The sequence below is a fragment of the Vipera berus genome (genome assembly GCF_964194415.1).
Source record: "Vipera berus genome assembly, chromosome: 9".
Taxonomy (NCBI): Eukaryota; Metazoa; Chordata; class Lepidosauria; order Squamata; family Viperidae; genus Vipera; species Vipera berus.
Window position 1 is genome coordinate 2593716 of NC_138212.1, and position 70036 is coordinate 2663751.

The following is a 70036-nucleotide window of genomic DNA, read 5'->3' on the forward strand; positions in this document are numbered from 1 at the left end:
TGAAGACCCCTGGTATAACAGTTGGAAGGGACCTTGGAGGTCTTCTAGTCCAACCCGCCGCTCAAGCAGGAAGACCCTACCATTCCGGACAAATGGAATGCCTAATCTCTTCTTAAAAGCCCTGGGGGGGGGGGGAATGAAGCACCCACGACTTCTGGAGGCAGGTTGTTCCACTGGTTAATTGTTCTCACCGGTTGTAAGTTGTAGCTTTGAATGGTCCCTAAAGGAACTGTTGTTAAGCCGAGGCTTACCTGTCTTAAAGCAGGGTTTCCCAACTTGGCAGCTTGAAGATGGGTGGACTTCAACTCCCAGAATTCCCCAGCCCGCAAAGCAAAGGTGGCTGAGGAATTCTGGGAGTTGAAGTCCATCCATCTTCAAGCGGCCAAGGCTGAAAAATCACTGAAATTCATCTGAACTGAATTCTTGGTGTGCTGTATATTTTGCTCCTAGCTGGAGTCCTGGAATTCCAGCCCAAATGCTATCTTGGGCACTGCTAGCCCTGCAACCCCCCCCCCCCTGACTCGTCCCCTTCTCTCCTGGCCTCTCACTCCCCGCTTTTCTCCGCAGGATGACTGACTATAATGGGCAATGTTCAATCCGAAGCCACCCCAGAATCAGAATCGGTCAAAGATGGGGTGGAGAAAACGAACCCGGACACGAACAGATCGGAACAGGAATTAAGCAGAAGCAAACATGATTTGGGCAGCCAGCCCCCTGGTCCTCCGGTCCCTGAACACAAAGGGGTCAGCCAGACGCTGAGCAGCCAGCCAGGGGGAGGGGACCGACAGTCCGGAACGGCAGAGATGGGGAAGAACCATTCCAAAACATCAAAACTCAAGCTCTCTTCTATGTGGACCCAGAACTCGATCAGTGCTGGATTGAAGGAGGCCAGCCTTTGCGACAAGGACCTCGGGGCAGAGAAATGGGGCTTGGCTTCTCTGAGCAGGGCTGACCTTCCCAGCGGACCGGGGCTCCCAGAAGACCCCAAAGGCCTGAAGATGATGCTCAGGCCCTCTCCGGCAGCAGCCCCCCACCCTGACCCCCAAGATCTGAGCGCCAAGAAGGCTCCGACGAGAGGGAAGGCCAAGTCAGAGAACATCCAGCTGGCCAAGAGCGTGGGAGGAATGCTACTTCAGCCCGGAAAAGTGACCGAAGTGAGCCAAGGAGGAGACCCACCTAAGGTTGTGGTGGAAACTCAGGTGTGTTGGACTCAACACATTATGAGTGGTAAGGAAGGTGTGGAGAATGAGGAGCAACAGCCAGAACCTCCGGCTTCGGCGAAGAAACCGGTGGGGGCAGCGACACCTGGCGTGGAGCTGCTGAAGACAGGTGAGGACAACCTGGTAGGGCCTGGCTGGAGACCCCTCAACGAGAAGAATATGTTCAGGCCGGCTCCTTCTGGCTGTCTTGCTCCATCAGGGGCGAAGAAGGTCCCACCGTCGTGGGGAGCTGGCCAGAAGGAGAAGACCAGACAGTCGGACGGTGGCCCTGGGAGCGATGGCGACTTCCAAGGGCCAGCCGGCATTGGGCAGCTGCCCACGGAGTGGCTCAGCCCCTCCACCAACCCCCCAGAGAAGCTTCAGGCCCCGGAAAGCCACACCAAAACCGAGGCGAACACGGAGGCTCCAGGACCAGAGGTGGTCAATTATGAATCCATCTACCAGGATTTTTTGGACAAAGGGGTGAACCTCTTCTACAGAGTGACCATCCAACCGGGACAGTGGCCCCCCAGCATCATCAAGCAGAAGCCCAGCGTCATTTCCTCCGGCGTCTCCTATGCCGACGTCTTGAAGCAGTGCCCCCAGAAGAAGTCACCCGCCAGCCCTGCGCCCGTCTTGCCCAAAGCTTTGCAGCACCTCAGCACGGCGGGCAAGAAGCTGCCTTGCTTCAAAGGGCCGGAGAGGAACAATCCGGACGAGTTGTCCCCCCTCCGCCAGCTGTTCTTGGAGCACATCAAAAAGGTCACCCCCAAGGAATCGGGCCCAGCCACTCCCACCCAACAGGTGGTCACTTTCTTGGAGGAACTGTCCGCCAGCAACCCCAAGCGGGCCGAATGGCAGAGGCCCCGGCCCCCGACTCCGTACCCCCAGCGCCGCAAAGGCCAGGGGAAAAAGCTCTCCAAATTTGGCACGGCCGTGTCCCAAGTGGTGGCCTTCCTGAGCAGCGACCCCAAATACGATTGGCTAGTGCACGACGAGAGCGACGTGACGCTGGACGAGGTGCTCGGAGCCGGAGAAGAAGGTGCGGCCAACTGCACTGACCTGCCCGGCCCCGGGGGCAAAGGGGCAGAAGGCGAGGGAGCCTCCCAACCAGTGACCGCCCTCTTGTTGGACCAAGCCGTGGTGGCGGAAATCCACGGGAGTCCCCAGAGATCCTGCAGGAAGTCCCAAGGTCCGGAAGAGGCGGCCAAGGAGAGGTCCCCAGTTAAGGGCCTGTCCTCCAGCGCCGCCCAGCATGCCGTCTCTCCACTGGGGAACGATCCACCCCCAGGGCAATTGGTCGGCTCAAGTCAGCCTCCTTCCCAGGAGACTCTGGAGGTCCAGCCCAATTCTGCCATCTATCTCTGGGCCCCGGCCTGCGCTTTGCTGGAACCCGCGGCAGACCCGAAGGCGCCAGCCGGTGCCCCCCAAACGAGGCCCAAGGCCCGCAAGCAAAACCCGGCAGCCCCCAAGTCGAAGGAGAAGCTCAAGCCTCCAGGGCAGCCGAAAGGGAAGCTGCTGAAAGGCAAAGGCGCGAAGCAGTGGCCCCGGCCTTTCGGAATGAACTCCCAGCTGCGCTTGGACGGGCTCCCACCTTTCCCGCCGTTCGAAAAGGTTGCAAGACCGTTTTATTTCGGAGAGCCTTTGGTGAGTCCGGTGGATTGGGCCATGCGTGGATTTTTTTTCTTTCCTTTCCTTTCCTTTCCCGTTTTCCCCCTACCCGATTGCCCCCTATCTACCTCTCCTTCTATCAAGAATATTTAGAAAAAAACCCTTTTCTAATCCGAAAAGATTTGGGACTTCCTTGGTCCCCGGAGGATGGACAGGGCCCTCTTACGGCTGCAAGGGTGGGACCAGAGGCATCGTTTTGGTTAACATCCTCCCCCCCCCCCGGGAGGGTGGATCCTCACTTTGACATCTCGTCCTTTGCACCCTGAAAAGGGAGATTTATTTATTTCACATCCCCAGAGCTTACCCAACTCAAAAGCAGGAGCAATGGGAAAAGAAAACAAAAAGCATCAACCTAGAGGCGAAGAGATTCCAAAGGCTGCGGCCCAGGGCACCCTTCACGAGCCTTCAAAGGCGGCCCCTTTTTTTCAGCCAGGTGTTTTTAAAATAAAATTACAGGTAGTCCTCGACTTACAACAGTTCGCTTAGCGACCATTCAAAGTTACAACAGCACTGGAAAAAGCAACTCGTGACCATTTCTCACTCTCACGACGGTTGCGGCATCCCCACGGTCACGTGATCTACATTCGGGTGCTTGGCAACGGACTCCCATTTATGACCGTCGACGGGTCTCCTGGGCTCGTGGCGTCCCCTTTTGCCAAATTCCGACAAGCCCAAGTCTAGGGGGAAATCTGGATTCCCTTAACAGCGGTGCTGCAAATGGAACCAGCGGCCGTGATTCGGTTTAACCGGTGTGGCAAGAAAAGTCGTAAAATGGGGCAAAACTCAACATCTCACTTAGCAACCTCCATTTGGCGCTCCACCGTGGTCGTAAGTTGAGGACTACCCACAATAGGCTATATCGTGGCTTAGAACTCTGTGCGACGCTCGAGTCAACGAATCTTTGCCATTCATCAGGGTGAAACAAAGCATGACGAGGCAGGAGGTGAACCCAATTGTGTGTGTGTGTGTGTTTTAAAAAAAGAATTGTTAAATTGTTTGAATACTTTCTTAAATAAGACGGCAGACCTGAAGCTATACTTTTATATATTATATATTATATATTTCTGTTAGCCACTTGGGTCAGTATAAGAACCAGCTGACCTGTAGCTCATTATATGTCCAGGACCGGTCCCTTCCTCTGGACAAGCCCACCAGCCTCGAGCCAAATGCCTCCTTCACCCAGCCTAGTGCCGAACGAGATCCGGAGGCCGACCGATCCCGTGTCCACCACTGGCCGGCTTTCAGGGTTGCCGATTCGTGTCCCAGGAGATGCTACTGCAAACATCAGGAGCAGAGGAAGCTACCCAAGAACGTTCTGGCCTGGTGAGCAGGAACTGGTGCCGTCCGTGGCCAGGTGCAAATGGAAAATGGGCATTTCTATGCTGGCTACGGGCGATGGGCACCAATACAGAGGTTTTAAGGGGGGATAGTCTTTATGTATATACAGCAATAGTACTTCTTATATATCGCTTCCTTGTGCTTTACAGCCCTCTCTAAGTGGTTTACAGAGTCAGCGTATTGCCCCCAACGATCTGGGTCTTCATTTTACCCACCTCGGAAGGATGGAAGGGCGAGTCAACCTTGAGGTGGTCGGGATCAAACTCCTGGCGGTGGCCAGAGTTAGCCTGCAATACTACATTCCAACCACTGGGAGGGAGGGAGGGAAGAAGGAACTGTAAACCAGGAGGAAGGACTCCATAAACAGGAAGGAAGGAAGGAAGGAAGGAAGGAAGGAAGGAAGGAAGGAAGGAAGGAAGGGAGGGAGGGGAATAGCACTAGCGCTTAGACTTACATACGGCTTCACAGTGCTTTACAGCCCTCTGTAAGCGGTTACAGAATCTGCATCTTCTGCCTCCAACAATCTGGGTCTTTATTTTACCCACCTCGGAAGGATGGAAGGGCGAGTCAACCTTGAGCCGGTCGGGATCAAACTCCTGGCTGTGGGCAGTTAGCCTGCAATACTACATTCTAACCACTGCGCCACCAGGTTCTAATATCAATAGTGTTATACGTGCATACAAAGATACGGCATTCCTAGGCTTGGGACAAACGGCCTGTACAGCTGGTCCATCACGTATGGCCACATTTGAGACCAGAATTTCAGGCCACGGTGGTCATGTGAACTGCTGTTAAGTGAACCACGCAGCCGTGGAGCAACTTTGGATTGCCCCATTGCCTGTCAGAAGCCGCGGGTGGGAAGGCCCAAAGACTCCGCAACTCTTGTAAGTACGTGGTGGCTGCGGAGTACCAAATTTTGATCACCTGACCTAGGGGTGCTGCGATGGTTGCGCCTGCTAGAATGGACCGTAGGTTACTTTTTAAAGTCCTGTTGTAACACCGAGCGGTCGCTGAACAAATGGTTGTTAAGCCGAGGACTACCTGTATCAAGGTCTGTAACGACATCCAGACTCGTTTGCCAATACCTTGGCCGGGCAACGGCCTCTTTGCAAGGGCACCCCTGGAGGGGGCGCTGCGAAGAAGGCCGAGCTGGCACCAAGCGAGTGGGCTTGTCGTTCTTCCCCTTGTGATTTGGACTCTTTTGTTCCAGGCTCAACCCCTCTGCTAACCACCTGACGGAGCCTCCCTGGGTGGCTACAGCCATGCTAGCTGTCTCCTTGGTAGCCGGGACCAAGTTCTGCCTGGATTCTTACAAACAGCAACATTTAGCCAACGAGGACTGAGCTACGACTGCTCCAAGCTTCCTGCTCAATAAACCTTGTACACCACCAGGGAGCTGTGACTGTGTGCCTTTGTTCTCCAACCTTGGCCACTTTGAAGACTTGTGGACTTCGACTCCCAGCATTCTTCAGCCAGCAGTCCAGGGCACTTTAAGCAACCTCGCTGGCTGGGGAATTCAATCGGAGTAGAGCTGGGAGGGACCTTGGAGGTCTTCTAGTCCAACCCCCTGCTCAAGCAGGAGACCCTACATAATTTGAAACAAATGGCTGTCCGGTCTCTTCTTAAAAACCTCCAGTGATGAAACACCCACAACTTCTTGTGGCAAGCTGTTCCACCGGTTAGTTGTCCTCACTGTCAGGAAGTTTCTCCTTAATTCTCTCTTTGATCAGCTTCCAACTGTTGTTTCTCGTCCTGCCCTCTGGTGCTTTGGAAGAAATAAGCTGACCCCCTCTTCTTTGTGGCAGCCCCTCAAATACTGGAATACGGCTATCATGCTGTTGCCATAGTCCCTTCTTTCCTCCAGACTAGCCCACTCCTGCAATTCCGGGAGCTGAAGTCCCCCCACTCTTTCTCAAAGTTGCCATGGTTGAGAAACACTGAACTAGGGATACAAAGGTCAGTGTGGCTAGGAGATGTGTGTCCGTACTACTCTCTGCAATCTAGGACTACGGTTCCCGGACAGCCTTGCCCACAAGTCGCGTGACTTGAACAGTTTTGAGATTTTAATTCAAGACAGTTTGGCCTTTCCAGGTCGGAGAAGGCTGGACTGCAGTTGCCTTTAGAATAGAAATAGAATAGGAAAGAACAGAATAGAATTATAGAATAGGAATAGAAATAGAATAAACGAATAGAATTACAGAATAGAATAGGAAGAGAATTACAGAATTATAGAATAGGAATAGAATAGAATAGGAATAGAATAGGAATAGAATTAGAATAGAATAGAATAGAATAGAATAGAATAGAATAGAATAGAATAGAATAGAATAGAACAGAACAGAATAGAATAGAAGCTGGAAGGGACCTTGGACGTCTTTAGTCTCAGATAATCATCAAGTGAGTTTGCCTCTCCCACTGTGGTCATATTATCACACATCCCGTTCAGCTGGAAAGTGCCTGTTTGATCTGGGTTTATTCCAATGTAGAGAGGACTCTCCAAACTTGGCCACTTTTTAAGACTTGTGGACTTCAACTCCCAGAATTGCCCAGCCAAAGTTTGGAGACTCCCGATGTAAACTCCAAGCCCAGCTTATTTGACAAACTGCAGAGAAACAAACCGTGACATAGCATGAAGTTAAATTGACTTTTAAGATGATCACGTTTGTAGAAAAAAACAAACCCTGTATTTAACCTACAACTATTCCACTAGATGCAAGGAAGCATGATCTTTTTTTAAAAAAAAGAAAAAAAAGAAAAATCAATTGCCAGTCTTGGGAGAGCTATTTAATTTCGATCTGGTCAGACAGCAAAGGAAATCTGTTTCTGGTAAACCCAGAGAATCCTGACCATATAATAAATTGGCCCTGATACTTAAGAAGTTAAATAGCAGGTTCCACCCTCCCTTTGCAGTCAAAAAAGCCCGAGGTCAATCAGCTTTTCTTTCCATGCTCAGAGGGCCTCTCTCCACCTGGGATCAAGGAACAAAATGACTCAAAACGACACGTGGACCAGCCTGGCTTATCAGCTTTACTCAAACAGTGACCGCACCACCCACCGAGGGCTCCGACATGTTCCCATTTTAAGACAAAAGTTTGCCAGATTGAGTGGAACTGGCACGCGCGCGCGCACACACACACACAGTCACACAGAAAACAAAATATAGAGAAGCCACAGCCCACAGTCCCAGCCTGCAGCGAGGGCACGTTCAGACGATCATTTCCAACTGCCGAGCATATTCAATGACCTGCTTGGCCAGCTCTGTGGAGGGGATGGTGGCGTCTTCCGCTTTCTGCTGCTGCCCCATGAAGCAGTAGTGGTTGTTTGGACCCAGGAGCCAGCCTCGCTGGAAGGGGGGAGGAGAAGCTGCGTGAGTTGAGGGGCTGACGGAGCAGCCCAGCAAGGCAGCCAAGGGAAATTCCTTGCCCACAAGAGAAGAGGGAGGGGAGGGGAGGGGAGGGGAGGGGAGGGGAGGGGAAGGAAGGAAGGAAGGAAGGAAGGAAGGAAGGAAGGAAGGAAGGAAGGAAGGAAGGGGGAAGGAAAAGGAAAGGGAAGGAAGGAAGGGCAGGCAGGAAGGAGAAAGAATAGGGTTGGCAGGAAGGAAGGAGGGAGGGAGAAAAGGGAGAAAGAAAAAGGGAGAGGAGAGGAAAGAGTTGGCTGGCAGGCAGGCAAGAGAAAGAGAAAAGGGTTGTCAGGAAGGAGGGAGAGGAAAAGAGAAAAGAAAAAGAAAGAAAGAGAAAGAAAGGAAGGAAGAAGAGAAAGAAAAAGAAAGAAATTCCTCCACAGAAGAAGCCAAAGCAGCTGAGGAAGCCGCACGGCCAGGCTGACGGCTCACGAGGAGGAGCGTGGGCAGAGTTGGGCCCTGGTCAGCGGAGCTGCCCTCCCGGCGACTGGCCCAGCCCGGCCCCCTCACCTTCTTGGCGTAGTCGGACATCTTTTTGGGGGTGAAGAACAGCATCCGGGTGGCCTCGTTCAGGAGGATCTTCTCATAGGCCTTCTCGATGCAGCTGGCAATTTCATCCCTGAGGTGGGGGGGAGGGGGGGGGGAAGGAAGGAAGGGAGAACCCAGGTCAGCCCCAGCCGGGAAAGAAGCGCTGAGAGAGGCCCGGAGCCAGGAAAGGCCCTGGGAGGAGAGAGAGGCCGGGCAGAGACTGGTGGGGAAGGGCTGGACCGGAGTCCCTTTCAAGCCGCATTTCTCAAAGCTGGCCTTAGTTTAAAACCAAGATACAACCCAGCAGGCTCGGACCGTAAACAACCATGGTTTACAGTTTGGCAAAATGCACAAATATTGCCCGGCCACCCATCAAACGCGATCCTGGTTAGTGTGCTTTGTAAACCTGACACCCCCCTGGACGTAACTGAGCCTGGAATGCTGGTTCTCAGGCAGTTGGCAAGCCGGCATGTATCCAGGATGGTTGCAGCTTCCCCGGGGTCCTCAGTTTCTGGCCAGCACAGTTAATGGAAGAAGCTGGACTTGCTTAACAAACGGATGACTCAGTTAACAAGGGCTGAGTTTCACTTAAAACTGTGGCCAAAAGAAAAAAAAAGCTTGCAAAACTCCGGCATGTCTGCCTGCTCAGCTATGGAAATTCTGGCCTCCACGGCAATCGTAAATCAAGGATTACCTGTGCAGGTAGTCCTCCACTTACGACCACGACCGAGCCCAACATTTCTGTTGCTGACATTGGCTAAGTGAGTTTGGCCCCCGTTTTATGACCTTTATTGCCCCTGTCGTAAAGTGAATTGCTGTACTTGTTAAATTAGTAACGTGGTTGTGAGTGAATCTGGATTCCCCCCCCCTTGATGTGGCTTGTCAGGATGCACGGGGGGGGTGGGTGTGTGTCACGTGACCCCGGGGGAATGCTGCGACCGTTGTAAATGTGAGCCAGTTGCCAAAGGTCTGAATTTGGATCGCAGGGATGCTGCAACGGTTGTGTGAACAAGGGTCATAAGTCACTCTTTTCAGCGCCCTTGTGACCTTGAATGGTCACTGAGTGAACTGTTATAAGTCAAGGACTACCTGTAGTAAGAGGGGGGGCCCTCCCCCAATACCCCGGGTGTCCCCAAGCTGAAAGGAGCGAGGCCCACCTGACTGTGTCCAGCAGGATGTCAATGAAAAAGGCGTAACTCTCTGCCGGGATGTTGCCTTTGGCCAGGAAGACTTTGTTGTAACTACCTTCCATCAGGTACTGAAGAGGAGAACAGATTACACAATCGTCACAACAACAACAACTACAACAAAAGCATCCCTGAAATCCGTCTCACAAAAAGTGGAGGGATGACGATATGGCTCGCTGCTGCCCAAGAGATACACTGACGTTGAAGGCATGGCTGAATGGAGTCGTTAAAGAAAGGATTGCCAAAATGAAATGGGAATGGCAAAAATAGAAACAGTTGCAAGGTCAGTTTAACTGCTTAAAGATTTGAATTGTTGAACTGGCCCACGGCAAGTTGTCCCGAGTCGTGAGTTGCCGAGGTGAGCCAGCTCGTCCCATTCCGGCGGAGAGGGGCACATCCTGAATATGTATAAGGTTTTTCATCTACCCACTTTGGGGATTTTGATATTATTTTACTGATTAAACCAATTTATGGGCGACTCCGTGCAGCTTGCAACCGTTAAAATATCCACTGTATAATTAAAAAGAACTATACATGCGCACATCCGAACGGCAGCAACAAAACATTCCAAGTTAGCCACGTGATTGGCCCCATGTCCATTAGCAGTCCCCAGGCATGTTGAATAGAGAATAACAGAACTGGAAGGGACCCTGGAGGTCTTCTAGTCCAACCCCCTGCTCAAGCAGGAGTCCCTACACCATTTCAGACAAGCGGCTGTCCAGTTTTTCCTTAAAATCCTCCAGTGATGGGGCACCCACAACTTCTGAAGGCAAGCCGTTCCGCTGATTAATTGTTCTAACTATCAGGAAATTCCTCCTTAGTTCCAGGTTGCTTCTCTCTCTACTTGGTTTCCATCCACTGTTTCTCGTCCCGCCTTCAGGGGCTTTGGAAATTAAGTTGTCCCCCCCATCTTCTTTGTGGCAGCCCCTCAAATACTGGAATACAGCTATCATGTCTTCCCAAGTCCTTTTCTCTAGACTGGCCATACCCAATTCTTCCAACCGTTCTTCACGTGTTTTAGTCCCCAAGCCCCTAACCATCTTTGTTGCTCTTCCCTGCTGAGAAAACCACGTGCTTAAGGCCCTTTGCGAAAAGCAACAGGTGAGAGGAATCAGACATCTCCCACATAAAAAAAAAATATGGGGGAGAACAGAAACTCAAACCTCTGACATCATCAAACATCCCTATCTTCCTATCCCAGCTCCTTGGGGAGGATCCGACAGGTGGATGGAAATGCCAAATCCAGTCTAAACATCGAGCTGATTGTGCGAGAAAATGTGTTGTTGTTGTTAGCTACAAAGTCTTGTCTGACCCATCGAGTCCCCATGGACGACGTTCCTCCAGGCCTTCCTGTCCTTTACCATCTTCTGGAGTCCCTTTAAGCTCAAGATAGATGATAGATACATATATAGATACATAAAATGGATGGAAGATGGATGAATGGATGGATGGATAGAAAAAGAGATACGTAAGTAGAGGGAGAGATGATGGATGGATGGATGGACAGATGTTGTTGTTGTTAGTTGTGAAGTCGTGTCCGACCCATCGCAACCCCATGGACCACGTTCCTCCAGGCCTTCCTGTCCTCTACCATCTTCTGGAGTCCATTTAGGCTCACGCCTACTGCTTCAGTGACTCCATCCAGCCACCTCATTCTCTGTCGTCCCCTTCTTCTATTGCCCTCCACCTTTCCCAGCATGAGGCTCTTCTCCAGTGAGTCCTTCCTTCTCATTAGGTGTCCAAAGGATTTGAATTTTAGCTTCAGGATCTGGCCTCCTAAAGAGCAGTCAGGGTTGATCTCCTCTAGGACTGACCGGTTTGATTGCCTTGCAGTCCATGGGACTCGCAGGAGTCTTCTCCAGCACCAGAGTTCAAAGGCCTCCATTCTTTGGCGCTCAGCCTTTCTTACGGCCCAGCTTTCACTGCCATACATTGCAACTGGGACAAAACGTTAACAATCCACAATTAAAAAGATGGGGAGGAAGGGAGTGGTTACCTGCTCCAGAGATACAGGGTGCTTGATGTAGACGTTAGTCTGGATGTCCTTGGACGGCAAGCGTTCCAGCTCGGTGTGAAACTCGGCAACACGGTTTTGGGACAGCAGGAAGAGGAGGTTCAAACCCAACAGCTGGTGCTTATAGGCCGACTCGGGCAATTCGTCTCTGAGGTAGGAGCAAGGAGAGATGGGGAACATGTCAAGAGGGGGGTGGTGAGGATGGGAGGGCCTGTGGGCAAAAAGCCTAGAATAAAATAAATTAGCAAAATGCACCGCTCCCACCCACACTAGGTGCCTTTCCCTCCCCTCCAGCAGCCAAGATCCTCTCCAGCTGGCTGGCTGAGGAATTCTAGGAGTTGAAGTCCAGAAGTTTTTTTAAGTTGCCAGGTTTGGAGACCCCTGGCATAGAAAAATGTTTCTCAACCTTGGGCCCTTTAAGACTTCTGGACTTCAACAACTGACGTCAACCCCTCTTAAAGCTCCCTAGCGTGATGGCTGAGGGATTCTGGGAGTTGAAGTCCACCCCTCTTAACGCTCTCTAGCATGATGGCTGAGGGATTCTGGGAGTTGAAATCCACTCCTTTTAACGCTCTCTAGCGTGATGGCTGAGGGATTCTGGGAGATGAAGTCCACACATCTTAAAGTTGCCAAGGCTTACTGTCCTCTGATTTACTAAATTCACCCAAGTGCCTGTAGCCATAGAAGGTACAAAAGTTGGCTAACTATGGTTCAAGTGGGCTGCTGAACACACCCAACCTGAAGTGAAGGCTTGCCGGAGCACTCGGGATCACTGTGGCTGGGATAATGTGGAAAAAATCACAAGGAGCTTGGTAGGCTAACTCCTCCCAATTTCACAAACTTGCAGCTTCTCCCCTATCATTTCTTTGTTCTAGAATGGCACCCAATCTTGCTTAATATTAGATTCCTACGATGCTTTTATTTTGTACAACTCAAAAGTGGTCTACTTAACGCTATTTTCTCTAGCACAATAATCCGGGGAGACGGGCTGAGACACAGGGGACTAAGCCACTCAGCTGGCTTTCATGCCTAAAGCCAGGCTAGACCGTAGGGCATCCCAGTTCCTAGTCCAGCAGCTTCACCCCTACCCGAGACTCAACCTTTTACAGATTTATTTTTTGATAGTTTTGATATCTTGTCCCACGGCTTTCGGGATTGCCTGAGGGAAAAAAACATTCCCTCCAAAAAAAAAGGCAAAAATATTTACTTGTAGTCAAAGTAGTAGCATTTCAGCTGGGCCATGTATCTTTCAAAAGATGGGATGTCTTTCTTTAGGATGCTCCACTGGGCTCCGATTTCTAAAATGTCTCCTTGAAAAAGGAAGATAAGAACAGGCAGAGCATGAAATAACAATAACGACGACGACACAACAATGATTATTTAATTATTTAATTCCCTTGATTATTTAATTCTTTTAACTTCTGTATTTATATTCTGATATTTATTGCCCTGTACACCGCCCTGAGTCCTTCGGGAGAAGGGCGGTATAAAAATTTAATAAAACTAAAACTAAGCAAGGACAGCACAAAAGCACAGGGCCAACAGTTGGCCTTTCAGCGGGGAAAACTCGCTGTCCTCCAATCAATTCAGAGCAAATGACAAGGATGGAGGAACAGATGACTTGGATTTTCATTAAGTCACAGGCAACGACTTCCTGCGTTCCAGCAGGGTGGAATTATCACAGGCGTGACCTAGGCCTTTCCCGTGCTGTTAAAATGAGTCACGTGAGGCGTTTTGAACCCTACAAAAAAATTCAGCCAAGATCCAATCTTCGCCTCGACATGGCTGAAATTTAACAGGCTGACCACTAAGGAACTCCTGGCTGGGCAGTGAAGATAGTCCACGACTTAGCGACCATCCATTTGGCGACCGTTCAAAGTTACAACAGCACTGAAGAAAAAAAAAACGTCCATTTTTCAGTTACGACCTTTTTATGATAGTTGCAGTGCCCTGGAGTGGTGTGTGTGTGTGTGTGTGTGTAGTGCGGTGATCCCTTTGTGTGACCTTCTGACCAGCCAAGCCAATGGGGAAGGCCAGATTCGCTTAACAATGCTGTTATTCACTTAACGACTGCAGTGACTCAGTTAACAACGGTGGCAAGAAAGGTTGTAAAACGGGGCACAACTCACCTAACAAGTGTCTCGCTTAGCAGCATATGCTTTAGGCTCAATTGTGGTCATTAAGTGGAGGACTGCAGCTGTACAGGCAGCCCTTGACTCACAATCACAACTGGGTCCGGAATTCCTGTGACTAAGCAAGGCAGTTCAGTGAGCCCGGCCCGATTTTACAACCTAGTTTTTGCCATAGTTGTTAAGCGAATCATGCGGTCGTTAAGCGAATCTCCCCCCCCCCTTTTTTTTTTACTCTGCTTGCTGGAAGCCGGCTGGGAAGGTTACGCATGCCGATTACGTAACCCTGGGATGCTGCAACCGTCATAAACACAGGGTGGTTGCCAAGCGCCCGAATTTTTGATATGGTGACTTGTGGGGATGCTGTGATGGTGGAGTGTGAAGATGGGTGGTTTTTCCCAATGCCGTCATAACTTAAATGGTCGCCAAACAAATGACTGTAAGTTCAGGACTACTTGTACTTGGGTACCCGTTTGTAAGCGACCTGAACAAACAGGATTTCAATATAGTGAAAAACATTTAACCAGCCTACACCGTGTTTTCTCCCCCCCCAGCAAAAAAGACCGGGTCTCATATTAATGTTTGCTCCAAAAGACACATCAGGGCTTCTTTTCAGATTAGGGTTTATATTCGGGGAAATACGGTACTAAATGCCTCCCTCTGGCTGGCGGGTCTTAACTAAGGCTTATATTACGAGCATCCTGGGGGAAAAAATCATGCTAGGGCTTATTTCCCATTTGGCTCTCATTTGGGGGCAAACGCGGTAGTTTAAGGGAGAAGGCTTTCTGACATGGAAGGACGAGTCTGTTCGCTGCTCAGCTTGGTGGTCAGAATTCAGGGATTAGGGCAGAATTTCTCCAGCCCTCTTCCAAAATTAGAAGGCACCCGGTCAAGCTACGTGCGGGCTCGTATAGTACTCACTTGCCAAAATAAGCTGCTGTTTAGTCAGTTTGGTGCCAGTGGTGGGCAAGAAGTTCAGCTCAAGCAGAGCCAACTGAAACGCAAGAGGGAAAGAGGCTAGCAGACAATCAAGCTCACCGCAGTGTATTACCATCTCCTCTGATACAGAAAACACCATCAACGCCCCACGATCCCCTGCGACCGAGGTGGGGAACTAGGTAGCCCCCCCCTTTACGACTTGTGGACTTCAACGCCCAGAATTCCTGAGCCAGCATGGGAGTTGAAGGCTGGCTGGGGAATTCTGGGCGTTTGAAGTCCGCAAGTCATAAAAGAGCCCAAGTTTACAGGGTCAGCATTCTATCCCCCCAACATATTGCCCCTCATTTTACCAGCCTCAGAAGGACGGAAGGCTGAGTCAACCTTGAGCCGGTCAGGATCGAACTCCTGGCAGTGGGCAGAGTTTGCCTGCAATCCTGCATTCTAACCACTGCGCCGCCACGGCTCTTAAGTGAGCTTTGCCCCATTTTACGACCTTGCTTGCCACAGTTGCTAAGTGAATCTTTGCAGTCGTTAAGTTAGTGACCCGGTTGTTAAGTGAATCTGGCTTCCCCATTGACTTGGCTTGTCAGAAGGTGGCAAAAGGGGATCACGTGATCCCAGGACGCTGCAACCGTCATAAATATGAGCCAGTTGCCAAGTGCCTTAATTCTGATCACGTGACCACCGGGAATGCTGCAACAGTCATTAAGTGTGAAAAATGGTCATAAGTCACTTTTTCCAGTGCTGTTGGAACTAAATGAACCGTTGTAAGCCGAGGACTGCCTGTACTGAAGACCCGGTTCCACCCCTCTCCCCTGAGATCACCTGACCTCAGTTTGAGCACTTGGCAACCAGCCCAGCTTTCCATTTGCAGCATCCCATGGCCACAATTTACCGGTATGTTCTGTCAAACAACTTTGTTTACTGCCCGTTTTCAGCAAAACACGGCACAGCAAATAAAGGACCACTGCAAAAAGAAAAAAAAAAGGTTGTAAAATTGGGTCAGTCGTATGATGATCCCCTTTACAACCATCATGACTTACGACTTTAATGGGCAGGCTCCATTATGGTCATAAATGGAGGACTACCTGTATGCTACCTTAAATATTTTTTTTAAACAGCAATGTATTAACAATAAACAAACAGAACCCCTGACAGCTGCCAGAGATTGAGGCTCTAATTTCAGACAATCCACCCTTGCTGATAAAAACGATGGACAAGTGCGTCCGGTAACTTTGCTTTAGCAAGGAATCCTCCTGGCTGAAGCATTGGGCTGGAGGGAGCAATCCTCTCCGTTCGGAGTGTGTGACTCAACAGAGAAATTAATACAGGAAAAAACAGCAAGCTGAATCATTCGCCTCCCTCCCCAGTTCGAAATGTCATTTATATTTGCTTGTTTATTACTATATCTTACATGCTGCTCCATTTCCAGGGATTCCGAACCCCCCGACAGTATTCATTCAAAGATCCCAAAGAAAAAATCAGTTTTAATAAAGTTGCATTCGCCGTTTGGGAAGTAGTCTTTCTGGAACTGTGCTTTTTATGGCTCTATAAACGCCTTTTTCTTTTTGGGGGTAGCCCCTGATCTGTGGAACAATCCTCCTCAAGACAAGATGGATGCCCCAACTCTTCTTAGGAAAACTATTCTGTTTTGTCCATCTTCAGCATTAAGGTCAGTTGAAGGGGGGGTGAGGGTGTCCCCTTTGGGCTGCTCTGTTAGGATGCTCGGCCACCGTTTGGTATCTATTCAAGGTGGACAGTGATTAATATTTATATGTTAGTAATATGTAAGGGTGTAGGTCTATACATATGTTGTATATCAGGGGTGTCAAACTCAATTTCATTGAGGGCCGCATCAGCATGGCGGTTGCCCTCAGGGGGCCGGGTGGGTGTGGCCTGGGTGGGCGTGGCCTACTGGGTGGGCGTGGCTAGAGTGCGTATGGCCTACTGGGTGGGCCTGGCCAGCTCTACATCGTTGGCATCAAGGGTGCCTATGGGGGCCTGGGCAGGAGTGGGACAGATCTGAGGGTCTCTGGCAGAAGGAGGGTCTCTGGGCCAGGGGCAAGGCAGCGGGGGCCGTTCCCTCACTGTTTCCAGGATGGCTTCGTGTGGCCTCATGAAACCACTTCGCGGGCCGCATCCGGGCCTTGTGTTTGACATGTCTGTTGTATATAGTATGTTTAAATGTGTGCAATGTGTACACTGACAGCCAGCAACTAAACTTTACTTTTAATGTGTGCCATTGTGCCCACAGTGAAAAATGGCAATAAAGGTTATCTTTCTATCTATCTATCTATCTATCTATCTATCTATCTATCTATCTATCTATCTATCTATCTTTTAAAGATTCATAAAGCTGCTCAAAGTCAGAGAGCACGATTGATATATATGTTCATATTTTAATGTTCCATGACTTTGTATTGTTTTTTGTTTGTTTGTTTAGGATTTGTTTTCTTGCTGCATGCCGCTCGGTGTGACATTCCCTACAGTGGCCTTCTTTTATTTTTCTGTCTTCCAGCTTACAATCCGTAAGAGCAACAATTAGGTTAAAATAACAGCAACACTAAAATCGATTACGGGACAATAAGTTAATTAGAGAAATAAAAAGAAAGGCACATCGTTTTTAAAGAAAGGCCATTTGGGCCTTATGGAGAAAGAGCTTCGCCAACCAGCATCTCTTGGCCCTGTTGTCCCCCCCCTCCACCCCACCCCCCCGGTCTCCCCTACGCCACGGAACCACATACAGGTAGTCCTCCCGCTTACAACAGCTCATTTAGTGACCGTTCAAAGTTACAACGGCAGCGATACAAAGTGATTTAGGACCGTTTTTCACACTTAACGACCGTCGCAGCATCCCCCCGATCGCGGGATTTACATTCAGATGCTTGGCAGCCGGTTCATATTTATTTATTTATTTATTTATTTATTTAATTGAATTTCTATACCGCCCTTCTCCCGAAGGACTCAGGGCGGTGACGGTCGGAGCGTCCCGGGGATCGCTGGATCCCCTTTTTGTGACCTTCTGACCAGCAACGTCCAATAGGGAAAAGCCAGATTCACTTAAGAACTCTGTTCTCAATTGAACCCCGGCAGCGTTTCTCTTAGCAACAGCGGCGGGCAAGGTGGTAAAAGGGGGCCAAGCTCCTTTAACAAATGTCTCACGCTCAGCAGGAGAAAAGGTTGGCCTCCCTTGTGGTCGTAAATCGAGGAAACCCCCCCCCCCCAGATGCCGCCTATCCCCCACAGCAGGGGTCTTCAAACTCGGCCCTTTTATGACTCATGGACTTCAACTCCCAGAATTCCTCAGCCAGCGTACCTGGCTGAGGAATTCTGGGAGTTGAAGTCCATGAGTCATAAAAGGGCCGAGTTTGAAGACCCCTGCCCCACAGCCTCCCTCCCAAGTCACCCCGGCTGCCTTCTTCCGGATCCCCGGTTTTCTCGCCGCCTCCTCCGCTCAGCCCTTCGGGACCGAGTTCTGCTTCCCCCGTTTTGTCTGTTTCTAGTCTTCCCCCCAACGGCAGTTTCAAGCATCCTCCCAAGTTCCCACCGGGCGGTCTCTAGTCTCCCCCCCCCTCTCCCCGCCCCCCTCCCCTCGACGGCCTCCTCTCACCTTAAGGCGGCCCAGCAAGTCGCCGCACTTGCTCAAGCTGAGGTTCTTGCGGTTCCACTCCGCCCGCAGCTGCTCGTACATCCCCGCCGCTTCCTTCAGCCCCGCCGCATCGGCCCCGTTCAGCACCGGGCCGCCGGCCGCCGCCATCATGGCCACCGCCGAAGCCATGAATCTGCACCCGGCGGGACCGTCGCGAAAAGGCCGCAAGCCGCCTCCGCGCTTTACGGCCGCGGCCGTCAATCGAGCGTCTCCCTTGGCAACGGCGGCGGCCGGCTCGCGCTTCGCCCGATTGGCTGGGAGGAGTTTGGCGCATGCGCCGAGCGGATTCTAAAAAAAACAAAAAAATATGCTCGCGCCGCCTGGTGGCGCCGGTTGAGGGGAGAATTTCGAGGTGTGGGGAGGATTAAACGGCGTTTCGGTGCGGAGTTTGGGGAAGGCGCGGAAAGGACAGCGCAGGGTCCCCCGCCCTCAGTAAAGCGAAAAGCGTGGCAAGCGGAGGCGATTTTGACGTGACACGGCGTCGAAGTAGCCAGGTTTCTGTTTAAGGGGGCGAGGTCAGTGACGTCATTGGGCTCCGTTGACGTCATCGTGCCAGCGCTTCCGTCTCTAAGCTGCACCAGCTTGGGGGACCGCTGGATGGCAGCAGAGAGAGTTTTCTCTTTTCCGCCCTCTAGTGGTTTCTGCAGCCCGGACATGGGGAGACTCCAGGAAGATTAAACCAGGAGGCTTCAAACTTGGCAACTTTAAGACTTGTGGACTTCAACTCCCAGAATTCCTCAGCCAGCCAGGGTCGAAGTCCACAGGTCTTAAAGTTGCCAAGTATGAAGACCCCTGGATTAAACCTAAGTACAGGCAGTCCTCAATTTACGACCGCAATGGAGCCCCAGGTTTCCTTTCTTAAGTGAGACATCAGTTGAGTGATGCCCCATTTTACAACTTTTCTTGCCACAGCTGTTAAGTGAAACACAGCAGCTGTTAGTGACACAGTTGCTAGGCTTCCTCGTTGACTTTGCTCGTCAAAAGGATGCAAAAGCGTGACTCCGGGACACAGCAGTTGGTCATAAGTATGAAGCAGTTGCTAAGCATCTGAATCCTGATCACGTGACTATGGGGATGCTGCAAAGGAGGTAACTCTGAGAAATGGTCATAAATAGGATAATAACATCAAACCTCAATTTTTTACTTTTTCATAATAATATAAACTAGCCATTTCTATAACAACACACCTATTAATCGGTAAAACTCCAAATTAAAGTTTCTTTTTTTTTCCACCTGAAGTGCAAAGTCTGGAAGCGGTTTCCAAGTAGAAACAAAAATAATTGTTTCGGAATCTTACAGGTAGTCCTTGACTTATAACAGCTCATTTAGTGACCGCTCAAAGTTACAACGGCACTGAAAAATGTGACTTATGGCAGTTTTTCACAGTTACAACCTTTGCAGCATCCCCAAGAACATGTAATCAAAAGTCAGATGCTTGGCCACTGGTTCATACTTATGACCATTACTGTGTCCCAAGATCAAGTGATCCCCTTTTGCGAACTTCTGACAACCAAAGTCAATGGGAGAGGCAGATTCACTTAACAACCGGGTTACTAACTGATCAACTGCAGTGATTCACTTAACTGGGGCAATAAGGGTCATAAAATGGGGTCAAACATACTTAACCAATGTCTCACTTGATGGCAGAAATTTTGAGCTCAGTCGAGGTTGTAAGTCAAGGACTCCTATTTGAAAAGGGGCTATCCAAATGAACGTCTGAATGCCAGGTTTGTTTGCTTTCTGCTAGGTCTCTCTTGCCAGAAGCATCCATGATGTGGCCACCGTTTCTGCCCAACCTGCTTTGCCTCCTCCTCCAACTGAAGCTTTGCCTCTCGCTGAGACAATGCAAATGGTACACTTCACTTGTTGACACTACGAATCTCAAAGCCCTCTCAAGCAGCTTCATCAACCAGGAAGAAGTTCTCAACGTGTCCGCCATCTTCCGTGAACTCAAAGACTCACCGGTAGATCCCGATGACAAAGATGCTGTAAGTACCTCTTGCCTTTAAGTATGGGAAAGACAGGAGAGCAGAAAAGAGCATGCAAGGATCCTGAATAAAGCATGGAAGACAGGCAAATGGAAATTCTTTTTTTTACACAACATATATGGGTAGACCACATATGTAACCACAATGGGGACCAGGATATCTACTGCTAAGCAAGGCAGTTGTTAAATGACTTGCGCCTGATTTTATTTATCTATCTGTCTGTCCATCCATCCATCCATCCATCTTTTACATACCTATTTATCCATCCATCCTCTCATCACCTATCCATCATTTACGTATCTATCCATACATCACTCATTCATTTCTGTCTCTTTCATCTCTCTCTCTCTCTGTGTATCTATCCAACTCTGTCTGTCTGTCTGTCTGTCTATCTATCTATCTATCTATCTATCTATCTATCTATCTATCTATCATCTATCTATCTATAATCTAGCTATCTAGCTATCTATCAAACCGAGACAGATGGACAGTTCAGAAATGCGGAATAATAATAGTAATATAATGATGATGTTGTTGTTGTAGTTGGAAGGGGTCTTATGAGGTCATCTAGCTCAACCCCCTGCTCAGGCAAGAAACCCTATACCATTTCAGACAAATGGCTGTCCAGTCTCTTCTTAAAAACTTCCAGTGTTGGAGCATTCACAGGTTCTGGAGGCAAGTAGTTCCGCTGGTTAATTGTTCTGACTGTCAGGAAATTTGGTGAATTACTCACAGATCTAGATGATAAGAGCTCTCTCGAGTCTTATGAAAAAATAGTGCTGTGTCTGATATCTGAAAATGACTCTTATTTCTTTTTTTAAAGCGTTACTATGGATTTCCATACTTCCTGAAAGTAACTCTAGTTTGCGTCTATCGGGTAAGGATGAAACCTGTGCGAAATTGGTCAGGGTTCCTTGACAGAGAGAAGGAGAGGAATTAGGTTTGGGAGGGCCCTGCTTTAGTCAATCAGAATAGAGCTGGAAGGGACCTTGGAGGTCTTCTAGTCCAACCCCCTGCTCAAGCAGGAGACCTATACTGTTTGAGACGAGTGGCGGTCCAGTCTCTTCATACAGGCTCAAAGCTGACTCAGCCTTCCATCCTTCCGAGGTCGGTGAAATGAGGACCCAGATTGTTAGGGGCAATATACCAATAATGCTTCTACATTGTAAACCACCCAGAGAGTACTTCCACATTGCATATATGCCCCAGAGCTATGGGGTGGTATATAAGTCTAAATGCAATTGCTATTGCTACTACTGTTGCTATTGAATGGGGCTCCCCCTTCAGTAATTGGAGAAGGGTAAGGAGGGTTACATCTGGAGTGGGCCTGCCAGTGCTGTAGGAAGCCAGCACCACCCAGTCCTCCGAGTTCATTTGCTTAGAATTATTATTATTTATTCAAGGTATTTACCAACTCTCTCGCCACGAGGGCTACTCTAGAATGCTTGCAACAATAAAAGCAAAGGAAGGAAGGAAGGAAGAAAAAAGAATTGCTTGGGAGAGTGAGAGACTCTCTGCCCTTCTCCTTCCAGAGCGAACAGGTAGCTATTCGGGTGGGCCACTACAGCGGGCTGAGACCCATCGTGAGGGTCTCTTTTGAAGAACCCGTCAACCCCGTGCGCCAGAAACAAGAACGTTTACGGATCGAAATGAAGACTGCCCCACACCGGATGTACGGTGGGTTTTGGCACGGTGGGGCTGGAGAAGTGAAGAGGCTCTTCTCTCCTGTCCACGTAGCAGGTGTTCCTCGTGGTCTTTGAAAAAACAGGGCACATTTGATCCACTCTGACAGCCTAAATCTTCCTTCCCAGTTCCAGTGGGAATTAAAATCAAAATTAAAATTAAAATCAAAGCGAATTAGCTGCTGACGTTTGGGAGAGGTGGCAGGGCGCACCCTCCCAAAGTGGGATGTTCCCTTTGGGATTAGCATGTTGTGGTATAAACCCGGATTTTTTAAAAAAACTTGTACCTTTGATTTCTGTTGCTAAGCAAGACAGTCCTTAAGCGAGTCGCGCCCAATTTTAGGACCTCCTTTGGCACGGTTGTTAAGCCTATCGCTGCAGTGATTAATTGAATCGTGCTGCTGTTAAGCGAATCCGTCTTCCCCCTTTGACTTTGCTTGTCAGAAGCAGCTGGGAGAGCTACAGATGTGTTACCCCTAGGCCCCCCCCCCCCGGCAAACTGCCGCGGTCATAAATAGAGGCCGCTTCCCAAGCTCCCAAATTTTGACCGCAAGACTGTGGAGTTGGTGCCACGATTGTAAGTGCAAGGATCGGTTGGAAGCCATTTTTTTCCTCTCACTACTATTGTAACTTTGAACGGTCCCTAAACAAATGGCTGTAAATCAGGGACTGCCTGCACCAGCCAGAATTAAAGACAAGGGGGACTTCACTTGGTAGGTCGCCTGTCTGCCACAAGCCTATGGCAGTTAGTCTGCCCAGTGTACGGGTCATCCTCAACTGACAACTTAACAAAAATTTCCATTGTTAAATGAGACATTTGTTAAGTGAGCGTTGCCCCCCTTTACGGCCTTCCTCAGCACAGTTGTTAAGTGAATCACTGCAGTTGATAAAGTGAGTCACCCGGTGGTTAAGTGACTCTGACCTGTGACCCCGGGACACGGCAATAAATGTAAAGCACTTGCCAAAGACCTGAATTTTGATCACAGGACCATCGGGATGCTGCAGAAGCCATAACTGCGAAGAACGGTCATAAGTCCCATTTCTCAGTGCCGTTGTAAGTTTGAACGGTCGCTAAATGAGCTGCTTGTCAGTCGAGGGCTACCTGTACATCGTCCTTATGAACAGAATGTAAAAATTGCGCCTCCGTCTCGTAACGCAGGGTAGATTTCTGCTCATGTCAGTGTTTCAGGAAGCAGCCCAGGCTGTGTGACGTGCTACCCTCTGTCTCTCCACATTCAGATCACTGTGATAGCGAGGAAGTTTGCAAGATGTTTTGGTTCGCTCCGATGCCCTTCCTGAACGGCAGCGTTGTGAACCGTGTTCTGGTGAGGACTAACGGCTTTGGGCTCCCTGTGCTCAACATGAGGTAAGAAGAGGCTGGGGATAATGGTCTTTCTAGCCATCCCTGTTGCTAAAAGCTTCCAGCAAAGGAATTCATTTCTGCATACCATTTATTTTGTTTGTTTGTTTTTATCTTGCACTTATTTATTCATTTATTTATTACAAATCACTCAAGGCGGTGAACAAATCCAACACACCGCCCTCTTCCTATTTTACCCACAACAGCAACAACAACGACAACAACAACAACCCTGTGTGGTGAGTAGGGCTGAGAGAAAGCGATTGGCCCAAGGTCACCCAGTCGGCTTTTGTGGCCAAAACAGGACTAGAACTCACCTCTCCTAGTGATTAGCCCAGTGGCGCCCGACTGCTTTCAGGCCTAAGGCGGGACTAGAACTCATGTCTCCTGGCGAAAGTCACCCAGCTGACTTTCCATAGCTGAAGCCGGACTAAAACCTCACAGTCGCCCGCTTTCTGGCCCAGTTGCCTCAACCACTAGATCAAACTGCCTCTCAAACCACTGTGTTGGGACCGAACCTGTCGATTCCTCCCTTTCCAGAAGGTCTCCCGCTGTGGCCCTAAGATCGTTTTATTCTAAATTGCTCGATTCCCTTCTCTCCCGTTTCTTTTTTTTTTTTTCCCTCCCCTTCGTTGCAGCTCTCTTGGAGCCAACTGCCATAACAGAGTATAATTTGCTTTGGCAGACCAGTTATCCCTAAACGTAGTAAATGCAGATGCTTCCTCTTCCCCTCTTCTTCCTAGGCTCAACATTAACATAAATGGATTTATGGAATACTCCGAGAGATCAGAAAAATTCAGGATTGGGAAAAAGGTGACTTGCTGTGGCTCTGGGGTTTGCAAATGTAGACATATGAAGCTTGGGAAGAGCCAGGGGTCTTAATAAGCACGCTTGCATTCCACAGGTCAAATGCCTCTTTTGGTTCCCTTGGACCAGGGGTAGGCAACCTTGGCTCTTTCATGACTCGTGGACTTCAACTTCCAGAATTCCGGATGCAGCACGGGGGAAACTTTGGCCCCTTCATGACTTGTGGACTTCAACTCCCAGAATTCCTGAGCCGGCATGGCTCAGCTTGGAAACCTCTCCCTTTCCCCTCAGTGCGGCTGGCTCAGGAATTCTGGGAGTTGAAGTCCACGAGTCATAAAAGAGCCAAGGTTGGCCTACCCCTGCCCTGGACAAAGGTTGCTGCAGCAGTTGCTTTGAGTTGTGGATCCCGCCATCCCCAAGATGCTTTTTCATGCGGCAACTGGACTTCCTTGTTTTTCTTTGACGTTACCTTTGGGATAATTATGACCTGGCTGACTGCGAATCTCCATCGATCCAGCCATCCCTTGAAGAACGTTCCGTTGGCCAGAGGACTAGAACTCACAGTCTCCTGTTTTCTAGCCCAGCGTCTTAACCGCTACCAAACCAAACTGACCCAAACCTTCCCATCTCCTCACATATAGAAAACGGACTCCACTGGAAAATAGGTGCAGTTGAGCTTCGCCTACGGCAAAGAGGGCTGTGATCCAACTAAAATCTGTGGCTTAACAGAGTCGGAAGGGACCTTGGAGGTCTTCCAGACCAACCCCCTGCTCAAGCAGGAAGCCCAATACCATTTCAGACAAGTAGCTGTCCAGTCTCTTCTTTAAAAACCTCCAGGGATGAAGCACCCACAACTTCTGGTGGCAAGCCGTTCCACTGGTTAATTGTTCTAACTGTCAGGAAGTTTCTCCTTAGTTCTAGGTTGCTTCTCTCCTTGATTAGTTCCCATCCGTTGCTTCTTCTCCTGCCTTCAGGGGCTTTGGAGAATAGGTGGACCCCCTCCTCTTCTTAGCGGCAGCCCCTCAAATACTGGAAGACTGCTATCATGTCACCCCTCCTCCTTCTTTTCATTAAACCAGACCAGGGGTCTTCAAACATGGCCCTTTTATGACTTGTGGACGTCAACTCCCAGAATTCCTAAGTCCACAAGTCATAAAAGGGCCAAGTTTGAAGACCCCCCCCTGAACTAGATCTACCCAATTCCAGCGACCGTTCTTGGTATGTTTTAGGCTCCAGTCCCTAAATATCTCTGGCTTCGTATCGTGGAGTTAAACGTTCTGTTGATGGGCAAGCACTGACCATTTTTTTTTCTTTCCCTCTCTGGTTGGTTGCAGTTGTACGGCTTGAAGGGTATCTTGCAGCTGAGTGACCCGTCGCGCCCTTTGTGGGCCACGTACCAGCAAGCCCCCGTGCTTATCCTGGGAGGGATCCCGGAGAAGAAAGTTGTCATCATTTCAGATACGAACTTTGAAACATTTGACATTATAGAGGTAAAGAGGGAGAAAATTTTTTATCATGACAGGTAGTCCTCAACTTGCAACAGTTCATCTAGTGACCATTCAATGTTACAACATCCCGGGGGGGGGGAAAAACGACTTATGACCGTTTTTCACATGTTGCAATGACCGTGGCAGCAGTCCCCAAAATTCAGACCATTGGCAACCGACTCCCATTTGTGACAGTCGCAGCGTCCCGGGTATCAGGTGATCCCTCTTTTGCGACCTGCTGACCAACGAAGTCAACGGGGAGGCCAGATTCGCTTCATGGCCCTGTGACAAACTTAAACCATGGCAGCAATCTGTTTAGCAGCTGTGGCAAGAAAGGTCGTAAAGCGGGGGCGAAGCTCCCTTGACCACTGTCTGGCTTAAGGACCAAAACTTTGGGCTTGATTGTGGTCGTAAGTCGAGGACTGCCTGCATTTCTGCAGCCCTGGGGGGATGAAAGGCTGCTGCCCCCGGGCAAGAGCAGACAGCACACCCAGCTCTTTGCCTTTTGTCTCCTGCTCTGCCGCAGGTGGGCATCGACAGCTGCTGGATCGGCTCCGTTTTGTGCCCGCAGGGAACGTTCTCCTCTTCCATTGTAGACACCATCGCTACCGAAAGCACTCTTTTCATCCGACAAAATCAGCTGGTCTATTACTTTACAGGGCATTATCCAATTTTACACCGAGAAACCGAAGGATCTGGTATGTCAGCCCGCCGCAATGCTTCCAGGAGCTTCTGCCAGCATGGTCTTGCCAGGAAGGTCCATAATCAGTAAAAATCAAAAGCTTTCTGCCAGAGAATCAATTCAGCCCACTTGATCCCTCGCATTCCTGCTTTACTCCACGCATTATTAAGATCCAACCTCGGGACTGAATGATCTATAATTACATGTGGAAGTGTGATTTCCCCATATTTGGAGTGAAGTCCTCTTGAATCCCATAGGGGGGTGGGTTGGGTTCAAGAGCTGTCGTTGCACAGTGGTTAGAATGCAGTATTGCAGGCTGATTGTGCTCACTGTTAGGAGTTCGATCCAGACTGGCTCAAAGTTGACTCAGCCTTCCATCCTTCCGAGGTCAGTAAAATGAGAACCCAGATTGTTGGGGGCAATAGGCTGACTTTGTAAACCGCTTAGAAAGGGCTGTAAAGCGCTATATAAGTCTAAGTCTCTATTGCTATGTTGAGACCTTGGAAAAAGTTCAGAGAAGAGCAACTAAGTTGATCAAAGGCCTGGAGACTAAAACATATGAAGAATGGCTGCAAGACGTGGGTTTGGCTAGTCTAAAGAAAAGAAGAAATAGGCGATGATAGCAATAGTCCAGTATTTGAGGGGCTGCCACAAAGAAGAGGGGGTCAAACTATTCTCCAAGACATCAGAGGGCAAGATGAGAAACAATGGTTGGAAACTGACCAAAGAGAGAAGCAACCTGGAATTAAGGAGAAACTTTCTGACAGTGAGGACAATCAACCAGTGGAACAGCTGGCCTCCAGAAATCGTGGGCGCTCCATCACTGGAGGTTTTTTAAGAAGAGACTAGACATTCACCTGTCTGAGATGGTATAGGTTCTCCTGCTTGAGCAGGGGGCTGGACTAGAAGATCTCCAAGGTCCCTTCCAGCTGCTACCCTACCCTGTCCTGTCCTGTCCTGTCCTGTCCTGTCCTGTCCTGTCCTGTCCTGTCCTGTCCTATCCTATCCTATCCTATCCTATCCTATCCTATCCTATCCTATCCTATCCTATCCTATCCTATCCTATCCTATCCCCCTGCTCAGGCCATTTCAGACAAATGGTTGTCCAATCTCTTCTTAAAAACATCCAGCATTGGAACATTCACAATTTCTGGAGGCAGGTTGTTCCACTGGTTAATTGTTTTACACCGTTAGGAAATTCCTCCTTAGTTCCAGGCTGCTTCTCTCCTTGGTTAGTTTCCATCCGTTGCTTCTTGTCCTGCCTTCAGGCGCTTTGGAGAACAGCTTGACTGCCTCTTCTTTGGGGCAGCCCCTGAGATATTGGAACACTGCTATCATGTCACCCCTAGTCCTTCTTTTCATTAAACTACACATACCCAATTCCAGCAACCGTTCCTTATATATTTTATTCTCCAGTCCCCTGATCATCTTTGTTGCTCTTCTCTGCACTCTTTCTGGAGTCTCTGCACTTTTTTTTACATCATGGTTGATTTGATTTGATTTGATTTGATTTGATTAAATTTATATGCCGCCCTTCTCCCTGAGGACTCAGGGTGGCTCACAACCATAAAAATTAAAAAACATAAAGTAAAAAATTTAAAAAAGAATTAAACAACAGATGCAATAATTACGAGACAATTTAACCCAGTAAAAAGCCTAATTAAAAACCGTAGTCAGTCCAGGCCCGCTTGTTGGAACAACCAGGTCTTCAGGTCACGGCAGAAGGACCAAAGGTCAGGGGCCGTCCACAGCTCCGGGGGTAGTTCATTCCAGAGGGTCGGCGCACCCACAGAGAAGGCTCTCCCCCTGGGGGTCGCCGGCCGGCATTGCCTGGCCGACGGCACCCTGAGGAGGCCGACTCTGGGAGCGAACCGGGCGATGGGAGGTTGACAATGGCAGCAGGTGGTCTCGCAAGTACCCCGGGCATAAGCCATGTAGGGCTTTAAAGGTTATGACCAAAACTGGATGCACTATTGCAAGTGTGGCCTTACCAAGGCCTTGTGAAGTGCTATTAACATCTCTTTCTCACTCTGTTGCTCCTTTAGAACTATGGACACGGGTCTTGAACAACGTCTGCGTGAAGAAGCTCGTTCCTGTCTTTTTCCCTCACAATAACAGCGAATACGTGATCGCCCTGGGTGGCGGTTCTCAGGATGGTGAATTCTTCCTCATAACTTGCAAAGGTAGCGTATTAGACTTGGTGCGGGCTCCAGTGAACAGGGCCTAGCCCGAGAGACACCGCTCCCCCATCGTCTCGTAGAGGTAGTCCTCAACGGCCACAATTGAGCCAGATATTTCTGTTGTTAAGAGAGACATTTGTTAAGTGAGTTTTGCCCCATTTTATGCTTTAAATGATTTTTATTCACTTATAAAATAGGAAAATAGAAAAGCATAGAAAAGGAACAATGGTAGAGGAAGGGGGAAAAGAAAAGTGTGGACAAAGGGGGGAGGAGGGAAAAGAGACGTTGACTTCCGATTCCCCCTGTTGCAGTAAATTAAGGCACTAACATCGAATCTCAACTTTTTACATATGTGTGTGTGTGTGTGTGTGTGTGTGTGTGTGTGTGTGTTTGTGTATCTGACTCAGGAATTCTGGGAGTTGAAGTCCATGAGTCATAAAAGAGCCGAGGTTGCCTACCCCTGCACTAAAGGAAGTGTTGTAAGTTGAGGACCACCTGTCAAATAACATGGCGGCATGGCAGCCAGGCATGAGACCATGCCCAGGGAAGGAAGAACTCTTTTGTTCCTGTTTGTGGTTTTTTTCTTTTTCTTTTAGATGGAGTGGTGAAGGCGAGTCAGTCCCTAAGGGAACGGAGGAGGACCGTCTGCTTTTCTATGTTCAGTAAGTGTTTTTCTATGTTTAAAAAGTTGCCTTTCCCTTCCTCTGGGTTGTTTCTGTAGGCTTCAGCTGCTGTGGAGATTTTGGGAAAAGGTGGCGACACTTTGGGATGGGTGCATCTATAGTAATAGTAATAATAATAGCAATAGTAGTGGTGGTGGTGGTGGCAGTGGTGGTGATGGTGATGATGGAAGGGACCTTGGAGGTCTTCTAGTCCAACCCCCTGCTCAGCCAGGAAACCCTATCCCATTTCAGACAAATGGATGTCCAGTCTCTTCTTAAAGACTTCCAGTGTTGGAGCGTTCACAGCTTCTGGAGGCAGGTTATTCCGCTGATTAATTATTCTAACCGTCAGGAAGTTTCTGCTTAGTTCCAGGTTGCTTCTCTCCTTGATTAGTTTCCATCCGTTGCTTCTTGTCCTGCCTTCAGGTGCTTTGGAGAATAGCTTGACTGCCTCTTCTTTGGGGCAGCCCCTGCGATACTGGAGCACTGCTATCATGTCCCCCCTCATCCTTTTCTTCTTTAGACTAGACCAGGGGTGTCAAATTTCATTGAGGGCCGCATCAGCATTGCGGTTGCCCTCAGGGGGCCGGGTGGGTGTGGCCTGGGTGGGCGTGGCCTACTGGGTGGGCGTGGCTAGAGTGCGTATGGCCTACTGGGTGGGCGTGGCCAGCTCTACATCGTTGGCATCAAGGGTGCCTATGGGGGCCTGGGCAGGAGTGGGACAGATCTGAGGGTCTCTGGCAGAAGGAGGGTCTCTGGGCCAGGGCCAAGGCAGTGGGGGCCGTTCCCCCACTGTTTCCAGGATGGCTTCGCGGGCCACATGAAACCACTTTGCGGGCCGGATCTGGCCCCCGGGCCTTGTGTTTGACATGTCTGGACTAGACATACGCAATTCCAGCAACCGTTCCTTATATGTTTCAGCCTCCAGTCCCCTGATCATCTCTGTTGCTCTTTTCTGCGCTCTTTATAGAGTCTCGACATCTTTTTTTAACGTCGTGTTTTTTTACATCCAAACCTGGCTGAGGTATTCCAGGTGTGGCCTTACACGCTTCCATGCATTTCTCCAAATTCTGACCTCTCTTTTCTTTTCTCCAGAAGCGGCCTGCTCCATCTTATGGGCCTCTCTGATACATGAGGACAAGTTCCATTTGCTGGTGATGCGGAAGTCAAACAATGCAACTTTCGTCATTTCATACGATAGAAGTAATAATGCTCGACTCCTTTTAAGCATAACTCCTCCATGTAGGGCCACAATTGAGGCCAACATTTCTGTCGCTAAGCGAACCATTTGTTAAGTGAGCTTTGCCCCCATTTTACGACCTTTCTTGCCACAGTGGTTAAGTGAATCACTGCAGTTCCTAAATTAGTAACCCGGTTGTGACTTGGCTTGTCGCAAGGTTGCAGAAAGGGCTTACCTGACCCTGGGACGCTGCAAACCACCATAAATGTGAGCCAGTTGCAAAGCGTCTGAATTTGGATCATCTGACTGTGGGGAGGCTGGAACGGTTGCAAGTGTGAAAAATGATCACAAATCACTTTTTTTTCAGTGGGGTTGCAACTGGGTGGTCACTAAAAAAACTAATGTAAATCAAGGACTACCTGTGCAATGCAGGATTGGTTGGAACCATTTCAAGACACTTGGGAAAAAGACGCTTACCTGGTGACGGGGTTGTTTGATAGTAGCATGGTCAATACGACTGTGAGCTATCTTTGCCAGCTCCCCTGGCTAGGGAGAAACACTTTACATGGCTGGCTGTTGAACTGTGACTCCAAACTATTTATGTATATCAAGAACAGAACAGAACAGAATAGAATAATGAAGAATAGAATAGAATAGAATAGAATAGAATAGAATAGAATAGAATAGAATAGAATAGAATAGAATAGAATAGAATAGAATAGAATAGAATAGAATAGAATAGAATAGAATGGAATGGAATAAGGAAATAGAATGGAATGGAATGGAATGGAATGGAATGGAATGGAATGGAATAGAATAGAATAGAATAGAATAGAATAGAATAGAAAATATGGAATGGAGTAGAATAGAATAGAATAGAATAGAATAGAATAGAATAGAATAGAATAGAATAGAATAGAATACAATAGAATACAATACAATACAATACAATACAATACAATACAATACAATACAATAACAAAGTTGGAAGGGACCTTTAAGGTCATCTAGTCCAACCCTCTGCCCAAGCAGGAGACCCTACACCATTTCTGACAGATGGCAGTCCAGTACTCTTCTTGAAAGCTTCCAGTGATGAAGCTCCCACAACTTCTAAAGACAACGTCTGTTCCTTTGGTTGATTGTCCTCACTGTCAGGAAATGTGTTTGCGTTCACACTCAGTCTAACCTTGGTTCTCTTTGTTCCATTTCTAGAGCACCAAAAATTTCAAGAACTGTATCGCATCCCTGCCTATATACCTAAGGGTAAGAACCATACTGCTTGTGGTTTATGAAACTCACCTGGTCCTTGGGAGGGATCCGATGGGTGGTTATGAATGCCCAACCCAGTCTAAACATCTGGCAGACTCTGTGACAAAACATCACGACCCCCATTGATTCAATGCTTATTGCCCCCCCTGACTCTCAATACCTTTGAGCTGCTCACAACAACGAAATCACAACAGAACCAACGAAAAGGTGCAAAAATAACAGAGCAGGTGAAAAAGAAAGGGGGGGCCTGGGAGAAGAGCCAGGTCTTCACTGCTTTTCTAAACCATAGCAAAATGGAGGCCATCCGGATCTTCGAGGGGTGGGGGAAGGAAATTTTGTCTCAGAGGGAAGGTGCTGCAACAGAGAAGGTGCATTTCTGGCCCCTGCTTAATGCGGGGTTTCCCAATTTTGGCAACTTGAGGATGGGTGGATTCTCCTCCCAGAATTCCTCAGCCAGCCATGCTGTTAGCTTGTTTCTCTGAGTTTGTAACAGTAAACCACAGCTTTATCCAGGGACTGACAGGACAGGCCGCCAGTATGTAAAAAAGCGAACAAGCCCTACTCCTTTCCAGCACTGGTGATGAAATGTCTGCAAGGAAATAACAAGCTCAGAGAGCACCAAGGATCCCTCTAGTCCTCCTCCTCCTCCTCCTCCTCCTCCTCCTCCTCTCTTAAAACCCCCCTTCCTTCCAGCAATAATAATGTTACCTAGTTGGGTAATGAAACATCTGCAAGGAAACAACAAGCTCAGAGAGCACCAAGGATCCCCCAGTCGTCGTCGTCGTCGTCCTCCTCCTCCTCCTCCTCCTCCTCCTCCTCCTCCTCCTTTCTGTTCTTTTATACTGCAAGCCCCACTCCCTTCTAGCACTGATGATGTTACCTACTTGGGTCATGAAATGTCTGCAAAGAAACCACCAACCTCAGAGAGCACCAAAACCCCCAGAGTCTTCCTCCCCTGTTTCTCCTCCTCCTCCTCCTCCTCCTCCTCCTCCTCCTCCTCCTCCTCCTCCTCCTCCTCCCTGCAAACTCCACTCCCTTCTAGCACTGATGATGTTACCTAGCTGGGTCATGAAACATCTGCAAAAAAACAACCAAGCTCAGAGAGCACCAAGGACACCCCACCCCACCCCACCCCCATCCCCCAGTTCAACCCCGAGCTGCAAATATTCTCTTTAATCAGCAATAATCACCGTTCCTTTCCTTCCTCTGCTGAGTCTGTTGTTCAGGAGCTGTCCTGTCCTCTGAGTTCCAGGTGGACTTGAGGTTCAGAAAGAGCAGCCTTCAAATGAGGGATGGTCCTCAGATAAACAGGAGGACCCCAAGCAAAAGAGAGGAAGGAGGGATGGCTCGTGTTTTCCTTTGCAGTCTTCCCGCCAACGCTGCGGAAAACCTTTTGGCAGTTCTCTCTTCTCCTCAACAGCCTCTGACAAAGGGTTTGTGATGCTCCTGGGCACTGAGGTGTACACAACAAAACGCCTGATCGCACGAGGCCTGGCTTACAACCCCTTCAGTAGGGCTTTTTATATTTGGGGGAACGTGATCTTGGAAAGGTAAGCTTGTCATTCCTACGGTGAACTGTCATAGACTCAGAAGGGATCATTTAGCCAGTAGAACCAAACAGGAATATAAGAAGGACGAGATTTGTCTGAAACGGGATAGGGTTTCCTGCCTGAGCAGGGGGTTGGACTAGACGACCTCCAAGGTCCCTCCCAATTCTATTCTATTCTATTCTATTCTATTCTATTCTATTCTATTCTATTCTATTCTATTCTATTCTATTCTATTCTATTCTATTCTATTCTATTCTATTCTATTCTATTCTTCTATTCTATTATTCTATTCTATTCTATTATTCTATTCTATTCTATTCTATTCTATTCTATTCTATTCTATTCTATTCTATTCTATTCTATTCTATTCTATTCTATTCTATTCTATTCTATTCTCAGAGTCATTTCAATACGGTCCTTTCTGCAGTTCCAAGAATGTTCCACTCACCCCTTTGCACTCTGATTCACGTGACCCTGAGGGCACAGATAAACCTCCGTGTGGCCTCAACGACTCTCAGAGAGAGAGCTAAGAACCAGATGACTGCTAGGAATATAAATCCATCCTGCACCATTCAGTCAGAATTGAAGAAGCTTCTTGGATGAGAAGTGAAACACCTTCAAAGAAAAACAAAGAAAGTCCAGTTGCTCTTGAAAAAGTCACCTTTGGGAGAAGGACGGGATATTTTATTTATTTGTTTGTTTGTTTAATTAATTAACTTTGTCCCACCTATATTATTTTTTTATAAATAACTCAAAGTGGCAAACATACCTAATATTCCTTCCTCCTGTTTTCCCTACTACAACGACCCAGTGAGGTGGTTGGGCTGAGACTGAGTGATCGACCCAAAGTCAGTTGTCATGCCTAAGGCGGAGCTAGAACTCACCGACTCCTAGTACTTGGCCCAATGTCACCCAGGCTGCTTTCAGGCCTAAGGCAGGACTAGAACTCACCGACTCCTGGTGATTGGCCCAAAGTCCCCCCAGCCGGCTTTCACCTCTGAGGCCAGACAAGAACTGGAACTAGAACTCTCGGTCACCTGATTTCTAGGCCAGCATTTTAACCATTGCCCCAAACTGGCTCTCCAAATTGAAGTTGACCCCCCTGGTCAACCTAATGATGGGACTTCCCCCCCCCTCTTTTTTTTTTGCTCTCCTTTCCAGCCAAGATATGACGAATTACATCTACCTTTCCAACTTCCCAAGCGACTCTCCCATCAAGGATTTTATTCTCTCTTTTAATGGGCCTTTTGCCCTTGTGACAGACCGGGAGGAGGTAAGTCTATATTCCTCATGAATTGGAATGGTCACTAAACGAACGGTTGTAAGCCAGGGACCGAAGAAGATGACTTAAGTCTTTGAAGTCTTTGAAGATGACTTAAGTCTTTGAATCTACGCTTGTTAAACCGGTGTCCATTTTGCTGGGTTTTTTTTCTTTTTTTTCTTTTTCTTTTTCCCCCCAGCTGATTTATATAAAGGACATTCATGGCAAATAAAGAATGACAAAGAGGGATTTCCTTCAGGATAATGTCCTTAGGTCTCGAAATCTGGGATTGTAAAATCCCTGTCTTCTAGCTCAGATACGTGTATGCCAAGTAGTTTTGCACGAATTCTGCCCTCCCCGCCTTTTTTTTCTTCTTCTTCTTCTTCTTCTCATCATAGCTCTGGGTGTCGATTGAAAATGGCATAGCATTCAGAAAGGTTTATCCCTCCGATGCCTGGAATAAGTTTGGCGCTCTCCAAGCGATGAGGGGGTCTACAAGATACCCCCTATCAGCCAAACACTCCATCGTCAGCATATTCTACACCAAGGAAGGCTTGCACGAGGTGGGTGAGACAGGCCATTTGGGACCTCCAGGAAGTTCCTCGGACGCAAAGGGGTCTGGCAAGGTCCTTGTGGATTTGTCTATGGAGATTCTCAATCATCCAGGTCGTAGTTATCCCAAAGAGGGTTTTTTCAGGAGGCAACCGGACTTCCTTGGTTTTTTTTTTGAAGACGTTTCGTTTCTCATCGAAGAAGCTTCTTCAGCTCTGGCTGGAGGGTGGGGAAGGGAAGGATTTATATTTCTTGCAGAAAGCTGGTCATTTGCATTTTTTCAGAGACCTTGAGGCCACTTGGAAGTTTGCTTATGTCCTTAGGATCACCTGAGTGGTGCAAATGGGTGTGGAGCCTTCTTTCAGCAGTTCCAAGAAGGCTCCACGCCCATTTGCACCACTCGGGTGACCCTGAGGACCCAGACAAACCTCCAAGTGGCCTCAACGACTCTCTAAAAGGATGCAAATGACCAGCTGTCTGCAAAGGAGTATCAGTCCTTCCATTCCCCGCCATCCATTTGGAGCCGAAGAAGCTTGTTGGATGAGAAGCAAAATGTCTTCAAGGAAAAACAAGAAAGTCCAGTGGCCTCCTGAAAAAAAGCACTTTGGGTTCTTATGGATTAGAACGAGGAGCTGGCGGGGTTTGCTTAATGATTTATTTATTTGTCTTCTATTGCCGCCCATCTCACAGAGGTGACACCAGGCACCTGACTGCCCTCCTGTTTATTATTACGGGCAGTCCTTGTCTTACGACCACCACTGGGCTCAACATTTACGTCGTTGAGTGAGACATTTGTTTAAGTGAGTTTTGCCGCATTTCACCACATTTCTCGTCACAGTTGTTAACATGAATCGCTGCAGTTGTCAAGTTAGCCACAGGGTTGTCAGGAGGTCACAAAAGGGGGACACGTGACCTTGGGACACAGCGACCGTCCTAAGCATGAACCCATAGCCAAACACCTGAATTTTGACCACGTGACCCTGGGGACGCTGCAAAGGCCGGAGCTATGGAAAACGGTCCCAAGTCCCTTTTTCCAGTGGCGTTGTAACTTCGAACGGTCACTAAATGAGGTGTTGTAAGTCGAGGACGTCCTGTCTCATTAACAACCACCACAATTAATTCAAATAAATCATTGAAATCAGAAGGCCTAGATTCCCAGCGTAAAGTGCTCCAGATGTTTTTTTTTTCATCCTTGCCAGGAGAGGACATTTAAGAAGTCCTTGAATGATGAATGCAATTGGGTTAACAATTTCTGTTGCTAAGCAAGGCGGTTGTTAAGTGAGTCACACACACACCCCCTTTACGATTCCTTTTGCCATGGTTGTTAAGCCGGTCACTGAGTTATTCAATAAACCCCGTGCTTGGCGAGAGACTCGTGGCTTCTCCCATCGACTTTGCCGATCCCTGGGAAAGTGACAAACGGCAATCTCCCGGACTCTGGAACGTTGCGACCTTTGTAAATACCTGCCAAGGAGCTGAGTTCTGATCCTGTGATCGTGGGGGATGCTGTGACGGTCGTAAGTGCAAAGACAGAAGTCTCTTCCTGCAGTCCTGTTGTAAGTTTAGTAGGGTCGCTAAATGAAAGCTCGTAAGTCAGGGGCTGCCTGTAACGGCTTTGCATCTGCTGTTGTTACATCAGCGTCCTTTTTTCTTTCTCTTTGCAGCTGGTTTATATGGTAGATGGTCGCAGGGAAAGATTCCTGAAGAGGGATTTCCCTCAAGATCCGGTCCTGACCTACGATCTGCTGATCAGCACACCTCACAAAAAGATGACCTTCAAGTGAGTGGAAGACCAAGGGCTCTGCCTTTTTCTAGGTCCAGCCTTGCCAATGGCCCTGCTCTCCTTCCTTTGACCACTTCTGGGTCTCCTCCCTCTATGGTCCCTTCTCAGCAAGTACAGTTGGATGTTCGATTTCGTCTAGAGTGGACCACGTTTCCCCACCCCCACCCCCGCCCCGAGAAACGAGGACCTTCCGCAGGAAAAAAAACACAAAACACACGTGAGGAAGCTGAAGGCTGGGCCTTGAAAATCCGGGGGAGAGGGTGTAAATCTCGGGCCCTGCTTCCTAGTGAGGCTGCCTGGTTTTCTACCGACAGGAATTCTTTGACGTTGGGAGGGGCTGAGAGACAAAGGGACAGGCTCAAGATCACCCAGCTGGCTTTCATGCTTAAGGCAGGACTAGAACTCACTGTCTCCTAGTGATTGGCCTAAAGCCACCCAGCTGGCTTTCATGGCTAAGGCAGGACTAGAACTCACTGTCTCCTAGTGATTCACCTAAAGCCACCCAGTTGGTTTTCATGGCTAAGGCAGGACTAGAACTCATTTTCTCCTAGTGATTGGCCTAAAGTCACCCAGCCTTTCATGACAAAGGCAGGACTAGAGCCACAGGTGCAGAATTCAGACTTAACTACTCTATTATGTCCTGCGTATAATACGGGAATCTCCCCAGTCTGGCAGCTTTCTCTTGGGAACAAATAGATAAGGCTGCCAGGAACTCCCTGAGGTTGGGGTCCATTCTAGTCCTTCTGTGGTTCCCCAGTGACGCTAGGCTAGCTGTGCCCTTGATCCCTCCTCTGCCCTGCCAGTCACGGTGCTTCCCCAACAGCAGCGTTCCTCTTCGGAAGGCTGCAAACGTCGGCCATTGGTTCTCTCTTCCCAGCGGGAAAGACTACATCCGATTCACCCACCGTTGCCCCTTCGCCGCATTGCGCGTGGTGGATCTGCCGCTCCCGCAGCGCTTTACCCGAGTGGAGCATTACTGGGCCACCCCTCCAGACATCATGGAGAAATCCGGATTACACGATGAGAGATCGCTCACCGTCTACCAGGGCCTGGTCTACCAGTTGCTTCAGCTGCATTCGTCGTATCACAGAGTGAGGACCAAACCTGTTTCTCTGGGCACAGAAAGGGCCACCCGTGGCTGGAGAGACACATGGCCTGGCCTCCAGGCTCCCTGCAACCGCCTTTGGGGAGAGAAATCATGCGACGTCTCTGGAAAAAGGGACGTGTCCCGTTCTGACAACTCGCTGGGTGGAAAGAAACAGAGAGAAGGGGGTGGGTGGGTGTAAAGTACAGGTAGTCCTCGACTTAACGACCGCAGTTCAGCCCAACATTTCTGTTGTCCAGTGAGACATTTGTTAAATCAGCTTTGCCCCAGATTACGACTTTTTGTTTTGCCACAGTTGTTAAGTGAATCACTGCAGTGGATAAGTTAGTGACACGGTTGTAAAGTGAATCCGGCTTCCCCCATTGACTTGGCTTGTTGGAAGGCCGCCAAAGGGGATCGCGTGACCCTGTCGTAAATATGAGTCAGTTGCCAAAGGTCCGAATTTTGATCACGTTAACTCTGGGGGTGGATGCTACAACGGTCGTGTGAAGGAGGGGTCATAAGTCACTTTTTTTCCAAGGCTGGTGTAACTTGGAACAGTCACTAAATGAACTGTTGTAAATCGAGGACCACCTGCGTTAGACGGTAGTGTTAAAAGAAACAAAAAGAATAAAAAATGATCAGGGGGAGAAAAAAAAGCCCTCAAAAACTAATATATTGTTGATATATGTCACCTATATAACCATAGCAGACCAGTTGGAACAGGTGATATATTGCATGTTCGTTTAATCATTTGATCTTGTTTCCTCAGCCTTACGCAGACCCTGTCCACGACCCCACGTGGCGCTGGTGGAAGAACCAAAAAGAGGAGGCCGTAAGGAAACCAACAAAAACCCTGCACATAAATTCCTCAGCCTTTGCTCTACTTAAACCTCTTTCCCAGCCCGACAAAAATTGGAATTGTGGAAAAACAGTAAAACGTGCAACAAAAGTGCAGCTGTGGGTTGGCTTGTCGTGGGAGGCTGCTAAATTCTCCTGTTCTCCTGGGCTTCGCGACCACAAAAGAACGTAAAGGTGAAAAAACCCCATAAAATCAGTCCTTCTGGAACTTACTTGGTCTCTCTCTCTCCCTCTCTCTTCCCCCCCCCAGGAATATTTTAACTATAAGGCAAGCAACTGGAAATCCTTGGGAGGTGTCTATGTTGACATGGCCAACTATGCCAAAATTTACAACCTGGTTCCAGATAACGATCTACCCGAAAAAATCTATCTGGACAAGGATACAGCCTACTCTTTTAACGTGTACATGACCATCAGCACAGCCAGAGAGAGCCGTAAGGACTGCTGGCTCGTTGGGGGGGCATCCCTCTCTTCCCTCCTTCCCTCCCTCGTTCAATTTACAGGAGTTGCCAGCTCAAATTCATGACTCTGGACAGCTAACAAAACTTAAAAAAAAGATTAAAAGTCACAGTCAAAAGAATTCTATTAGCTACTTATCTGGATCTACGAGCTGCTTATCTAGATCTCCGAGCTGCTTAGCTGGATCTCCTAGCAGCTATTTAGCTGGATCTCCTAGCTGCTTATTTAGATCTAGCTGCTTAGCTGGATCTACTAGCTGCTTAGTTGGATCTACTAGCTGCTTAGCTAGATCAGTAAGAAGACTTAAAAAGTCTTGGGCACAGCTTGGTTAGTTTCACCTGGGTTAATTGGGGTGGGGGGGATGTGTGTTGGTCTGCATGTCTGTGAATGTGTCTGTGTCTCTCTGTCTTTGCTTAATCTAGAAGGCCTAACCTGTTTTATCAGTGTACGATTCAAGATATTCATGCTTGTTCCTCAGTTACCGCATTAAATGTAGAGGTACTTAAACACGGCTGAGCCCAACATTTCCATTGTTAAGTAAGAGTGTTATTAGGTTAGTTCCCCCCCCCCGTTGCCATTTTACAGCCATTTTTGCCCTAAAATGGGCAAAACTCTCTTTAACAAATGTCACACTTAAGAACAGAAATGTTGCGCTCAATTGTGTCATACAGCGAGGACTATACCTGTCTCTTTCTCCTCCCTACTCAGTGTAGATGTAGAATGGGTCTCGGGAGCAGAAAGGACCATTTCTCTCTCTCCCTTTGCTTTTGGTGTGGTCTCAGGCGGTTTATCTGAGCGCGAGAAGGTCCCAAACGGCCTGTGTGGGTGCGCACGCACATCGTCAGCCGTTGTGCTTTTTTTTTTTGCCTACAGTGACAGAGACGGCCGAAGAAAACTCTCTCCACCACATCTGGCTGTCTGTCATGTTGGCCCATCCCGAGTACGTCCAGACAGTAATGCAGAGGCAGGAACTTATCAGCAGAGGATCGGTGTTATACCACGTAAGGCTCAGATGACTGTTCATTTGCAATAGGGTGTAGGTTTGTAGATTATTCATTTAATTTGATATGTCTCCGTCCCGTGCGTGGTTGAGGATTTGGGGTTTCGCAACAATGCTTATCAAAAAGGTACAAAATTGAACTTGGAACGAACATCCCCACTTCCTGTCATCTAGAGACGACCAAGCCAATGGTGCTGTCGCTTCCCAGAGCAGGGCATCTCCAAACGTGGCAACTTTTAAAAAACCTGTGGACTTAAAAGTTGCCTGGCTGAGGAATTATGAGAGTTGAAGTCCCGAAGGAGAAATTTCCTGACAGTGAGAACAATCAACCAGTGGAACAACCTGCCTCCAGAAGCTGTGAATGCTCCAACACTGGAGGTTTTTAAGAAGAGACCGGACAGCCATTTGTCTGAAATGGTATAGGGTTTCCTGCCTGAGCAGGGGGTTGGACTAGAAGACCTCCAAGGTCCCTTCCAACTTTATTATTATTATTATAATTATTATATAAAACTTTTATTCATAAAACATGAAACTCAGTCAACTGAACACTCAAATTGGCTGGCACTAATGGTTGACACGGGTTGCTGCCAGCATCCTAGGTATCAACCAGGTACCTCCTTAAAATGTAAGATGTTCCGAGTAGCGCAGTTTTTTGTAGCTTTGCTGGAGTTATTGCAGGAAGTTGCAATTTCTTGATGTGTTCTGTAAAGTTTTGGGGCATAATTCCCAGTGCCCCAATGACAATGGGTATCACTGTTAGGCGTTTCATCCATAATCGCGCAGTTTCAATGGCCAGGTTGCGGTATTTCGTAATTTTTTCCAGTTCTTTTTCTTCGACTCTGGCATCTCCTGGTACAGCGATATCAATCAACTGTACGCTTCGGTTCTCTATGACTGCTATATCTGGCGTGTTGTGTTCCAAATGGCGATCTGAATGTATTTGGAAGTCCCACAAGATCTTCACAAGATCCAGGCCCAGCTCTCCAGGCCCAGCCACGGGTTGTTGTTGTTGTTGTTATTATTATTATTATGTCTTCAAGTTGCTAAGTTTGGGGACATAGAGCGCTGGGATGGAAAGAGGTACCCTCTGCTGAACGGCACTCTGCAAAGTGAGCCACCATTGCGACAGCCTCTTGGATAATTCCCCATCAGAAAAGAAATGTGCTACTGTCTCCCCCATGTTTTGATTGCGGGATCAGCATCTGGTTGTGTCTCATCTGCCTTTTCCTACCCTTGCTATCCATTTTCTAAGATGGTCAAAAGGACAGAATTCTGAACTGAAATATGCCCTGGGTAGCTGACCAGTAATGGTTGACAGATGAGAGGACTTAATAGTTCTTTAGCGCAGGGGTCTCCAAACTTGGTAGCTTTAAAGCCTGTGGACTTCAACCCCCAGAATCACTTAGCCACCTTGCTAGAGAGCTTTAAGAGGAGTGGACTTCAATTCCCAGAATGGCTGGCTAGGGAATTCTGGGAATTGAAGTCCACCCCTCTTAAAGTTCTCTAGCATGGGTGCTGAGGGATTCTGGGAGTTGAAGTCCACACACCTTAAAGTCCACTAGCATGATGGCTGGGGAATTTGGGGAGTTGAAGTCCACACATCTTCTTTAGTGCAGGGGTCTCCAAACTTGGCAACTTTAAGGCCCCTGGACTTCAACCCCCAGAATTCCTCAGCCAGGCTTTAGGTCCACAGGCCTTAAAATTGCCAAGTTTGGAGACCCCCGCAGTAGACTGCATACATATCCCCACGTTCAGGAGGGGACAGGGAAGGCATTGTTGCCATGTTGAAAATGAAAGTCAGTGGAAAGTTAAGGATGACTTTTTGTCCATCCTTCGTACAGCTTCAACGAGAAAACTGCCTATCTTTTTTCAAGAATAGATCAGACAACCGTTGATCTGAAATAATGATGATGATGATGATGATGATGTTGGAAGGGACCTTGGAAGTCATCTAGTCCAACCCCCTGCTCAGGCAGGAAACCCTATACCAGTGATGGCGAACCTTTTAGACACCGAGTGCCCAAACTGCAACCCAAAACCCACTTACGTATCATCGGATGTCAGGTGGGCGTGGCCCATTAGGTGGGTGTGTCCAACTGGGTGGGCGTGGCCCATTGGGTGGGCGTGGCTGCAGTGGTAACGGCAGACTGGGTGGGACTAAAAAGTTCAATTCCAACTTTGCGAGATCTTTTTTTTTCTCCCAAGAAGTTGAAATTGATTGAACCTTTTTTTTTTTTTGCACACGGCGGCGGAGGCCTAAAGCGAAAAGGTTTTATAAAACCCAGCTGAAGGCCTAGGATTGGGGCGACGGCGCGCATGCCCACAGAGAGGGTTCCGCGTGCCACCTGTGGCACACGTGCCATAGGTTCGCCACCACGGCCCTATAGCATTTCAGACAAAAGGCTGTCCAGTCTCTTCCAGGGTTGGTACGGAGTCCCTCCCAACTCTGTGATTCTGTTAGTGTGGGGCAATGTTTCTCAACCTCAGACACTTTGAGATGGGTGGACCTCAGCTCCCACGCCCGCTGGGGGATTCTTGGAGCTGAAACTTATATACGAGGTTGAGAAACAATGGTAGGGAACGTCTGGTCCGAGAATGGCAGAAAGAATCAGCATCTTTCTTTAGGCAATTTAAGCTATACCTGACTTCTATCCCCCCCTCCCCCAAACAGGTAACCATTAAAGACAATGGGAAATACCCAAAACAGCAGCTCAGTGGGAAGAATCTTTTGAAAAGCTCCGCTGGCATAAAGGTGAGCTGGCAGGCTTCAGCGGCAGCTCTGAAAATCCATGCATCGCTATTTGATAATATGTTAGCTCTGGGTTTTGGTTTATTGATTTATTGATTTGACTTTTATCCCACCTCTATCGCTTTATAAGTAACTCAAGACGGCGAAGATACCTAGTACTCTGCCTTCCTCTTATTTCCCCCATAACAACAACCCCGTGAGGTGGGCTGGGATGAGGAAAAGTGACTGCCCCAAAGTTACCCAGCTGAATTTCATGCCTAAGGCAGGTCTAGAACTCATATCTCCTGGTGGTTGGCCCAAAGTCACCCAGCTGGCTTTCATCCCTAAAACGGGACTAGAACACCCAGTCTCCTGGTGATTGGCCCAAAGTCACCCGGCTGGCTTTCTTGCCTAAGGCATAACTAGAACTCGCAGCTGCCAGCTTGTACCCGAGTGCCATAACCCTGGACCCAGCTTGATCCCTCTAAATCTCCAGCCATTTTACTTTTCCCTTCTGCCGAAGAGTGGCCTATTCTGACTTAACTTGTGGCTGGTGAAAGTGGTCTTTCTACTTTCTTCCTCTGAAAGGCCCATTAAACCTTTGTCCACTTTTCCTAGGTTGTCCATTCGGAAATGGCGTGTTATCACTATGCAAGCCTGGCACCACAGTTGAAGGTAATGTTAATTCCCCCGAGAAGGTCATTTCTTTCCCATTCCTTTTCCTTCCAACAGCCAAACAGCAAGGAGACAACGCAGAATGACTGACTGACTTATTTAAAACAATTGAACATGAAAGCTGTTGAAAATACAGAATAAAATTAGTAAAGAAATGGATATCAGACCTTCAAGACTTCCCAGTTAGAATTTCTTCCCTTGGAGCAGGGCCAGTGCTTTTTTTGTAAAAGAAAAAGGTGCCGGAACTCACACATGTCGTATAACCCGCCTTACCTACCCTACAAGGTTCCATCCAAAAAAGGTGCCGGAACTCCGTTCTGAGCGTTCTATGAGGGGGAAAAAAGCCCTGAGCAGAGCTATCCAAGCTTGGCAACGTTAAGACTTGTGGACTTCAACTCCCAGAATTCCCTAGCCAGCATGCTGGCTGGTCAATTCTGGGAGTTGAAATCTGCAAGTTTGACCACCGCTCTGCCATAGAGGAACTTGGCAGTAACAGTATAACAGCGTTGGAAGAGACCTTGGAGGTCTTCTAGTCCAACCCTCTGCTTAAGCAAGACACCCTATATCATTCTGAACATCGACCTAGAACGCGATCCTGAAACTGTACGAATATTTCTCTCCCTCTGTTTTTGGGAAGTTTCCCTCCCTCCCTTCCGATCATGCGCTACAGTTCATATCTTAAGTTATTTTTACCACTACTTAGGAACATCTGTAAAATGGATTCTGTACATGAATATTTATAAATTCATAGCTCACCTATTTCTTTGTCGGCCCCCAGGGTACTGATACATTGGACATTTATATTGGATGCCCCCCAGGCAAGAGATTGGCGTTTGACATCACGTATACGAAGAATTATACCACGGAGAAAAACAAGCGCTACTTCGACTGCGTTGAGCCAGATCCAGAAATGCCCTGTTTTTTCTTCAGCGATGGTAAGTGGCTTTGGATCTCCTCCTCCTCCTCCTCCTCCTCCTCCTCCTCCTCCACACTGCAAACCCTTCTGGTATTGATGATGTTACCAAGATGGGTCATGAAACGTCTGCAAAAAACCAACCAAGCTCAGAGAGCACCAAGGACCCCCCAATAATCATCCTCCTCCTCCTCCTCCTCCTCCTCCTCCTCCTCCTCCTCCTCCTCCTCCTCCTCCTCCAGATGCAAAAATGTGTGAATCTAGTTCCTCCAGAGCCAGCTTCAAGGCTTGGTGTTGGATTTGAGCCAATCACATGCCGGAAACCTTTCAAGAGTCAGGCTGGGAATGGTGCTAGTAGCCTTGTTGTGTTCCACTCTACTCTAGTTTGGCAGCTTGAAGCAAGACGCCTCCTTGTTTTCCTTGCAGTGTTCTACCCAAGCTTCTTGATCCAAGACATGGTGACAGGAGACTCAGGACAATTCCATGGCAGGTGGGTGTGGTGGGGAAGGCTCTCAGGCCTTGTAAACCTGAGAATTGGGAGTGGGGTGGAGAATGGGGCTCTCTGGGCATCGCCCTTGGGGTTTGGGCAATAAGACAGTGGCATGTGTCCTCAACAGCTAATCTGCTTCACAAGTGGGTGTCCAGGGCAAAGAGGAAGAAGACTGGTTCTAGGAAACTCTTACATCAGTATCAGAAGGCTTTCACTTTCGCTTTCTCTTTCTCTTTCTCTTCTTCTTCCCCCCCTCTCTCTGTGCATGTGTGGAGTGGTGTCAGCTTTGAACAGATTTCACACAGTGGTGAATCTTTGCCCAGAACCGTTTTCTTCATGGCTATTGCCATTGTTGGTAGAGGACAGGAAGGCCTGGAGGAACGTTGTCCATGGGGTCGCGATGGGTCGGACACAACTTCGCAACTAACAACAACAATTGCCATCGTCTCAGGGTTTGTTTGTTTTTCCTAAGCAAAGCAGCAAAATACCATATAGAGCAGAGGTGGGGAACTGTAGTCCCTTTAATGACTTGTGGACTCCAACTCCCAGAATTCCTGAGCCAGCAGAGTTGAAGTCCACAAGTCATAGAAGGGCCATAGTTCCCCACTCCTAATATGGAGGAACACAAGGCTGTATGGCCCACAAACGTGGTAGGTCGTAGGAGTCATGTCCATGTCTGGTGCAAGAAAAGTCCAACTCTTTGGTGCCGCACACCCAACGCTTTAGCTGCTCTCTCAAGCAGGTTTCTTTCAGGTGTGTAGAGCAAAGCTGGCTGGGGAATTCTGGGAGTTGAAGTCCACGCAACTTAACATCGCCGAGGTTGAGAAACCTATAGAATCTGCTTTGACTATCAGCGGTGTGTGTGTGTGTGTGTGTGTGTGTGTGTGTGTGTGTGTGTTCAGTTTCTGCTATCTAGAACATGGGTGCCATGGCTCCGACAGATGAAACTCTTCAAAGAACTTCGAGGCATTGTTTACCTCAAAGAATCTTTATTCAAGTTGCATGGCATTGGCACCTACGTGGTGGAAGCCAAAATCTGAATTCCCCTCCTGTGAGGACATCGTATCAAAGCACAATTCCCTTCTCTAATTAACAGTCATACTGTAAATCACATTCTACAATTAGTTTGAAACGCAGGCTTTCCCTCCTGTTCTCCAACCCGCGATTTCTCATCATCCCTTATTTCACAAGCCCCTGCTTTCACACACTATTGCACTATTGTTACGTCCAACTAACTCCCATCACATTCCTCCTCCTCCTCACCCCCCCTTATCATCTACTTCTAAAAGTAAAGCATAGGAAAGAAAAAAGCCGCATCTCCATATGTTATCAAAGCAAGAACATCCGATGTTAGCAGCGTTGACATCGGGTGGGGTGGGGGGAGAAGACCACCCCCCAAAAGAGAGGTGGGGTTTCATCGCAGTTGTTGGGAATCCTATTTACGCAAAAGGGGCATTGTGTAAGAGGGCTGCATAACTTCCCCTCCCCCGTTCTCTTGACAGCTACCTCTTTAGCGTCATTGGTGGAGGGGCCTTTTCGCAGAGCAACATCAGATACTTCACTCAGGAAGAGATCGTGAAATACAACACAAACAGGTGCTGCTGCGTAGCCCCAGTCTGAGCTGGACTCAGAAGCAAACTGGGAACCTAGTGCCGTTCGTGCGAAACGGTGTTATATGTGTAGCCCTTGCCCCTGCCCCCCCTCGAACTGTGCACACCGCTTTATTCTGCACCAGCTGTAGCTTCCCAAATAGTCTTCTAGGGCGGCCCCACATAGAGCGTGTGGCAGTAAGGAGTGGAGGACTCCCGTGTGGGCCTTTGCAAAGGCCAACGGTCTCAATCTGTCTTTCCCTAGTAACGGGTCCGCTTTGATATGGGCGAGAGCCGAGGTAGAAAGTAATGAAACCAACGAAGAAGGGTTCCCGGTCCTTTCTGGAACCAACTCCGGAATTGTGTAAGTTCTCCTGTGAAAGACACGCTGTCTGTTTGGGGTGGGCGGATCAGTTTCTCTCACCTCCAGTGAAAGAGGCTTGGATAGAGGTTGGGCTAGCCCAGGGCTAGGCAACCTTGGCTCCACGAGTCATAAAAGAGCCGAGGTTGCCTACCCCTGGGCTAGACCAACAATCAAGAAGGAAACAGTACCCCAGTCAAGAATCTACATGGGGACGCGGTGGCTCAGTGGGTTAGGACGCTGAGCTTGTCGATCAGAAGGTCGTCAGTTTGGCGGGTCGAATCCCGAGTGCCGCGTAGCAGAGTGAGCGCCTGTTACTCGTCCCAGCTTCTGCCAACCTAGCAGTTCGAAAGCACGTAAAAATGCAAGTAGAAAAATAGGGACCACTACGGTGGGAAGGAAACAGCGTTCCGTGCGCCTTTGGTGTCTAGTCATGCCGGCCACATGACCACGGAGACGTCCTCGGACAAGCGCTGGCTCTTCGGCTTTGAAACGGAGATGAGCACCGGCCCCTAGAATCGGAAATGACTAGCACGCATGTGCGGGGGAGCCTTTACCTTACAAGAATCTTCCAACTCAGACACCAACCATCAAACTCTAAACAACAGGTGAATTAGGGAACCGCCAAGACCAACACTGACAGCACAAGCCAATGTCTATAAGCAGAGTGCAAGCCCCACTCCCTTCTAGCCCTGATGATGTTCCGTAGTCAGGTAATGAGACGTCTGCAGGAAAGCAACCCAGCTCAGAGTACCACAGACTCCACAGCTAAAGTTTGCTAATTAGCTATCTCCCTACTTAAATAGTTCCTAATCAAGGAATTATCAGAGAGAAAATCCCTCCCCCCACCAACATTGTATATAAAGAGAGGGTGAAACCTGCCCCCCCACTCCCTTCTAGCACTGATGATGTGACCTAGTTGGGTAATGAAACATCTGCAAGAAAACCACCCAGCTCTGAGAGCCTCAAGGACCCCACAGATTAGGTTCTCTTTCACCTAAGATTTTACATTTGGGTCTGTGGAATAAATGAAAAGGTCTTGGCTCACACAGGCCACCCTACTCTGTAGCTGAGAGGTATGTGCGAATCCTGCCTTGTTTTCATTCAGGATCCCTTCAACACAGACTTCCTTCTTGACTTCCCCTACTGGATTGTACACCATCCCAAACCAATCTTTTAAAAAAAACAGGATTCCACCCAGAGAGATGAAGCAGCCCATCGTACAATCTTGCCTGGCACAAATTCTCTCTCTTTTTTTTTCTTTTAGGTGGATTTGTCAGAAAAATTCTCCATGTTACGATATCATCCCCCAAAGTATGGCCACTCCCGATTATTACTTTGTGATAAAAGTCTCCAACAGGTACTTGTGATTTTGAAATGGATTATTCAGCAGGGTGAAGTCCGGCCATATTGCCTGGGAGAGCTTTCTCTAAGGGTGGATTGTGTGGGTGCGCATGTGCATATGTGTGTGGCACTGCGTTACCGAATTATTAGCCTGCTGCAAGAGTGAGGTCCATGATCTGGAATCTGTTGGACTAACAGCTGGATTAATTATGCAGAACAGTGTTTCTCAACCTCAGTAATTGTCAGACGGGTGGTGGAGAAGAACTTGAGGGCGGAATTAAAAGAGGGATCAGCCTAGAATCCCTACGTAGCCACAAATGAACTAAGTCCAACCCTCCCTTGAATTCCGTTGATCCTTATCTGACTCCAAGCAAGTGCTCAACGTTAGCTGGGAAGATTCCTCTGCGCAGGCCTGATGAGCACTAAATCCGGTTTTGTCGGATCTTTACGTGTGGATTCAGTCTTTCACGCCTGACAGGTGGGCTTCAACTGCCAGAATTCTGGGAGTTGAGGCCAAACTTCTTAAAGTTTCCAAGGCTGAGAAAACTAGGAAGAGCCTGCATTGAGATGTAATCTCTTGTCATGAGAGGGAATTTTTTTTTAAAAAAGGATGGATGCTTTGTTCCATTGTTCCACCTCTATCCGGTCTTCTCTGCTTCCGTAGGGGGGTGGATCAATCCACCTACTGCGACTATGCCTTGGAGTTCATCGTCCACATCCACGGCCTGCGCCTCAGCCCCGACCGTGCCCTGTATGTACTGAAGGTAAGACAGCTGGGCTTTGACTAGGCCAGGGGTAGGCCACCTTGGCTCTTTTACGACTCATGGACTCCAACTCCCAGAATTCCTGAGCCAGCTATGCTGAGGGGAAAGGGAGAGGTTTCCATGCTGAGCCATGCTGGCTCAGGAATTCTGGGAGTTGAAGTCCACGAGTCATGAGGGGGCCATAGTTCCCCCATGCCGGCTCAGGAATTCTGGGAGTTGAAGTCCACGAGTCATGAGGGGGCCATAGTTCCCCCATGCTGGCTCAGGAATTCTGGGAGTTGAAGTCCACGAGTCATGAGGGGGCCATAGTTCCCCCATGCTGGCTCAGGAATTCTGGGAGTTAAAGTCCACGAGTCATGAGGGGGCCATAGTTCCCCCATGCCGGCTCAGGAATTCTGGGAGTTGAAGTCCACGAGTCATAAAAGAGCCAAGGATGCCTACCCCTAGATTAGGCTCAGGGGTGGTGTGATGGGCAATACTGTTAGGAAGCCTAGTCCACACGTAAAGGGAAGGCGGAGAGCCCATGAATTAACCCGGGAGAGTTGACAAGTCTCATGTGTCCTCAGCCCCAGAGACCCCTCAGTTGTTCTCCTGTGCGATCGTATGGGTAAGTGGTTCATTGTCCTACCAAAAAGACTGGATAGGAGGATCTGCTGTCATATCAGCGGTCATAAATTCAGTCCTGGCTTTTCTAGGGCAATGTTGCCCTCGGGGTGGGAAGGGCATTCCCCCTCAGCTGTAGGAGAAGAGCAGGCAGGCGGAGTTAAGCTCGTCACCAGCTTAGAATTAATAGATGGCCACATCTAACCCCCTCTTGAATCCCATTGAGCCTATATCTGGCCCCAATTTACTACTGACCTGTAAGTGGACTAGATTCTTGCGTTGAGGCTCCAGCATTAAACCTTCGGACTGCAACTTAATGAATGAATGATGTTGACGTGGCATCAGCCAAAAGGCCAACCTCCCACATTCGTAAAGGCAAATGCAAGAGATGAGGTATCGTCTGAGGGTAGACATCTCGGTGGAAATCCTTTGGGGGAAATTAACTCAGAGATTGATTGATTGGTTGCTTGGTTGCTTGGTTGACTGATTCGTGCGTCCGTTCATTCAAAACATCTCCGTGACCACCCATCTTCTGTCAATCTCTGGGCGGCTCCCAACCAACCATTATGGCAGAACCATATTCCAGGCTAGTTTGGTAATCCCCTGGTCAAAGAGCAGGACCATTTTTTTGCAATGGCCCGTGTTCTTCAAAATGCCATTTCTTTATTTATTAAGCCAATATGCCGCCCTTCTCGCCTGAAGGCGACTCTAAGCGGCTTACAACCATAAAAGCAAGATAAAACCTTAAAACCCTAAATATCGACAGGAAAATTGGTTTAACAGGGAGGCAGGAAGCAAGGCACACCTAAAAAGGAGGTGGGATCTTAGTCCCAATCTTAGGAACTTGAAGACGTGTGGACTTCAACTCCCAGAATTCCCACGCCAGCATTTCTGACTGGGGAATTCTGGGAGTTGAAGTCCACACACCTTCAAGTTGCCAAGAGAAACTCTTCAGAATGAAGAATGACATGCTCCTGTTGAGGCAAGTTAGCAGAACTAGATTTTTAGGCACTTTCAGAAGACCAAAAGGGTCTGTCCAGATCTCACCTGTGTGTGTGTGTGTGTGTGTGTGTGTGTGTGTGTCCCCCCTCCCCCCACCTCCAATTCTTCTCCCCATTCTAACTAAAACGAAGGCTGAGCATTCCTGGGCCAGCAGGATAATCAGAAAATGACAAAACGGTGTGTGTGTGTGGGGGGGTCCCTGCTTAGCTGAAGAATTCACCACCCACCCTTCTTTCTCTCTTTCCTTCTCTCAGATTTCAATGACTATTGTGATCGGATTCGTCGTTCTGTATATCATAGTAGACCTAGTGGCTCCCCATGTTAAACAGTACTGCGACAAGATGGTACGGAAACTGGAGGAAGTTATCGCATTTCGGGCTGGTGAGTTTCCAGTGCTTCTGGAGAGGCCCCTTGGACTGTTTCCTTGACCTTTCGCCCAAACCTACACTGAACCAAAAGGTGATCTCGAGCTTGACGGCCACCGAGGCTACTTGAGGCAGATTTGCCCAGTCGGGGACCTTTGAGAAGGTGGGACCTTTGCCTCCAGAGTCATCTCTGCCTCCTTGGCCCTTGGCATCTTGCTCAAGCTGCATCTTTCATGCCCTGGGTCAAGAAGGAGAAGCCGACTCTTCTTGCCACGTGACTCTATCTTCTGCCCTTCTACCCGGCCATCCTAGAATTGGGGTTTAGGATATTCCGTGCCTTTGCTGCATGAGTCATAGTTTCTAGCAAAAGCAACCAGAGACTTCTTTACGGCTTCACAATGCTTGACAGCCCTCTCTAAGCAGTTTACAGAGTCAGCATATCACCCCCCCGCCAAACAATCTGAGTCCTCATTTTACCGGCTCCGGAAGGATGGAGTCAACCTGGAGCTGGTCTGGATCGAACTCCTGGCTGCAGGCAGAGTTAACCTGTAATGCTGTATTCTGACCACTGTGCCACCACAGCTCTGTCCTGTCAGCTGGCTTTCATGCCTAAAGTGAGATTAGAACTCACAGTCCCTGGGTGATTAGCCCAAAATCACCCAGCCGGCTTTCATCCCTTAAGTGGGACTAGAATTCACCCGGGATCTAGCCCGGAGTCTTAACTACTAGACCAGCCTGCTTCGTAGGATTTTATCCTATGTTAGTGCCATGTGATTATCATTCTTGGGATGCATAGGCTGCTTTTTTTGTCTTTTAATCCGACTCTTTTACATGTTCTCGGCCACCTTTATAGACCCGGGTGGCTTTCTCAAATTATAAGTAACAGGTGACTTGGGGCCAGCTCTGCCAGCGAATTCCTAACTCTTTTGTGCCTTTTCCCTGTGCCTTTTTCTTACCAGAATCCAGCCTCACCTTCTCCTCTTCCTTCACCAGTCAAGGCTCCCTTCAAAAGCTGCCTTCCGATCTCAGTCAGGAGGACCCCAGCGGTAGCGTCGTCTTTGCGTTCCACACCCACTCCCAAAAGAGGCCACACCACCATGAGGCACACTAGACCCGCCGTGACTTGCCAGATTCATCGGGCAGCGCGGTTTCCTGGTGCCTGCGTCTGTTACCCTTCGTCTGTGGCAACTGTCCAAGAAAGGTCGGCTTCTTTCTCACCGTTTCTCCGTCTGGAGGGTTTCTGGAGCTCAGCAGCGGGGAGGAAACGTGTCCATCGTAAGCGCCAGCTGTCTGATTTTGGGACCAAGGGACCGAGGCAGGCGGCGCCACTCGTCTGCAGATAGTGCCAGGCAGCGAGACTGCAGATATTTATACTTTCGCCAAGGAGCAAATTGTCTGGTTGAGGCCTTCACAACGCAACTCTTGCCAAGGGTTCCGAAATCATCCATTCCCCCGTGCCATACCTATAAATTGGCACCCCCAAAGCAGCCAACTATCACAGCCTCGGAAATCCTCCCGAAACGTAGCAGAAACATCTTTTTTTCGTTGAGGGTGGAATGGTCAGTCAGGAGCAGATCTTAGTTTTATTTTATTTTATTTGCTTACTTACTTACTTACTTACTTACTTACTTACTTACTTACTTACTTACTTACTTACTTACTTATTAGATTTGTTTACTGCCCATCTCACTGTAAGGTGACTTCAGGCAGCTTACAAACATGAATTAGTTTTGGTATTTTATTACTATTACGCCACCGGTTTCCCATCCCTTCTGTTTTCTAAAAATTGTACTTCTTCATCCCGATCCTCTCTTAGCTGGTGCAGTCCTGTATCTCAATGCTGGGAACTGTTACAGAATTAAACTAAACAAGGGGGTAACCATTTAAAAGAATGTGAGTGGTAGAGAAACTAAGAATCCTTACAGGCAGGGGCGGCCAGATTCTGATCGTCTGTTCATCGTTTCTGACTTGGTTTTGTTTTAATAAATATTTGGATTCAGGCAGGCTGTTTATTATCAGCTGGATGCTTTCTTTTTAATTTGGTTATTTTGGGCACTGCCGGTCGTTCCAGAAACCCACCTGCTTCCGAAAGGGCTCCGGATTAGGTACACTTGGCTCGTGGGCTCCCTCTGCTGCCTTTCCAGACCGGGAGACTGCATGGCTGGAAAACATTTCAGTCTTTCGGTTCGGCCCTGGTGGAACTTCTCTGCAAACACCAACGTATCCCTTTGCCCTCTTTAGAAACAGAAATTACAAGGTAGCAGCAGCAGCAGCAGCAAGATGTTAAGTTTAGAGCAAGGTTTCTCAGCCTCAGTGACTTTTAAGATGTGTGGACTGCAAGCTCTGGAATCCCCCAGCCATGTTAAAGCAGGCTAGCTGGGGAATTCTGGGACTTGAAGTCCATCCATCCTAAAGCAAGCTGGCTGGGAAATTCTGGGAGTTTGAGTAATCCTGAGAAAGCAACTGAGTGTGCAGCTCTGTACTTTTTTAAAAATCTCTATAGGCTGCAGAGTGATATTTCTCTCTCTCTCTCTCTCTCTCTCTCTCTCTCTCTCTCTCTCTCTCTCTCTCTCTCTCTCTCTCTCTCTCTCTGTGTTTGTGTGTGTGTGTGTTGCCATACTGTCCCTTGGGCAACGCTGTCTTGATAGCGACCCCTTGTGGCGCCTCCGAGGAGTTTCTCCTCCAGGCTCCGGCAAGACTTGGGGACCAAGCAAGAACTGGGAAGCTACTTTGACCCCCACCCCGCCTGCTCTGAGTGGGTCTCAGTCGGTGCCTGTGGATGCAGAAGGAGCCCCTCCCGGTGGGAGCAGGGAATTCAGGACGGCTGAGCATCCCCCCCCCCCAGAAACACAAGTATAAACTCTGCATCACCTTGCAATTGACGCTTTGCAAGTGAGGCCAGAGGGTGACACTTCTGAAGAAGATCAACTAAGATGATCCAGGGCCTGAAGACTAAAACATACGAAGAACGGCTGCAGGATTTGGGTTTGGCCAGTATAGAGAAAAGAAGAAATAGGGTAGACATGATAGCAGTGTTCCAGTATTTGAGGGGCTGCCACAAAGAGGAGGGGGTCACGTTATTCCCCAAAACACCAGAGGGCAGGATGAGAAACCATCACTGGAGATTTTAAAGAAGAGGCTAGACCAGGGGTAGGCAACCTCGGCTCTTTTATGACTCATGGACTTCAAAAATTAATAATAATAATAATAATAATAATAATAATAATAATAATAATAATAATAATAATAATAATAATTCCCAGATGTGCTGACTCAGGAATTCTGGGAGTTGAAGTCCATGAGTCATAAAAGTGCCAAGGTTGGCCTACCCCTGAGCTAGACAGTCACTTGTCTGAAATGGTATAGGCTCTTCTGCTTGAGCGGGGGGCTGGACTAGAAGACCTCCAAGGTCCCTTCCAGCTCTATTCTATTCAAGAACTAGTTTTTGCAGGGCGGGGGGGAGAGATCGGCGGGCAGCCCAGCGGCCCGTCTCCCTGTTCCGAGCACTCAAAAGGCAGAGAAGAAAACAGGGCTGGGGTGCAGAGCAGAGCAGAGCAGCGATTCTGGTCGGAGCTCCTGGCACCCCTGCAAGGCTGAATTGGGCTCTCTCCGCATCTCTCCATCCCGGGCCGTCAGCAGCTGTCCAGGGTCCTGCAGGCGCGCTCCCGCCACTCCTCAGATCCACTCCCAGGCCGAAGCTGTCCCTTTTGTATACAGAGCCAAGCGGGCTCTTGTCAAGGCAGGATCTCTGCACCGGCCTCCGGCTCCGGGGGGCCTGTTTTTTTTTGGGGGGGGGTTGGTTTTGTTTTTTTTTATCACTGGGCTGCAGCGCTGCATCTCAAACCAGTAGATAGCGATGCTGCGTTGCTCGGGGACCCTCCGGGACAGAGAAAAGACGCTTTTCTATTCAGGAGGCAGTTTGAAGAGTCAGCTCTTTGTCCCCTGCCTTAATCCATCCCGGCTCTTGCAAAGATAAGGGGTGGGGTGGGGGTGGCTGGGAAGAGGCCTTCGGCTAGGGATGATAGCACCTGGTGGCCTCCTTTTCAGACGGAAAGACGAAGGGCTGAAAGTCTCCGAGGGAGGCAAATAATGGCAGAGAGAAAGGAGGGCTTTGCCTCACTTCTGTCCCATTGCATAGGGCTTCTACACCCTGGCTGCTTGCAAGAGGCTGGACTTCAACTCCCAGAATTCCCCAGCCGGCCACGCATCTTGCTAAGCACATTGATTTGTGCTTTAGATTGTAAGCTGCCCTGAGTCTTCGGAGAAGGGCGGGATATAAATGGGATTAAAATAAATAAATAAATCTCTTTTCAAACTGCCAAGGTGGAAAAACACAGCCGTATGGCTATAAAGTAGGCAATCACTCTGAAGAGTTTGCATCAACACCACACCAGAGGGCTGGCCGTCCACCGGCTGTGATGGTTTTCTGCCTTTCTGCTGAAAATCTCCTACTAGATCAGGGGTAGGCAATCTTGGCTTTTTTATGACTCATGGACTTCAACTTCCAGAATTCCTGACTCAGCTGTGCTCCACGCAACCCTTTCTGGGTGTTCCAAAAAAAATGCACACATCCAACTTTGTCTAGCCAACATGCGCGTGTCCAACTTTGGCTAGCCGTTCTGCTAAACTTTTGAGAAGACGGCCTGTTTACTTGGCCGTCAAGAAAACGAGGAGCATCGGGTTCAATCCCAACATGCCCTCCAGAACTTCACAAGCCACCACCTTCCACCTCTTAGTACGAAAGAATGTAATTTGCTCCCCGTTGCAACTCGGGGGCCCTTATCCAGGAGCTATTTTTAGCTGCTATTAACCTCCCGACTTCCACCGTTAGGGCCTCTCTGCCACTCTGGAGGCCACGGCCAATTTGTCTAATTAAAGAGAATTAAGGAAGAAATGTCCCCAATTAGAGCCAGAGAAACTGCCTATCCTGGAGGTAGTTTTTTTGGTCATGGGTGTCACATAGAATTAGGCAAGACGGGGACCGGTTTCAGAGCTGGCTCTCTGGAGTAGAAGACCTTCCCAAGGTGACGAATTGGCAATGGATCTGATTTGTGCCCCAAAGGGGTGATTTGGGGATTTCCAGCCAAACTTAAAAATAAATTAAACCAAGTCTTTAAATGCTGCGGAATGCTTTCTTCCGGCCCAAATACCCATGAAACTGTGAACAGATTTTTTTCTTTTTAATTTCCCACATTAACAGGGCAATAAGACTCTGGGGCATCATTTAAACTCTGGAGAATCTCAGTGGATCTCGACAAATTGCACATTAATCCCGCTTAACGTGGTTTAATCAGCTTTTCCTTCTTGCAAGCAAAGGACCAGCCAGTCAACTTATATTTGGATTCCCGCCTTTGTGCTGGGAGCCCCCCCCCTTTTTTTTATTACCCTGCAACATTCGGACATTCACAACAGCCCTGCATTAGATCGGGCCCAGAGCATCCAAGGTCTTTGGTGGCTAAATTGCCATTTCATGGAACTTCTGCTTCAGGCCTTCCTTGGCCCTTTGAATTAAACCACAGTTGATGGCTTCAGCCCCAATTAACTGGGACTGCCCTAACCCTACAGAGCAATAAACCATGGCTTGTAAAGGATAAGGGGAAGATTCAGAGAAAGCCCGAATACAAATTGTAGAAAACAGGATATTTGTCTCTGGGCCTGCAAGAGCCGTTCAGATGTTGGCCATCCTTTGGGTTGCGAAGTCACAAAATGTTCTGTTGTCTTGGCATTGAAGAAATTGAATGAATGAATGAATCAATCAATCAATTGTAAAAATTTTAACACCCCCACCTAGACCAGAGTGATAAGCAGAAAGTTGTTTAGGAAATGAATATAAGGAGATAGAAATTACAGTACAGGTTGTCCTTGAGTTATGACTGTAATTGAGCCTGGCTCAAGCGCTAGTCATAAAGTAAGTCACCATGTGATCAGACCTCATTTGTCGATCATTTTCACGATGGCCGTTAAGCGAATGCTACAGTTGTTAAGCAAAGCCATTGTTTGCTACGGGGTGGTTTTTGTGGGGAACCCAGAAGTAAACGCTGGTGTCCAGCAAATCCCTCCAAAAATCACAGTCACGTGACTGCAGGGCACTGCAAACGGCTGTAACTGGGGTTGCCGAGCCCCCAAAATGTGACCACGGGAGGGAGAGGGTGTGTGACATTGTAACTTCCCAATTGGGCTTTAGGTAACTTTTTTGGGAAGGGGATCCGTCGTAAATTTGAACTGAACAACTAGTCATAAGTTGAAGATGCAAAAGTAGTGAGCAGCAGAGATTGTGCGGGGAGGAGAGGAAGTAGAAAAAGGGGGCAAAACAGGAAATGGAAACATAGACACGGAGGTTGGAGTATAAAAACTGCCAATCAAGGAGAATACAGGTAGCCCTTGACTGAACAACTGCTCATTTAGTAACTGTTCAAAGTTGCAACAGCGCTGAAAAAAAGTGAGAGTCAGTTCGGACGACCACAGCCGAGTTTTAGGAACAGGCTGCTTTCCTCCTGCTAGCCACCGGGGGGCGCCTGGAAACCATGATATCGCTTAGGCCAGGGGTAGGCAACCTCGGGCTCTTTTATGACTCGTGGACTTCAACTCCCAGAATTCCTGAGCCAGCCGGCTCAGGAATTCTGGGAGTTGAAGTCCACGAGTCATAAAAGAGCCGAGGTTGCCTACCCCTGGCTTAGGCCCATCGACAGACTGCAATCCAAGCTCTGATACCCCAAAACTCAGCCTCATTTGAAAAGGGTAAAGCTGCTGCAAAAGAGAGACGGCCTCGCCAAACTAGAAAAACTGGACACTTGGAACCAGTTCTGGTAGCTCTGGCTCCTTGCAGGTGGGTTTCTAAAAAAAAGCTGAAACGGAGCAGAAACGTTTGTGTGTGTATGTCTGACTCCATATTAACTTACCTTGGAGGTTAATGTGGCCTCAGTCAAGGTGCCAGGAATCCTCTATCTTCTTTGCTTGTTCCAGTATTTTGAGGGGCTGCCACAAAAAACAGGAGGGTCAACCTATTCCCCAAAGCGCCTGAAGGCAGGACAAGAAGCAATGGATGGAAACTCACCAAGGAGAGAAGCAACCTGGAACTAAGGAGGAGTTTCCTGACAGTTTAGAACAGGGGTCTTCAAACTTGGCCCTTTTATGACTTGTGGACTTCAACTCCCAGAATTCCTCAGCCAGGCATGCCTGGCTGAGGAATTCTGGGAGTTGAAGTCCACAAGTCATAAAAGGGCCAAGTTTGAAGACCCCTGGTTTAGAACAATCAATCAGTGGTACAGCTTCCCTTCAGAAGTTGTGGGTGCTCCAAGACTGGAGGTTTTTCAAGAAGAGACTGGACCGCCATTTGTCTGAAATGGGATAGGGTTTCCTGCCTGAGCAAGGGGTTGGACTAGAAGACCTCCAAGGTCCCTTCCAACTCTGTTGTGATTTATTGTTCTCATGGTCAGACAATTTCCCCTTAGTTCCAGGTTGCTTCTCTCCTTGATGAGTTTCCATCCGTTGCTTCTTGTCCTGCCTTCAGGTGCTTTGGAGAACAGCTTGACCCCTTCTTCTTTGGGGCAGCCCCTCAAATATTGGAAGACTGCTATCATGTTCCCCCCCCAGTCCTCCTTTTCTCTAGACTGGCCATTCCCAAATCCTGCAACTGTTCTTCATATGTTTTAGTCTCCAGGCCTTTAATCATTTTAGTTGTGCTTTTTCCAAAGTTTAAACCTCTTTCTTTTTGTCATGCAGTGACCAAAACTAGATGCAGCATTCCAGGTGTAGCCTTACTAACGTTTCATAAAGTGGTGCTAATACTTTAACCCCTGCAGGTATTGCACCTCTGGAAGGGTGCACCCCTGGAGCTGGGAAAGCTGGTTGGTCTCTCAGCATGGATAAAAATGCAGGCTTGCTGGAAGATGAAACATTGGCCTGGGATAGAGGTGACCAGCAATGAAAAGGCAAGATATATGCATCTCTTTTTGCTATTTATTTACATCGCCCAAGGCAGACTCCCTGGAGAAAGGATGGCTGCCCGGAACGACATAGTAGTGCTCCAAAGGAGAAAAGTGAACGAGGAACTTCTTTTAACAGATGCAGCCGAGTAACGGGAAGGGTTTTGTGCCCTGCAGCACAACTCTTAATGCTGTTTCCTACCCGGGGCTGTGTGTTATAAAATGAGGAAACCTCTCTGGGGTTTGAAGAGATCGGATTCGCTGCAGGGTCTAAAAGGAATCTCCCAGTTTAAGAGCAAGCTACCTTTGAAGGTCAGCGGATCAACCAGAGGAGAAGGAGACGGGCTTTCTTGCCTTGCTTGTGAGTTTGTGAGTTTGTTGCTGCCACTGTGGAGGTTGGACTGGAAAACACACTACGTTCTAAAGTAGAACTTCCCAACCTTGGCAACTTTAAGCTGGGCGGACTTCAACTCCCAGAATTCCCCAGCCAGCTAGGTTTGCAATCTTAAGCTGGGCGGACTTCAACTCCCAGAATTCCCCAGCCAGCTAGGTTTGCAAACTTAAGCTGGGCGGACTTCAACTCCCAGAATTCCCCAGCCAGCTAGGTTTGCAATCTTAAGCTGGGCGGACTTCAACTCCCAGAATTCCCCAGCCAGCTAGGTTTGCAAACTTGCAGTGTTTCTCCACCGTGGCAACTTTAAGCTGTAAGTCCATACCGCTTCAAGTGTCCAAGGTTGAGAAACGTTGCTGAAAAGTCAGATTAATGACATCTATTAGGTGAATCCAGAATAATAGCTGGATTTTGCTGAGTTTGGTGCAAAAACAGAGACTGTCCTTTGTCCTTTTGACCTTCCTATCTGCTATTCTCACCTTCAAAGGCACCCTTGGTTTTGATCGGACCCATTAATTGTCATCATCTCCAACCTCACTCTGGCCCAGATCCAACCTGGTCCTCTCCCCATGGAGACATTGGGACTACCAGCCCCACGATTCCCAGCCAGCAAATGTCCCTAGGCTTGGGCAAGATCCCTTTAAAAGCAGGAGACAAAAGAGACATCGAAAGAGGGTGAGGCTGTCAAGCCAGAGATGGGCCTTAAAATGACGTGGGTGGGCGCAGGGTGTGCGTACATGTGTGTTGGGGTATATGTGTGTTTTAAGCCCAGAAGGCACTAATAGGCTTTATAAATTAAATTATAAAAAAAAACGTGCTGTGCCCAGACCTTAATTATCTGTTTATTTATTCATCTGAAATCTTTATATCCTGTCAGGATCACTATCGGGGAGGTAGCAAAAATATCTAACATGCAATTCTGGTTTTGTTGAGCTTTTTTTTTTGTTTTTTGGAAAATAAATAAATAAAGCATTAAAAAAAATAAATGCCAAACAGCAGCGAGAACTGAGAGTTGAAAAAGTGACAGACAGGAAGGTCACCTCCGTGTGTCGGAAGGCAAAACACAGCTGGACCTCAATGTCCACTGTGTAGCCCGAAAGTTACGCGAATCCGCTTAACAACGGTGGCCAGAAAGATCGACAAATGGGGCAAACCTCACTTAACAAATGTCTCACTTAGCCACGGAAATTTTGGGGCTACCTTATGGGTTGTAAGTCAAGGACAACCCGTTCTTTATTTGATGATGGAGGCCTTGAGCAATGCAGGTAGCCCTTGACTTAACAACGGTTTGTTTAGTGACGACGGCACTGGGGAAAAGTGACTTACTACCACTTTGCACGCTCACGACTGTTGCACCATCCCTGGGGGTCACGTGATCCAGCTTCAGATGCTTGGCCACCGGTTCCGACGTACGACCGTTGCAATGTCCCAGGGTCACGCGATCCCCTTTTGTGACCAGCAAAGTCGAATGGGGGAAGCTGGGTTCCCTTAACAACCATGTTAACTTATTTAACAACTTAGGTTTCTAACTTCTAACCGCAGCAGCGATTCGCTTAAAAACCGGGGCGAGAAAAGTCATCAAATGGAGCCAATAAGAATAATAATTTAAAAAAACCACTGAACGAATTTCTCACTTAAGCAACATCAATGTGGGGGCTCCATTTGTGGCCGTAAGTCAAGGACCGCCTGTATTCCTCTCCTGGGGTGGGGGTGGGGGCAGGAGGAAGGCAGACCCCCGGAGTTGCTGCCTTTGTAAATGAGGGAGGGGTTAGGGTCTCCTCCCGCTGGCTCTTTGCAACCGGGCAGATGCAGGGCTGAGCCAAAGACACCCCCCGCGCCACCTTCTCCATCCTCCTTGGTGGACCTCCCCTCCCCAGTGGCTTTGCCCCCCCTCCCCGCCCCGTCTCACCCCAGCTTCCCATAACACGATAACTGTGGGGACCTTGGCCAACAAAAGGCGGATTGTGAAGCCCGGGAAGACGAGGCAGCCGATATAATAGAGACATCTCGGGGGGGAGATGACATCCCAGGGCCTGACCTCCATAGCGCCTTCCATTGTGAGCTTTTATGCCCCAAATATGATTCTCCAAAAGGGATTACCAACTTCAAAAGGCAACCAGGCTTTGATGCTGGTGCTCCTAAAACCTTCATTCAAATCTTTGGAGCGAGGGCTATATATTTTTTTATTTCGAGCAAACCTGATTAAACTGCCTCATTGTATTTAATGACATGTTTCTGTCCTCTCATTTAAAGTGGGGGGAAAAAGAAGGAAGGGATTGTGCGAGAAAGTAGAACAGAAAACTTTCTCCTTCTTCTCCTTTTCCCTTTGCTTTTCCTTCCTTCCTTCCTTCCTTCCTTCCTTCCTTCCTTCCTTCCTTCCTTCCTTCCTTCCTTCTCCTCCTCCTCCTCCTCCTTCTTCTCCTCTTTCTCCTCCTCCATTCTCTTCACCTTTTCCTTCCTCTTCTCCTTCCTTCTTCTCCTTCTTCATTATATCCTTTTCTTTTTCCTCCTCCTCCTCCTCCTCCTCCTCCTCCTCCTCCTCCTCCTCCTCCTCCTCCTCCTCCTCCTTTCTTCTTGAAGCAATACTGTGTTTAAATGGAATAGCACCGAAGGTGTCCATATATAGTATCAGAACTCAAGATGGCAGCCACAATGGTGCCATGGAAACTCCACTTACTTTTGATGTGTGGCATAAAGTTTTTATTTTATTCTACTGTTGAGGCTGCCATCTTGATTAATTTTTTTTAAAAAATTTTTTTACCATGTCCTTCAGACTTGCCTGATTAGTGGCTTTTTTCCTATCCCGCCTAGGCATTTCGGATGCCAACATAAGACTGCTAGCATAAAAGTAGAGCGAGACAGCAGTTCAGCTGTCCTCCTGCCTATCCCAGGCACACGCACACACACACACACACACACACACACACACACACAGACACACACACACACCATAAATGATACTTTTTAACCCAGCCATCCTGGCCATCAGAGATTTGGGCTGAGCTGCCCAGTGGCCCAACACAACCGCAGGGAAATTTGTCTTCAGCTTCTGACTACTTAACATGCTGCAACCGCAGCCATAAATGTCACAGACATCCTGAGACTGTGAGGATGGCAAGTCCCACAGGAAAAGCTGTTGTCTCTTTATCACCTGATGCTTCCATGCACTGTGCGGGGAAGAGGAGGAATCCATGCCCTTTTCACCGCAGCCTCTCTGAGATGGGAATTAGGCCTGACTCAGAGGGTCTGGCTTCTCTGGGGTCCGATCCTTTGGCCAGATCAGGGCTGGGGCAGGACAAGCCCTGAAGGCAGGACAAGAAGCAACAGATGGAATCTAAACAAAGAGAGAAGCGACCTAGAACTAAAAGAGAAACTTCCCGACAGTGAGAACAATTAACCAGTGGAACAACCTGCCTCCAGAAGCTGTGAATGCTCCAACGCTGGAAGTTCTTAAGAAGAGACTGGACAGCCATTTGCCTGAAATGGGATAGGGTTTCCTGCCTGAGCAGGGGGTTGGACTAGAAGACCTCCAAGGTCCCTTCCAACAGAATAATATTCTGTTATTCAGAACGGACTTCCCACCCCACCGGTCATCTAGTCTGCCTTCTCGAACGTCCATCCTTAGGAGACCAAGTTCAGCTTGTCTCCCTAAGTATTCCAGAGCCATCCTTCATAAGGTACAAAGAGGCCTTGATGGGATCCGGGAAGCCTCCGTTGCAACTTCCTAAGGGGACTTCAGCGGTCCTGTCCTGCCCACCCACCTTCCCAAACCTCAACTGTAGCCCTGTCGCCTACTAGATGGGGCAGCCCAGCCAGCCCTGGCTCCCTTAAGGGGATGCTCCCCCCCCCCCCGCCCAGCCCAACACACGGTGACCTCCTGGTCTGCTTGACCAAGGCGAGGCTGGCCTCAACCCCGTGCTGCAGCCTAATTGCCCTGCCTTTGCTAAGCCAGACTAAATACAGGAAGCGGAAGGTCATCCCCATGACCTGGCACCTAAGCAGGCGACAAGGAAAAAAAAAAGTGTGTGTGGGGGGGAAGCCTGCAAGTGACCCCCAGGCATTCGCTCCTTCCTCGGCTGGCTCTGCTAACTGCCAAACCAAACATTACAAATAGCCTCGTTTAGGAACCGGTTGAAACCCAAGACCCCCTTCATTTGCAAAGGGCAGACGCGGCGGCACAATTAGTAGAGGAGAGGGGCTGCGAAGCCAGAGGGGTCTCTTCCTCGGCAAATTCTGTAGCCTCCATCAAAAAGGCTATTGTTTCAATTAGGGCGCCACTCAATCTGAAATGCCTACGTAAACTTGGAGGGGGGGGGGAGAAAAAAAAAGCCGTCTTCTGCTTATGGGTATGGGGGGAGGAGGAGAAGGAGGGAGGAAGAAGAGATGGAAAATGGGAAGGAGAAAAAGAAGAAGGAAAGAAAAAAAGCAGGAGGAGGAGGAGAAGAAGAAAGAGGAAGAGAACAGAGGAGGACGAGGAGGAGGAGAAGAAGAAGAGGAGGAGGAGGAGGAGAAGAGGAGGAGGAGAAGAGGAGGAGGAGGAGGAGGAAGAGGAGGAGGAGGAGGAGAAGAAGAAGAAGAGGAGGAGGAGGAGGAGGAGGAGGAGGAGGAGGAGGAGGAGGAGGAAAGGTGTCCTTTATGCTCTCTGACCTTGGTTGTCTTCTTGCAGACATTTCATTACCCAACTTGGTATTAGATCTAGCTAGGGTTGACCGTAACATTCGTAGAACCAAAAGCTGGATTTTAAGAGAAAAAGAGAGAACAACCCTCCAGTTCTCCAAAGAGAGAGAGAGAGAGAGAGAGAGAGAGAGAGAGAGAGAGAGAGAGAGAGAGAGAGAGAGAGAGAGAGAGAGAGAGAGAGAGAGAGAGAGAGAGAGAGAGAGAGAGAGAGAGAGAGAGAGAGAGAGAGAAACGTGGGCAGACTGAGAATCTATCTTAATTAGAGAAAATGAATTTTGCTTATTTTATTTAATATATTCGGTGGAATTATATGGCAACTTGTCTCGCATACGGGGTTCTGGGTGGCTCAAAACTTCAAGAAAAATTTAATGGATCTGCTCTGTGCTTCCCTTGATCACTAATATCCCTTCCACGTTCCTGTCTCTGAAGAGCATCCTTTGCTTTTTTGAATGGAGAAGATATTTGGGTAGTATCCCCCCACCGCTGCCCCCCCTGTTCCTCCTCTCTAAATGCACACAGGGGTATCCTCCCTGTTGGACCCCATAAGTCTTGCCTCTGCCCACAGATGTTGGGATTTGGCTGGGGGGGGGAACCCCAGGCCTTCTCTGTTGCTCAGCTTCTGGAAACCTTAATCCCACGGCTGGCACATCCCAATCTTAATCCCATTCTAAGCTCTTTAGAGATTGTTTGCCAATGGGATATCCTTGAAGTATAATTAGGAGAGGTGGAGAATACAGGATTTCTCGCCCATCTGCTTCGGGATCTCTTTGTCTTCCACGTAAGCTCTTATCCAGACCCCAAAATTCACAATGCAATTGGAAACATGGTCTCTCCTCCATATATATGTGAGATGACAACGTTGTGGTTTCCCACCAGTGGTCTTCTGAAATTCCTCTCTGTGGCTTTGGATCAGATCCACCGAGATTGTCATCCACATTGGCCTAGTTTTGCAGTCTTGATTTGCACAGTTTCCCCAACGTTGCTAGACCTTTCGGGTTGACCTTTCTCCAACACTGTTAAAATAGTTTTCCTCCTATTTTAACTGATGAAAACATTAATCAAGGGCATAGCTTGCCTCCTGGAGTTTTGGGTACTCCATCACTGGAGGTTTTCAAAAATAGACTGGAAACCATTTGACAGGGGTGGTATAAGTCTCCTGCCTTGAGCAGGGGGTTGGACTAGAAGACCTTCAAGGTCCCTTCAAGCCTGATAAATCTATTTCTATTAACAGAATAACAGAGCTGGAAGGGATCTTAGAGGTCTAGTCTAGTCCAGACAGGAAAGACTGCACCATTTCAGAAAAATGGTTGTCCAATCTTTTCCTTAAAAACCTTCAGTGTGGGAGCACCCACAACTTCTGGAGGCAAGTCATTCCACTGATGAATTGTTCTCACTGTCAGGAAATTTCTCCTTAGTTCTAGGTTGCTTCTCTCCTTGATGAGTTTCCATCCGTTGTTTCTTGTCCTGCTTAATAACGGAACAAATAATTAATGCTGGAAAAGCAAAGACAGATCATAAGAATTCAGACTGGGTTTTCTGGAGCCCAGAAGAAGACCACTCTTGTTCATTGTTGCCCTTTCACGCAAGGCATTCGTCTTTGTCTAGGAATTCACAATGCCAACCACACAATTTGGAAAGCATCCCAATCAGATCTCCCAGTGAGAACCACTCAACATGAGACCAGGATGGAACCTGAGATGGTTCTTGGGATCTTTCTTACATCCTTCATCCTTCATGGAAGGTCAACGTGATGGGATGTAGAGATGCAGTACTCTTAAGTTTTGTTCCAGTCTTGGACCCCAACAGAGGTTCGACTTAGTCTCTCTCCAGAGCCCACTTTCAGGAGAACCTTCAACACACACACGCACACACACACACACACACACACACACACACACACACACACACACCAGCGTCTTCACCTCTAGCCCACCTAATCCATGACCTATTTCTAGTTCAAACGCAGAGCTTCTTAAGAGATGCTCATCGGGGAAATATTTATTTTTCTATTCTCCGGGTCTGGATTTATTTCTTATTGTTACCATTATGTTTGGTGTTTTGTGAAACGACGACGGGGGCTTCAAAGCCACGGAAAGAAGAGTTTTCTGGGGCTTTGAAGGCGAGGTGGAGGGAAAGCGAGACAGAGAGACAGAGAGAGAGAGAGAGAGGCTGGCTTGCAGCTTTGCAGCACCTGTCAAAGGTTTTCAGAAGGCAGCTAAGAATAATGGAAGCGAAAACCGCCTTCATTAACATAAAGCCATTTAGGTGATCAATGGTCCCCCAGCCGTAAACAACGATTTCAATCCATAGAGCGGTTGATTGGGCTTTGCCTTCTCTGGCTCAGCACGACGGCTCAGCTGACAGTCGAGAAGAAAAATGTTACGATTGACCCAGGAGTTGAACGCAGCCTGGAAAATTAAAAGTGCTAGAGAAAGTGAGAAGAAGCTGAGAGGTTGGAGCCAAAGCAAGCAGGGACGAGGGGGAGGGGGGAATGCAGGCAGGCAAACTTGGCCCACTGAGATCATCCTGTGGGGATTACAATACCCATCATGCTGCTCCAGCCCGGACCACACCGGCAGGAGCATCAGAACCTCCATTCCTAGTACATCTGGATAGCTGTGGTGGAGGAGGCTAGCATTGGCCTCAGGACCATCTTCCTCAAGCTGACCCCATCCAGATGCGGTGGGAATACAAGTCCCCAAATTTCCAGCTGTTCTGCTCCCTCTTCCTCCTCTTCTCCTGTGAATGGAAAGCTTCCAAGCGGTCCTGTCCAAATTGTTTCCGGGATGGTGGTTGGACAGGCAAAATTGCATCAAAGCCGGCATCTACCAACCTTCCCAGGTTCGACATTCATTACAATCTCTTCCTTAGAGAGGATCAACTCTCTAAGTCAAGCCTAGATCTAGGACTTTAAGACCAAACCCAGATCTAGGCTATGGTTTTGTCAAAGATGGCAGCTACGTGCCTCTGTCTTTCAACTTGCCTTTAGGAAAAAAAAGGGGAGGAGGTGTTACTTTCCAGTGGGTAGATGGAGAAACAAAACTTCTTCGATTCAGCTGCAGGCCGTGGGAGCCTGAAGCGTTGTCAAGGACACCAGAACAGGTGTGGATTTGAAGCAGACGGTTCCCATAACAATGTGGATTTGCTGATATGGATTACGTAAGACGTTGAGGAGTTGGGCTGGGAAAACTATTGTTTATGAATTGGTGTGGGATACCTCAGAGTTAGTTTTGCTTTGACATAACCACACAGTGTATTCAGTAAACAGTGAGATTTTTGGAAACAGAATTAATCTGGAGTTTTATTTGGATTCTCCAGCTGGATGTTAACAGGTCTTAGAGTCCTAGAGTTGGGTTTGGACAGAGTCCTAGACTTTGGCTCAGTTCTTGAGCCCAGTTCTAGGACTCTGACCAAGCCCATTTCTAGGAGTCTAAGACCATGGCCCTCTAGTATTCTAGGACCTAGCCTAAGGTTGGAAGGAGCAGTGCTTAAATCAGTTCTGAGGGACAGTAAGGAGGTTCTTAATGATACCCAGACACTCCCCTCCTGGTTCCTCTTCCATCCATTGAAGGAGGCCAGTTCTAAGGAAAGTTATTCATGGACCTGTAACTTTGAACACAGCGGATGTCACCTAGCTCCATGTTCTGATGTACATTCATGTTCCCCTCTCCAAAAAACACGGAACAAAGCCACACAGCCTCACCTGATGGACCTCCTCGCCTCTCGTCCGCCACTTATTTGTCTCTCCTCGTCTCCCCACTCTCTCCTCGGCTTCCCCCGTCCCTGCCCAGAATTTGAAGGCCAAAAACAAGATGAGACCCCAGCCACATTTTTCTCCAGCATGGCAGGGAGAGTGACCTTCAGCCAAGCTGGAGTTTCCCTTTTTGTTCCATTAAACAGGGTAATTAAGAATTTACAGCAGAGCAGATGTCTCCATTTCCAGGAAAGTGGCATCACTCTCAAAACCAAGCCAAGAGCGTGGCCATGCTTTGAGGGACCTTCTCATTGCCTGGCTCTGCTCGCCAGGACAATAAACTTTCCTCTTGTGACAGGTGCTGGTGAAGGGCCACAGATCAAAGCACAAGTGTCTTGTTGAGCTTTAGCGTGAGGAGGAAGCAGTTCATGATGTAGAGGGACCTGGGCAACCTTCTTCCTTTCATGTGGATGTGATACCGTAGAGGGACATCTAAATATGGAGAGCAGACAGAAGTCCATGAACTCTGGAACCAGAAGTATCCTGAGATTGGCAGCCCAGCCATACTCTGGTGGATCTGCAGACCTCAGTCTTACATCTGGAACAGAGGGAGAACCTCCAACTAAAACATAGCAGGTCAAAGAAGATGAAGTTTTTGGCCTTTGCTACCAAGAATGATTACGGAGAAGGTTTTTTAGTATACGATGAATTAGGCTGCCAGAAATTCTGGGATCAGATTTTGAGAAGAACAGGATTTCTCTGGCTCCTTGTAGACCTTATTTGCCTGTATTTTCTGGAGGAGTGTTTCTCAACCTCAGCAGTTCGAAGACAGGTAGACTTCAACTCCCAGAATATCCTAGCCAGCCAGGAATTCTGGGAGTTGAAGTCCCCACATTTTCAAGCTGCCAAAGTTGAGAAACACTCTTCTGGGGAAATGGTATGGAATGGATAATTGGGAAAACTGACCATTTTCAAGTGCTGGGTCGTATATTCCGCATGTTGTGATTCAGGGTCAGCCTGTGGGTTTGGCAGTTGGGTCGGACGATTCAGAGGAGGAGGAGGAGGGGGGTGTTGGAGAGCTTGCTGAGGGGGTTGGAGAGCTTGCTGATGAGAGCCCTCAGCCAGGCCCCTCCCACCTGGTTATGACGCAGACCCAGCTGTGTGAGCCTGGCAGCGTGGATGAAGATGACCCACAGCTGGCCCTGTTCAAGGACGCCCGACGCAGGAGGCAGTCAATCAGGAGTAAACAGAGGAAGGCAATGGGGCACCTCGGAAGGAGGCAGAGAGAAGCCACGCCCTGAACTGTTTAAATTGGAATGCGTGGGAGGGCTGGTTTGCTGAAGGCAACCGCTTGAATAGCTCCTGTTTCATGGTTCGTGTCTTGTTTTTGCTCTGTTTGCTTTTGTGTCCATAAATTTGGCAGGCTTAGTTCCAGCCTCTTGCCTTCTTGTAAAGGGGTTGTCCCTGCCTTATCTGCAGGGCCGGTAGTAGGCTGGTACAGAACACCGCATTTATCTGCTTTCTTCTTCCTCTTCTCCTGCAAATTCCTTCTCTCCCTCCCATCCATCGTGATGCTTCTTCTCAAAAGGTTTGGCAGCCTCAGCTCCATTCCTCATCCCGGGACTGTAGGATTTCCAAACACCTCCCAATTTCTTCATCTTCTTCTATCGTATTATAATGTTGCATTATTCCCTTTCCAAACTGACGGATAGTATCGGAGAAATGTAAATTTCATAAATGATACTAGCAGGACTTGGAGACAGCAGAAGAGATGACAAAGACCTGTCGGGGGGGGGGGGGGAAAGATCACAAAATGCAAAGACCTGCAAATAGATGGTAGAACAACTGTGGCAAAAGAAAGCAAAGAATGTACCAATAGAAAAGGCGCTTTGGATGCAATCCCAAAATATCTGGAGCACCACTTGAACCCCATCGGCATTGACCGAGTCACCGTCAGTCAATTGCACAAGGCAGCTTTAACCGGAACAGCTTACATCCTGGGACGATACGTGTAAGATGAACAAACATCCACATCTGCCTATCCCAGTTTCCTTGGGAAGGATTCGATAGGTGGATAAAAATGCCAAATCCAGTCTGAACATCTGGCTGACTGTGTGATGAACCATAAATGTTACCTTTCTCTTTCACTCTCCCCAATGCTGAAGTGCAGATGTTCCCAGGCCGACATTGCTTTGAGATGTTGGATTCTCAAGTGAGGTTCTCCTTAGCCAAGTGAAAGAAATCAAAGTAGAAGGATAGAAGCAGAGAATCAAGATCACATGAAGTGTTAATACCAATTTACAAGGCCTTGGTAAAATCACACTTGGCATACAGCATACATTTTGGTCACCACGATGTGAAAAAGATGTCGAGACTCTAGAAAGAGTGCAGAGAAGAGCAACAAAGATGATCAGGGGAGTGGAGGCTGAAACATACAAGGAACGGTTGCTGGAATTGGGCATGTCTAGTTTAATGAAGAGAAGGACGAGGGGGGACATGATAGCAATGTTCCAGTATCTGAGGGGCTGCCCCAAAGAAGAGGGAGTCAAGCTGTTCTCCAAAGTGCCTGAAGGAAGGACAAGAAGCAACAGATGGAAACTCATCAAGGAGAGAA

General features: G+C 48.4%; 3 protein-coding genes across 3 annotated transcripts; 2 read left to right on the plus strand and 1 right to left on the minus strand.

The window, feature by feature from the left end:
• Nucleotides 1-581: 581 nt before the first annotated feature.
• On the plus strand, nucleotides 582-5551 carry GGN (gametogenetin; the record flags this gene model as incomplete). The annotated part of the gene is made up of 4 exons (XM_081334326.1): nucleotides 582-2846; nucleotides 2991-3046; nucleotides 3903-4193; nucleotides 5419-5551. 4 exons carry the CDS (start codon nucleotides 582-584, stop codon nucleotides 5549-5551), a joined length of 2745 nt encoding a protein of 914 aa, XP_081190452.1.
• A 1663-nt stretch (nucleotides 5552-7214) lies between these two features.
• Nucleotides 7215-18218, minus strand: PSMD8 (proteasome 26S subunit, non-ATPase 8). The gene is made up of 7 exons (XM_081334834.1): nucleotides 18016-18218; nucleotides 14388-14460; nucleotides 12545-12647; nucleotides 11320-11485; nucleotides 9294-9394; nucleotides 8119-8227; nucleotides 7215-7551 (listed from the first exon to the last, which is right to left on the minus strand). The coding sequence occupies exons 1-7, from the start codon at nucleotides 18181-18183 to the stop codon at nucleotides 7414-7416; spliced, it is 858 nt and encodes a 285-aa protein (XP_081190960.1). The 5' UTR covers nucleotides 18184-18218; the 3' UTR covers nucleotides 7215-7413.
• A 1608-nt stretch (nucleotides 18219-19826) lies between these two features.
• On the plus strand, nucleotides 19827-52301 carry CATSPERG (cation channel sperm associated auxiliary subunit gamma; the record flags this gene model as incomplete). Its single annotated transcript, XM_081334327.1, has 29 exons — nucleotides 19827-20042; nucleotides 20866-20919; nucleotides 21575-21719; nucleotides 22964-23090; nucleotides 23828-23897; nucleotides 25226-25381; nucleotides 25905-26076; nucleotides 28106-28243; nucleotides 28837-28902; nucleotides 29998-30105; nucleotides 31295-31345; nucleotides 32772-32901; nucleotides 34063-34174; nucleotides 34561-34725; nucleotides 36379-36494; nucleotides 37375-37588; nucleotides 38354-38416; nucleotides 38693-38876; nucleotides 39775-39902; nucleotides 42573-42653; nucleotides 43248-43304; nucleotides 44083-44239; nucleotides 44644-44707; nucleotides 46210-46302; nucleotides 46562-46660; nucleotides 47925-48017; nucleotides 48666-48765; nucleotides 50625-50751; nucleotides 51695-52301. The coding sequence occupies 29 exons, from the start codon at nucleotides 19827-19829 to the stop codon at nucleotides 51844-51846; spliced, it is 3438 nt and encodes a 1145-aa protein (XP_081190453.1). The 3' UTR covers nucleotides 51847-52301.
• Between the last annotated feature and the right edge of the window lie 17735 nt (nucleotides 52302-70036).

What these genes read in the sequence shown, in the direction of transcription:
- PSMD8 (XM_081334834.1), bottom strand. Translation starts at nt 18,183, where the DNA reads ATGGCTTCGGCGGTGGCCATGATGGCGGCGGCCGGCGGCCCGGTGCTG. An exon ending in ACTTGCTGGGCCGCCTTAAG is followed by an intron (nt 14,461 to 18,015) that starts GTGAGAGGAGGC and finishes CTTGCGTTTCAG; the next exon opens with TTGGCTCTGCTTGAGCTGAA. An exon ending in TGCTACTACTTTGACTACAA is followed by an intron (nt 11,486 to 12,544) that starts GTAAATATTTTT and finishes CTCCTACCTCAG; the next exon opens with AGACGAATTGCCCGAGTCGG.